The 72,089-nt window shown below is 39.0% G+C and overlaps 1 protein-coding gene across 1 annotated transcript; it reads right to left on the bottom strand.

Annotated features, from left to right (window-relative positions):
• Positions 1-37,921: 37,921 nt before the first annotated feature.
• Positions 37,922-62,232, bottom strand: LOC134202911 (uncharacterized; the record flags this gene model as incomplete). The annotated part of the gene is made up of 4 exons (XM_062677919.1): positions 37,922-38,251; positions 38,345-38,542; positions 61,493-61,654; positions 62,098-62,232. Coding segments are annotated over 4 exons (617 nt in total), but the record flags the coding sequence as incomplete, so codon positions are not given.
• Positions 62,233-72,089: the final 9,857 nt, after the last annotated feature.

The raw sequence follows: 72,089 nt of genomic DNA, 5'->3' as shown, positions 1-72,089 counted from the left end.
TACATCAAAAATGTATGTAACTGCTACAAAAATCAACAGATTTATCTTATTGCCATGCTCTGACATGACTTTGTGAGTAGCATCAATTTCCATATAAATCCAAACTTGTGATGAGAAATGTTAATCTTATTCTGTTTGAGAACGGTATGTTAATCTACTCCTCAGACGAAACTCCCTCGCTCCCAGATGTGTGGCGGCAGAATTACCTTACTATCGTCGATGGTTTCTAATTTATTTACTCTAAAACCCGATAAACAAACCGGCACCTTTTTTCTCGCCTCTTCTTTAAACTCAACCAACCGCAGACGGACACGGAATCGTTTTTTTTTTCTCTCGTATTGTAAACCAAACGCCAAAAGATTTTCCTTCCTCTTTGACTAGGCGACTAGCAGGCAGGGGCCTGATCGGGAGAACCGTCTTCATCCATTCGTGGAAGATGCATTCAAACATTATTTACACTACATTAGTAACGCTTTGAACTTTGATGTTGACTCCACTCACAGATTGTTGTACCTATGCCGTTTGTTTGGTATTAACGGCTTCCGAGCATTACACATTTTCCAGTTTCCACTGTTTGAAGACGATGTTTCCACCGACTGATCGTCGTCATCGCGTCGCCAAGGGTTGGGTTGCCTTTGTAGTATTGCACTCGTTCCTATAGGCATGTGTAGATCAAGATCAACAAGCATCGGAATAGTTAATAATGTTCTCGGTGTGCAATGCACTTTACTTCTCATGTGATTTAAATGGTGAAATTAAATCAATCCTTGCACCTTTCTAAAATACTTTTAAAATCGTTTAGCAAATAACAATATGTATTTCATTAGCACATTCTGCAAAGCTATGCGTGTCTACAAAGTAAAACTTTACTGCGAGGGCTGGATTTGAATCCAGATCCAGTCAAGAAAATCCTTGGGTGGCCCGACTTTGTAATTACAAAACACAAATCTACATTAAACGACGACGTTCTAATTTTTAACATGATTTGAAATAAAAGTTGTTTTATTATTTTCTAGGACATAATAAATGTAACTTCATTGGGACTTCGCTGTAAAACGAACAATTTTTATCGAACCAGCATATTCAAAAAGAATAAAACAACACAACATCAGAAATGTGATTAAATCTATCTACGGAATGAAAATCTTCCCGTGCCATTCAAATAATGAAATCTTGCACACCGCATCCTTCTTTCGACGTTCGTCAATTTTTCCGCTCAAAACTCCGTCACCGACCGGATCATTGCACGGGATTTAGCGCCCCATCTGTCTAGAATGGAAGCGCAGTAAACGTCATTGACGACGACGCCGGGCCATAAAAAAGGAAATTTATGACCACTCCAGGATGTGATACTGCATAGGTATATCCACAACCGGCGCAAAGGGAAGGAAGGATTCGTAGAGTTTTTCGGGTTTTCCCTCTGACAACGAAGGAAAACTTCCCTCCTGGCGTGTTATGGTGGATTCGCCATCGGATACCACACGAGCACACGACACAGTAGACTCGCTAGCCGGGCAGTCGGCGTCGTAGACTCCGCTGCAGAGCCTACTATGATGACTGCCACTGCCCTTCTTCTGTATAGTGCCGCGCCATGAGCGGACGCTGAACGAAAAGTGCTTTGGGTGCCAAACAGAGGTGCTCTGATGTGGACGTGGGGACTTTCACGGCGCGTTAATGCCGAATTAAAGCGATAATAATAGTAAAATTTACGATACGACCGAACTGGGCGAAAACTAAATTAAACCTTTGCGGTACGGGGTTGTTCATCCGAGGGTGAAATACTGAGGGGCTTTTTTATTCTTTTGGTCTCGGGTGCAGCTCTGAATGCTACTACTACTGTTGATACTGGTTTATTTACCTTGTCATGATAGAGCTTCTATCGCCTAACTTATAGAGGATTGTTATACGATGTAACATGAGATTTGGGTAATTTTTTTCGTTTTACTATGTAATACGGAAAGATAATTAGAAAGCCCAAATATTGTGTATTAACCCTTTCGGGATGGATGGGTCATATATGCCCAGCGTTTTAGATTGGCATCAGGAATACGAGATGCTCAAAGTTCTTTAAAACGTGCTCGAGTTCAGTCCACGGTATCTACCGGATCAACCGAAGCTTTTGCTTTATCCTCATCATCGGCATATACCCAAACCGGATCAATAAGCAAAAGCGTATCATGATTGTATAACTTTTCGCGGAATAACATTTGGCGATATGTAACTTTTCGCGGCACGACATTTAGCGGATTGTACCTTTCCGCCGAATGTACCTGTAGGGATAACAATTTATATTTAAAATGTATTGATTCTTATTAAGTTCAATCAGATATTTGTAAATATGCAAATGTCAGTTATCTGAGAAAACCAGTTTATTAATTTGTATCCGAGAAAGCTTAAAATAATTTGAAAATTATAGAAAAGAAAATAAAATCATGCTGCTTTTTGGATTACTCTCGAGTTTACATCCATGACGATTTGCGAGAGCGGGAGAGTTTCAATGGCATGTCTCTCATATGCACGAAACACGAGACTTTCGTCAAGCGACAAATTGCATCGGGCTGAGCGAACTCAGTTTTGTGACGGACGTTGTAGTGAGCAGTGTGAAGTGGCATGTGTTAAAAAAAAAAAGAAAAAAAATGCGAAAATAAAATAGAAAAAAAAAGAATTAGAGTGAATGAAAAGAAATTGTGTTTGTTATATTTCATTGCGAAATGGAAGAACCCTACAATGGCGTGTGTCGGTAAGTGAAATTTTATTTTACTTTCCTCGGTGATACTAAAAAATAATATTGTTATCGGTTGATCTCTAAAATGTGTGGTAAGTAGTGTATTTAATTAGCTTCTTGTATTAACATTTTTCTCCTTTCAGATATGTCACGCTACATATTAGGTTTTTTTTTCGATATATTAAATTCGTTAGACATAAAATTTGTCTTTTCAAATTCCAGATTACAGGAGGAGGAGGATGTAGGGATAACAATTTATATTTACAAATATCTGATTGAACTCAACAAGAATCAATACATTTTAAATATAAATTGTTATCCCTACAGTACCATTTTCAGTTAAGAATTGTGTAGAATTCAGCAGATAGACATTTTCTTAAATTAGCATAGTATAGAATGAACAATCTTTTCTTCTTCTTCTTTATGGCTTTACATCCCCCACAGGTAGAGGTGTGCGCCGGTCCGATATTCGTCGGCGCCGGCGGCGTTTGTCAGAATTTTGGTCGGCGGCGTTTTCGGCGTCACGCCGAAAGCCATTTTAGCCGGCGGCGGCGGCGGCGGCGTGATTCAGCGTGGCGATTTTTTCATCACGTCTGTCAAAGATTTTTTTTTTTTCATTTTTTCGGGATATTTTTAAGACATTAAGAAAAGAATCTTTTGAATTTCGCATGAGAAATCTAATGAACTTCTCCAGAAAAACTTTAAGTTTTTCCAAAATTTAAAATATTTTCGAGCAATTTTTGGAATTACCAAGAGAAGGTCTTAGGAATTCCCAAATAAAATTGTTTGGAATTTCAATAGAAAAATCGTCGCAATTTACATGAGAAACTTCAGAATTTTCACAAAATAATGTTCTTCTACAGGAAAAACTTCAGAAATTTACGAAAAGTTGCTGTTGAGTACTCTTCGAAATTTGCACAGAAAATTCTTGGTAATTGTAGGAGAGTGCGGCTGGTAGAATGGGTGTTTTATCGTTGGCTTTCTCAGTCTAGAATAAAAAAGACGACTAGTTTGGCATGGCCAACAAAAAACAGTGAATTCTTTAGAATTTCCGGGGGAGACTCTAAAGAGTTTTCAAGGAAAATTCTCTGGAATGTTCACGAGAAATTGTGTTGAATTGCGAAAAATTGTTCGAAATTATTGGATTTCTATGGGAAATTCTTTGCACATTAGACGTTCGACAACTGAAAGTAATTTATCTGCAATGCTTTCAACAGCATTTCGATAGTTACATCGGTTTTGAAGTTATCGGATAGCTGAGCTTCAAAACGATGTTAAAGTCGATGATAGCTATATAGCGCTGAACAATTGAGTGATTCAAATTTTAACTTTTTCGCTCCTCCGTTTAAGCACGATAACATGTGCTATTTGATGAATCCTCCTAAATTTTTAGCTCATTTGGATGTAACTAGTTAAGCTCTAAAAATATATGACTAAATTTTGCAACGGAACTGATCTTTGTTGTGAAACGATTCTATGCTTCCAAGATAAGTTATTAGGGTAATACTGAATCGTGGTAAATTCAATTTAACACGTAAAAGAATAACATCAATATCAATACTGAGCATTTTTGTTTCCTTTATCACTTTGCTTACAAAAGTCAGATCGCTTCGCAACAACAGGTTTGGCCTCTAGGTTTGGAAGAATTATATGAAGTCAACGTGTTGGTTAGATTCGAATAATTAACGGTTCGCAACACGGAACACTTTTTCACTTGATGGCGATTTCTGGAGTAATTTCCATACAAACTTCACACTGCGCGTGCTCAGTCTAGTTACATCCAAAGTAGCTAAAAATGTAGGAGGATTAATAAAACAGCAAAAGTCATCGTTTAAGCATGGAGGAGCGAAAAAGTCATCTATTCTGACGTCGTCTGACAATTGTTTGCCGTCTAGAATGCGTCGCAGTTATCGAACGCCATTCGCTAACTGAAAAGAAAACATTTTGCAGTTATCGAACGACTAGTGTATTGTCCATAACAAATTCTTGGAAAATCCCATTGGCCGAAAGCGACAGACGGCCGAACTGGTGATTTGGCCCAAATAGTAGTTTGCCCTAACAGGTCGTTTGGCCGAATAGGTCATCAGCCCAAAAATGCTGTTTGTCCGAAATGGTAATATTTGTCCGAAAATATAGTTTAGACCAACAGGTTATACGGCCAAATGTCAATAGCTGAACGGGTAATTTTATCCAAAATATTCATCCATTTGGTCTAATGACATTTACGATGAAAATGCCTATTGTCAAACGACCGTTGAACGAAATTTCGTAAGCTCTCTATTTTTTAAGCCAAAAGCCATCTAACCAAATCCCATTAAGCCGAATTGAACGTTTATCCGAAACTGTTATCACATAACTGTTATCACAATATAAATTTAGTTTGACCGAAAACGACATACAGCCGAAATGGACATTCAGCCGAACTGGTAATTTGGCCGAATAAAATCGTTTAACCGAATAGATCATTTGACCGACAATGCCGTTTGATAGGAATGGTAATTTGGACCGAAAATGTCCTTTCTGCAAAGCAACCCTTCTGGCCGAACGGCGTTTTCTGTCAAATTACCTATTCGGATAAACGTCTGTTTTGGAAAAATGATCAATTCGACCGAACAACACTTTTCAAAGAAAGTTGCAGAAAGTACATTTTTGGGCCAAATGGCTCTTTCTACAAAATGACATTTTTTACCAAACGGCATTTTTGGTCAAATGATCTATATTCTGTCAAACGACTTTTTCATCCAAACGGCATATTCAGCTGAACGAGTGCGTGATCTCTCTTGTTCCGGACAGCAGAACGATCGCGCGGTCGGCCGAATTATTGTGTTCTGCATTGCGCGGCCGGTAATAACATTAATCAGTTCAGTGCGTGATCTCTCTTGTTTCGAAGCGGGCTTGGTAGTCATATGGCTACTGCTTCTGCCTCATACGCAGGAGGTCGTGGGTTCAATCCCAGGTCCGTTCCATTCTCCTACTTTGTATATTTCTCTTTATTTCTCATGTTCAGCAATCGCTAGAACTGGAAATGGACTTCCATACCGTTTCCATTACTATTCCTATACCTTCAACTTGAGTATTCTATCAGTAATCTGATAGAATTGGAAATGAACTATAGAGCTCGTTTCCTACATCCAATTAGAAATTCCATCAGTTACCTTCTCCTATCTATCACATTAGCAGCTCGTTAACCAAGACGGACCTCTGCCTTTCCAACCTAACCCAGAAATTCCAACAAATTCCGCATGAACTCGTGGCAAGTGCAGAGGTATAATATTCGGCTTGCAGTGGGCGAGTGATTGCATCATCATTTCCTCCCCCTTCCCTATATTGACTTGCATTCTGACGTGACAGGCGCCAGTACGACCTAACAAATGAGAGATCACCAGTACTTGTACATTGAAGATATGTGCTCTAGTCCCAAGCAAACATCTGTTGGTTCCCTGTGCAAGAACAGCTGATCTGGTTATAATGGAGTAGCAACTACGAGCAGTCAATCAAGCTCAAGCTCAAACGGCATATTCAGCTAAATGACCTGTTAGGGTAAACAACTTTTTACAAGTCTGCCCAAATTTTTCTTTTGGCTGTACATTGCTTTCGGCCAAACTACATTTTCGGTCAAACCAGTTTTGACCTGATAACACTTTCCGTGAAACGTTTAGTTTTGCTAAATGGTACCTGGTTAGATGTCTTTTGGCCTAAAGGCCAGTATCGACTTATAAATAGAGAGGCAGCGGAATATTGTTCAATGGTCAATAGACAAAAAGACCATTTCGTAAAACTAATTGCCATTTCTGACCATATTACCCGTTCAATCATTGAAGTTCGGCCGTCTGTCGCTTTCGGTCAATGTACCAAGAATTTCTAATCGAAAATAGAAAGAATTTTCTGAAGAAAAAATTCCGAGCCTTTCTTCGATGTTTTAAAGAAGTTGGTTATGCCAAACTAGCCGTTTAGTGATGAACTTCTTCCTGGAAAAAAAATCACTTTAATAAAGTATTAAAACTAACCGTCTTTATTAATCTAGATTGGGGAAGTCAACGTTAAAGCATCTCTTTTACCAGTCACGTTATTCTGCTTGAATTTCAAAAGATACTCAACAGAAACTCAATAGGAACATTCCGTGGATATTCCGAATATTTTCCTATAGAAATTTGAAACAACTTCCCGTGAAAACTCTGAAGAGATTCTCATGTAAATCCCAAACAACTTTCCTTGGTAAATGCGAAGAGCACCTCTTGGTAATTCCAAAGAGTTCTCGAGACTTGAAAGTAGTTTCCGTGGAAAATCTAAAAATAATTTTCAATTAAATATTCTGGAAAAACTGGAAATCTTTCATCAAAATTTTGAGGCGAAATTCAAAAAATTCTCCCGTTATTGTCTTGAAAATATCCAAAATGATCAATTCAGCCGAACGGCACTTTCGACCGAATGTCCATTTCGGCCAAATTGCCCTTCCCACCAAACGACTATTTCGGCCTAAGAACATATTCACGATTTTTTCAGCCAAAGGAACTGTTCGACCAAATGAAATTCTCGGACAAATAACTTTAGGCTAGAAATCCTAATGAAGTCTGAAAACATAATGAGATCATATAGATTTTTTTTTGGTTTTGACATCAAATTGAGTCATAATTTCTTTTCAAATATGTATAAATCATCATGATTGATTACATATTTTGATCTCATTTTGCTATAGATTACTAAATTGAATGATATGACATCAAACTGTGTACCGGAAACCAATATCAAAATTAGTTTTCGATTTGCTCTCATCGATAGCAGGAATAGTTTTTGATGAAAAGTCACAGTAAGATATTTCTGCTATTACGTTTTGTTATTTTAACCGTTAAAACGACCAAAAAGATATCAAATTAAGTAAACATAATGGATGATTTCACAACATTAAAACAAGTTATCGATTTGCTCTTAAGCTTTGCTCGGGTAGGCTTCTACCAAATAGTCTGTTCGGTTAAACGATTCGACCTAACAACTTTCAGCCTTGTAACTTTCTGCCGAACAACTCTTTTCTGTTAAAAAATTCAATTTCAATTAGATTTTTTTTAAATTTCAACGGGAACTCTTTCGCAAATTTCACGCTCAGTTTTTACGGAGAGCACTTTGAAATTTTAACAAGATATTGTATGGAATTCTTATGAAAATAATTGGTATCCGCGAAAAATTCTCTGGAGTTTCAACGTGATGTTGTAGAGATCTCCCTCCCTTTCTCCCTTTTATTAGAAAATGGATTCGTATTCTCTCATGCGCTATAAAAAAATGTTTTTGAAGAAGAAATCATATTTTTGCGCTATCCTGTAACGCTCATACATGCAGACATCACTTCTATTTGTCAAGCTGAGCTGGTATATAGCATTATGGAACTCCAGGCTTTCTATTAGGCCATATGTTCTCATTCTCAGCAGGACTGATGCATGCTTTAAAATAAAAATAAATGCATGATTTTTGAAAAGGATTCATTTTGAAGAATTATATTTATTTTAGGTTATATTTTCGCTTGGCGGAAGCGTAGCAAATGCATCCTTTTAAAGGTGGGATCATATATCTCCTTGCATTGAACCGAGCAAATACTTGAATTCAACAAAGGGATCATTATTTCCCTTTCTTTAAACTGAGCGAATGCCTAAATTGAAAGAAGAAACCATACCGTAACTTGCCGTCTGTCGGGAAAATGCATCATTTGCAATAAGGGATAATGTCATATCGTTACTTGCCTTAAACCAAGCAAACGCCAGAATTGGAAGAAGGACCCATATCCTCACTTTATTTCTGCCGGGTAAATGCATTCTTTGAATGAGGGAACCAAATCTTTTCTTGCCATCGGCTGGGAAATAGCCTCCCCTTGCATTGAACTAAGCAAATACTTGAATTGAAAGAGGGAACTATATCATCTGTTGAGTTCTGATGGACCTTTTGCCATCATTTGAAAGAAAGGATCTCTATTCCCTCGTTTTAAACTGTTTTCACTTAGTCTTCTTTTGCAATCGTGCTTGGTAGTCATATGGCTACTGCTTCTGCCTCATACGCAGGAGGTCATGGGTTCAATCCCAGGTTCGTTTCATTCTCCTACTTTGTATCTTTCTCTATATTTCTCATGTTCCAGCAATCGCTAGAACTGGAAATAGGCTTCTACACCCTTTCTCTATCCTAAACAACCTTCAAATTGACTATTCTAGCAATAACTGCTAGAATTGGAAGTGAACGAAAAAAAAAGTTCGTTTCCAACATCCAATTAGAAATTACATCAATTGCTGTCTCCTATCTATCATATGGCAACTCGTTAACCAAGACGCGAACCTCTGCCTCTCGAACCTAACCCAAGAATTCCAGCAAATTCCGCATTAACACGTGGCAAGTGCAGAGGTATATTCGGCTTGCAGTGGGCGAGTGATTGCATCATAATTCCCTCCCCCTTCCCTACTTTGACTTGCATTCTGACGTGGCAAGCGCCAGTGTGACCTAACAGATGAGATCACCAGCACTTGTACATTGAAGATGAGTGCTAGTCCCAAGCTGTTGGTTCTCTGTGCAAGAACAGCTGATCTGGTCATAATGGAGTAGCAACTACAGGCAGTCTCAAGCTCAAGCTCAAATGAACCATATCTCCTTTTTCAGAGTAAATGCTTCCTTTGAAAGAAGGAATTATATGTTCCCTTTCCTTAACTGAATAAATGCATACAATGAGAATAAGAACCATGCATATTTTCCTTTGTGTTATGCCGTGCAAATGCGATATTTGCAAAAAAGGAATCGAATCTTCCTTTGTCATATGCCGACAAAATTCATTCGTTAAAGATGGAAGCGTATATTTTTAGACTCATGCACCCAGAGGTAAAAGGATGTCATGCGGAAAAAAAACAGATAATAAAAATTACATAGAGTCTACCAATATTCTTTCGAGCAGTCATTTGATACAATCTTAAATTCAAAACCAAACAATTCAAAGCATCTCTCTTATAATGTTCGAACGATAATAATTATAAATACCGCCATCGGGGGTGACAATGGGTGTGGGGGGTGAGAATGGGTCATCGCTTTCACAGGCAGTCTGGAGGTCGTAGAGCAAAATCGTTCAAAAAGGTCTCTTATATTTTAGTCTTCTTGCCCTCAAATACATTCAAACTATTCTACAAGAAATCTTAGTACTTGAAACAGTGACCCATTCTCACCCCCATTTGACCCATTGTCACCCCCGACGACGGTAATTGAACATATTATGCAAGTTCTGAAATGTCAAGCGGCCGTTATGCATAGCGACATTATGCCAAACGGCGTTATGCCAAACGAGTTTATGCAAAATGACCTTTTGTAATGTCCTCATCATCGGTATTCACCAAATCGGGGTCAATAAGCAATTTTATTGTATACAAGATGTTCAAAGCATTCCAAAACGTTCTCGAGTTCAACCCAAGGTTTGTACCAAATCATCTCAGGCTGTTGTAATATACGGAATATACTCAAATTGATTCGATGAGCTTATACGTATAATGTACAATCAGTTTTCTTGAATACGAGATGTCCAAGATACTCAGAAACGTTCTCGAGTTCAGCTCAAGGTATCTACCAGATAAATCAAGGCTTCCACAATGTCCTCATCGGCATATATCCAATCCGCATCAATAAGCATATACATATTACCTACCTGTATACCTGGTTGGTTACAGCGTAGATACACCTATGCCTTCCAGTTTCCCCGAACGATTAGGGTCCCAGGTCCCCAAGGTAAACAAATTCTTCAACAACTTCAAACACATCCATATGAAGCACTACCTCAGCACCAACACCACTAGGTCTTCCTCTATCTTTACCTGCCACCATGTACTATGTCTTGGTAGAGTTAATGGTTGAGCTTATCCTCACCGTCTCACTCTTCAGTGGGACAAAAGCCTTCACTACTGCGATTGATTCCAACAAGGTCGATGTCGTCCGCAATGCCCAGGAACATATGCGACCGTGTGATGATAGTGCCGTTCCTCTGTACACCAGATCTCCTAAACGCGCCCTCGAGTGCAATGATGAACAATAAATTCGAAAGTCTAAGGTCACAAACGAGGTTGACACTTCGTCTGCAATTCGAGTACTTGATTTCGAGCCATCCAGCGTTGGACATTATCTGCCACAGCTCATTTCTTTTCATTGAATCGTACGCTGCTTTGAAATCAATGAAAGATGGTGAGTCTGCAAGTTGTACTCCCGGAATTTATCAAGGCTCATCCGCATGCTAAACATCTGATCCGTCGATGATCGGCCTTCACGAAAACCTGCCTGATATTCGCCGACGAAGGACTCCTTAAGCGGTCTCAGTCTGTTAAACAAGATACGCGACAGGATTTTGTACGCCGACTTCAGAAGGGTGATCCCTCTTTAATTGGCACACTCTAGTCTGTGCCCTTTCTTATAGATTGGACATATGAGGCCATCCAACGAGCCGGCAGGCAGTTCTTCATCCCCCCATATTTTCTGGATAATGTGGTGGATCGATTGATGCAGCTGCTACTCATTATGGAAGCCAAATTTCCTTATTTACAAGATGTTCAAAATACTCCAAAACGTGCTCGAGTTCAGCTCAAGGTATCGATCAGATAAATCAGGCGTTACGCTATGTCCTTATCCTTGGCATACAGACAATCCAGTTCAATAAGCATATGATTCCAATTTCCATGAACATTAGATGTTCATGGCCCTCCAAAATGATCTTGAGTAAAGATCAAGGTATATACCTGATTCACAATGACTAATGTGTTTGTCTTGAGCAATGTCCATTGAGATGCAGCCACTAGCATTTTTGTTGGGGCGTAGAACCACCGCGTTCACGGGCTTGGATTCGGAGACCCATAGTGTTATATATCGATCGACTAAGCTCGACGATTTGAGATAATGTCTGTCTGTGTATCATTCAGGGTTTGACTTATACCTCTGCTTAGGACATTTTGTTTCTAGACATATTTTCAGATACATTCGAGGATATGTACTCCAGAACAATTTGGACGGCCTAGGACATCCGAAAAAAAATATTTCAATGCTATTTTTAGTTCTTTCTAGAACTAGAAACGTAGAAAAATCGTCCTAGAAGGGTTCATAAATTTATATTTGGTTTGGATCAAATGATCAGATCAAATGAATTTTCGAAATCACGCTCTTTTGGTGAAATCACTTTTGGTGAAATAATTAAAATTCAATCAGCTAATCATTATACAACACTCATCAATAACCAATTTTAATTTAATAGAACTAAAATTTACAATAAAAATGAACACTTTTCTTCATAAATAAAAAATGATAGATGCTATTTCCTGTTTGAATCACGTCCCCTACTAAAGAGCTCGAGAATTAGTTTTAACCTTAAATTGATATACGGAAAAATTGTCGATCTCAATAGCAACATTGATGAAAAAATTGTAATGCATTTGAATTAATTTTACAATTTCAATTTGAGACCAAACGAAGCGCTACATACCTCGTCCCACGCAGTTCCATTTCTCTCTACTATGGATATTCCCGGTGTTGGGTAATATAAAAGCACATGCCAGAGCTGCGAATTGCAGCCGGGATAAAAAAAAGAATGATGGCAAGAGCAAATTCGCTTCGCGTAAACAAAAGTGAGCTAAATGGCATCTTTCATTCTGCTAATAAATAATAAGTTGGATTTTTCTCCCGGTACCGAGTCCGTACCACGGTCGGCCCTAACGCTGGGAAACGTGAATGCTTTCTCGGTGCGATGCATTTTGTGATTCATTTGGACGCGTTATGTTGAAATTTGCGTTTTGCTGCAACCACGACTGGCGACAACCCCAAATGACGGTGCTTGGATCGAAAAAACGTTTGTGAAATGTAGATTTGATGATTTTTTTTTAAATTATTAGTTCAGAGAACAAATATATTTGACGTATTAACTTTTAACAGCGTTGGTTCAACTATGGAACTACGATCTAGTACTTTAGGTTTTTTCTTGCACTAGTAGTCGTCACATGTTATTTAAATAATTCATTGATTTTCCACCTCAACTCCATCCATAGTTGCACCGAGTAGATTATAGACGCTCTACATACGTTTCATAAAGGCGGTATACAGTATCAAAAACTCCCCAACTAACTGACATCTTCCCGGAGTTCTCTTATTCGACTGAAACCACGACAAAGAGGATTACGAAATTTCTGAATCATTCGAGCAATATGGAAAAAGCATTCAAATTAAAAAAATGAAAATAATACCTAACCTTCGCTGTGCACAGCTCTAGAAGTGCATGCATCGCTACTGCATTTCTATAAAAATCAGATAAGAGTCTGCAGAGTGCATTTTCCCAGCTAGGTATGTGAACGAACGATGCAGAAATTTATATGAAAACATCCCAAGGAGCGTGAGGACGGACCGGTACAAGTCAGGAGGCAAAAATCATTGAATGGCTGGAAATTGGGATCCTTTTTTGTTTGCGGAAAACTTGCTCCCCATCGTCATTCAGTGTATTTGACGTGTTTTTCGTTCTTCGCCGTTGTGGCGATTGAATACAGGCATTCTGCATGCATGCAGGTCGGTTGGTCCACGATTGTGAAAAAGCAGCAAATTTCGAACAGTGCTGACGGAAGAATGGAATTCCAGTTAGTTCTGATCCGCATTAAGAGAATGGAACAATAGGAAAAGTGCATACGCAGGAGTATTATGCATTCACGGGTAGATGTGGTCTAACAATACCCATTTCATGCATGATGTATATGTTCTTCTCACGGCATGGATTATCTTATCCTTTACCTTTAATCAATACAAAACAAATCTGAATAAAAAACATATTTATTTACTAAGCAAGGAGCCTTATTACGTGTATTATTGTAAATAAGTTGTTCACTTGCTACCAATTAATTAGAAATTTTCGTTATTTAGAATCGATTTTTTTAAGCTAACGTTTATTTGGAAGGCTCAGTGAAGCGTTACGGAGCCGAAATCAAGTTTTACAATTATTTTTTTTTATTCTTATACAATAATGTAAGCTTTGGCGAACCACAAGGCTCGCGATTCGGTCGACGTTGTAACAATTAAATAGCTTCCAATTAAGTAGCTTCCATTCATTTCAAGATACGAAGACGTTGGAAGTTCTAATCGACTACACATTTTATAATAGCTCCATCTTCTATTCTACACACTCAGCATAAGTTACCGACTTCGGTAATTTATTTAACAAAGGTATACTGCCGCTAACCGCAAGTCAGACTTATCTGTATATGGACGCCATATCCAGATAAGTCTGACTTACTGTTAGCGCAGTATAGTAGTTACCCACAATGTTATGGTGTGGTAAAAACTGTGCAATATATGCAAAAAAGTGATTCAAATTTTGACTTTTTTGCTTTCTTATCCTTAAACGATTGTATTTGCCATTTTAATTATAGCAGGATTATTATTATTTAGCAAATTTGGATGTAATTTGATTGTGCACACGTCATTTGAAGTTTGTATGGAAATTACTGTTTTTTGTCTTTATTAAAGAGATTTTCAGCCATAGGCAAAGCAAATTACTGTGTAAATCGATCTTTCTGTGCAGGGATTGAATCCTAAAGAGAAAAAGCAAGTCTCACTTATCATCTCTGTATACATATACGATATGTAGCATACCGCGAGAAACTTTTTTTTCGCAAGCTGTCATGATAGAGAACTGATTTGGGATGTTATACCCCGTGATAAATTTCTTTTAGAAAGCTCCAAATGTGGGGAGCACTGGCTCTGATGATGCATTTCAACTTGTTCTACACAGCTGTGCAGTAACCAACACGAAAGGAGCGGAAACAAAGCAAAAATCACCATTTTTCTGCGGGGGCTGCCTATCCGATTCTGTTTTTTCGCACTTGTATACAAGTTTGATAAATTTGTTATCATGGCTTGTTATGATTTGGAACAGTTTTTGCCTCTCTTTTATCGTTGTTCGTTATCTGTTGAGAGCAATTTCTGCAAACCCTGCTTCTGTGAAAGACCGTTCCATGAAGTGGCATCTGAAGTCTTTAAATGTAATCAACACGTTGTCTACTTAGAATACTTCCTAAGCTAAAAGCAGATGTTGTTGCGAAGCGATTTGTCGTTTGGAAGCAAAGAATGAAGAAAACAAAAATGCTTATTATTGATATTGATGTTATTCTCTTACGTATTAAATTGAGTTTCCCACTATTCAGTATTTCCTTTAAAACTTTTCTTACAATCATCGAGTCGTTTCGCAATGAATACGACTCGTTTTCTTGTAAAAATTTCCTATGTTGGCAATGTACTCATATATTTTTAGAGAATTTGGAGAGTTAGGGAACGGTTTTCCATAAAAGTTACTGTTTTCATAGTAATTTTCATACAAACTTCAAATTGCGCGTGCTCTGGTCACTCTAATTAAGCTAAAAATTAGGAGATTTATTAAAATGAAGAATGCAAGTTTTAAAGCATCGGGAAGAAAAAAAAGTCAAAATTTGAATCACTCTAATGTACAATCACAATTTTCGAGTCGATTTTTACACTACCCCGTTTGTACACTTCCCCCAGTTAACCTTAACAAGAATTTATTTGGCGGAATCAATTAATACAAAAGTGAAATCTCATTCCTTGTCGAGCTACCGCGCGAGACGGTCGGTTTTGTCTTGCGCTCCGGGTTTGAATCGTTTTTTTCCTAGTGAGGTTTTCCGAAGTGAAGTGCTATAAACCCAGGCTCCCTGGAAGTGGTTCTATTTGACGAAGTCAATTAGTTTCCATCAAACGAATTTCTGCTACATCGTTACCGAAACAGCCACGTGTTCCATCGGCATCATATCACGCGCACCGCGCCCCGCGCCACCGGGCCAAACGCGTGCGCTCCGCATCAACTATCGGGATTAGATCGAACCGAACGTGAACGCAATCATACAGTGAAGTGTGCGGCATTGGTGTTGGATTCCTGCGCGTACACAGATTGAGTCGACCGGTTGCAGACACAGCAAAGACTACAGAAGATAAGAATAAATATAAAATACACCTTTCCTTGTTTCCCCTCCTTGTACCGCTTCCTACATCACTAAAGTTAATAGTTGAATAGGTAGTAGATTTTTTGCTAGTTTTAGTTACTCTCCTCTCCCATTTTAAACGTTTCTTCCTGGTGTGCCGTTGTGGTGTGCTACCACCGGCAATGAGTGACGATAATTTCGGCGGGGGCCCGTCGCGCTCCCTATCTGAGTCTTTATTGTTGGGTAATTCAAATGAACAATCAATGGACGTGAGCAACTTTTCCCTCACCCTCCGGTGACCTCTCATAATACATCACAAACGAAATCTTCATCTACGACCCCCGCCTGAAGGCTTACCCGCCGAACTCTGGCGGGCCTTTTGTTGTCTTTTTTCGACCTAAAGGGAAAAATTGAATACAAGTCAGATCAGCAAGGATCTGGCGAAGCGATTTTCGTCGCTGATCCGTATTGACACGGTTGGTACAAGTAAGCTTCAGGTTACTGTTTCAGACCGTAAACAAGCAAATGAGATTGTCACCTGTGAGCTCTTCACACTTGAGTATCGCGTTTATTTACCCTCAAATGAGGTCGAAATCTCGGGAGTAGTCACCGAAGAGTCTGACCTGTGATGAAATCAAGCAGGCTCCGGATGCTTCAAGAATCCCTCTCTTCATCCTGTACAGATACTGGACTGCAGGGAAATGCATTCAGTGCTGGGGGATGGAGAGAAAAAGGTTTTTTCACTTTCCAACTCGTTTTGCGTGACTTTCTCTGGATCAGCGCTTCCGGATTTCGTTGTCATTGGGAAACTTCGACTACCTATTCGGCTGTATGTACCGAAGATGATGAATTGCATCAATTGCAAGCAGTTGGGTCATATGGCTCAATACTGCTGCAACAAACCACGTTGCTCATCGTGTAGCGAAAGACATTTTGACGGCGCATGCAAAACACCGCCGAAATGTGTATACTGCAACGGAGACTCCCCGCATGCGCTCGACGCATGTCCAACGTATATACAGCGACGAGAAACCCATAAGCGATCTTTGCAACAGCGTTCTCGGCGTAGTTATGCCGAAATGTTGAAGAAGGCCGCTTCTTCTATCGAGTCATCTAACATCTTCTCTAATCTACCAATCGACGATCAGGGCTCTGATTCTGACGTTGACGAAGGGATTCCATTTACTTTCAAAGGTTCGACGAGGAAGCGGGTGAAGCAAAGCCAGAAACCGTCAAAAAAGCCTAGAAAGCTGCCTCGCAATAATCCCCAACACAACATGCCCAATTCTGAAACAGGAGCAAATGCCTCAAAACGTTCATCTCCGGGGTTCAACCTCCGCGAGACTAGAGACTTTCCGCCTCTTCGGAATGTAAATAAAATCCCGGTTACTGCAGTTTTCCCGATATGGCAGCCAGATAATGAACACCCAGAACGTCCTGAGCAAGCACAGAGCGCTCCAATGTTCACATTTTCTGGCATCGTTGATTTTATTCTCAACTTTTTTAGCGCTTCAGATTCAGTGAAAAACTTAGTCAATTCAATCCTCCCTCTTTTGATTCCGCTTTTGAAGCAGCTGGCTTCTAAAATGCCCATCCTCGAAACAATCGTATCCTTCGATGGCTGATTCAGTCAACAAAGCTAATACGATTTCGGTTCTACAATGGAACTGTCGAAGTCTTCTTCCAAAGCTAGATATTTTCAAATTTTTAGTCAATAAATTACAATGTGATGTATTTGCGTTAAGCGAAACATGGCTAACTTCTGACGTGAACCTTCTTTTCCCTGATTTTAATATCATCCGCCGGGATCGTGCAAACCATTATGGAGGAGTACTTTTAGGAATAAGGAAGCACCACTCGTTTTACCGAATCGATCTTGCGCCAATGTCAGGCGTCGAAGCTGTCGCATGTCAAATGACTATTCGAGGAAAAGAATTCAGTAAAAACTGCGATACCTCATAGAGATCTTTCGAATATTTGCTCGGTTATGCCCGAGCCACGGTTGCTGTTGGGTGATTTCAACTCCCATGGAACAGGCTGGGGAGAACTGTACGACGATAACCGCTCATCCATGATATATGACATCTGTGATGACTTCAATATGACTATTTTAAATACCGGAGAAGTTACAAGAGTGGCACCTCCAGCCAAAGATAGTCGCTTAGATCTTTCAATTTGTTCGAGTTCATTATCGTTGGACTGTACATGGAAGGTGATCCAAGATCCCCATGGCAGTGATCATTTGCCAATCGAAATTTCAATGTCCAATGGAACATACCAGAATCCCCTAGTCAACATTGCATATGACCTTACGAAACACATCGACTGGAGCAAATATGCGGAGGCGATTTGTGATGGTGAACAATATGTTGAGGTGCTTCCACCGCGTGAAGAATACCAATTTCTATCAGAACTAATTCTTAACAGCGCGCTTCAGGCACAACGTTTCCCAGTGCCTGGCAGTTCGGTTCGTAAAAAACCTCCCAGTCCGTGGTGGGATAATGAGTGTACAATTCTGTATCGCAAGAAATCCATCGCGTTCAAGGACTTTCGAAAGCAAGGTTTGGTCGATCTTTTTAAACGGTATATTGATTTTGAATCCCAGTTTAAAAGCTGGTTAAGTCGAAAAAACGCGATTATTGGCGCAGCTTTGTCGAAGGATTGTCGCGAGAAACTTCAATGAGAACCCTATGGAATGTTGGCAGGAGGATGCGTAACCCATCGTCGGTTAACGAAGATCGTGAAAATTCTCCGCGGTGGATCTTTGATTTCGCTAAGAAAGTTTGTCCGGATTCGGTACCAGTTAAGCAAACCTGTCGTGATACTTTAGCTCACAGAGACGATATGGACCGACCCTTTTTGATGGCCGAATTCTCAATTGCTCTATTATCATGCAACAATTCCGCCCCAGGGATGGATAGAATTAAGTTCAATTTGCTTAAAAACCTCCCAGACGGCGCGAAGAGGCGCGTTTTGAACATGTACAATCGATTCCTGGAGGATAATATTGTTCCGGATGATTGGAGGCAAGTGAGAGTGATAGCCATCCAAAAGCCGGGTAAACCTGCGTCCGATTATAACTCGTACCGTCCTATCGCAATGCTGTCGTGTCTACGTAAGCTTTTCGAGAAGATGATTCTTTTACGGTTGGATAGCTGGGTTGAATCAAATAATCTATTGTCAGATACACAGTTTGGTTTTCGTAGGGGGAAAGGAACGAACGACTGCCTTGCGCTGCTTTCTTCGGAGATTCAACTTACCTTCGCCCATAAAAAGCAGATGGGTTCTGTATTTTTGGATATTAAGGTGCTTTTGACTCAGTTTGTGTTGACGTCTTATCTGACAAGCTACACGCGTGTGGACTTTCGCCGACTTTAAACAACTTCTTGTACAATTTGTTGTCGGAGAAGCATATGAATTTCTCTCTTGGTGACTTGACAACCTTAAGAATAAGCTACATGGGTCTCCCGTTTGAGCCCCCTACTTTATATTTTTTACGTCAGTGAGATTGATGCATGTCTCATGGAAAATTGAACTTTAAAACAGCTTGCGGATGATTACATTGTTTCCGTTGAGGGATCAACAGCATCTGAACTGCAAGAGCCGTTACAAAATACTATGGATAATTTGTCGAACTGGGCTTTGACACTTGGTATCGATTTCTCTCCAGAGAAAACTGAGATGGTCGTCTTTTCAAAAAAGCATAAGCCAGCAAAGTTTCCGCTTCAGCTGATGGGTAAAACGATCTCTCATAGCATGTCTTCCAAATATCTTGGGGTGTGGTTCGATTCAAAATGTACATTTGGAAAACACATTGTATATCTGACACAAAAATGTCAGCAGCGAATCAACTTTATGCGAACAATAACAGGTACATGGTGGGGAGCCCATCCGGAAGATTTGCTTCGGTTGTACCGGTCAACCATCCTGTCTGTTTTAGAATACGGTAGTTTTTGTTTTCAATCCGCGGCAAAGACTCACATGTTGAAAATTCAACGTATTCAGTACCGGTGTCTTCGCATCGTATTAGGTTGTATGAACTCGACTCACACGATGAGTCTAGAGGTACTTGCAGGAGTACTTCCTTTGACAGATCGCTCGCTTAACTTTTCAGGACCTAAGTAACATTTTTTTCATGATTTAATTTGAATAGCGCAATCAACAGAACAACATGAAAGGTTTTGATTGCAGTGCTCAAATTAATTCATGAAAAAAATGTTACTTAGGTCCTTTTGAAAAGTTAAGCGAGATCGTTTCGCGGAACTTTCGCTCCGGTTCCTCATTCGCTGTGAAAATCGCAACTCATTGATCATTGAAAATTTCGAGAAGCTGTTAGAACAAAATCCTCAAACCCGTTTCATGAGTATTTACTACTGGTACATGACGCTGGATGTGCGCCCATCTACGGTAGTTACAAATCGCGATGACTTCTCGAACTTCGTCGGTTCTGATGTAGTTTTGATAAATCCATGAAGCAAGAGCTCCATGGTATACCTGAGTACCATCGGGCGTTGTTGATACCTTCTTTGTTTTCAAGCAAGTATGGGTACTCTAACGAAGATAGAAGATTTTTCACAGACGGATCTAAAATGAATGGTTCCACTGGTTTCGGAGTTCATAACACATTTCATAGCGCCTCATTCAAGCTCCAGGAACCTTGTTCTGTATACATCGCAGAGCTTGCTGCCATACACTATACAATAGAGTATATTGCCTCTCTATCACCCGACCACTACTTTATCTTCACTGACAGTCTAAGCTCTCTGTAAGCCATTCAGTATGTGAAGCCATCTAAGCACTCAGCGTATCTCCTGAATAGGTTTAATCGTTTAATGAAGGCTTGAGAGCTTTGTCGAAACGCTTCTACACCATCACAATGGCCTGGGTACCTTCGCATTGCTCAATTTTGGGTAATGAGAAAGCGGACTTCTTGGCTAAGACTGGCGCTCTACGAGGCGATATTTACGAGCGACAAATCGCCTTTTATGAATTTTTCGCATTGGCACGCCAAGAGACCTTGACAAGTTGGCAAAAAAAATGGAAGAATGGGCAGATGGGTAGATGGCTACATTCAATTTTCCCACAGGTATCGAGAAAACCGTGGTTCAAAGGGTTGGACATGGGTCGCGATTTCATTCGCGTCATGTGTCGCCTGATGTCCAATCATTATGTACTAAACGCGCACACTTTCCGTATTGGGCTTTCAGAAAGCAATCTATGTGTTTGTGGCAACGGCTATCAGGATATTGACCATGTCGTGTGGGAATGTGACGAACATCGTGAAGTAAGATCTGAGCTGACTGACACTCTCCGAGTCCGGGGAAGACGGCAGAAGCCCATTAGAGAGGTGCTGGCATGCCTTGATATCGATTACATGCAACTTATTTATTTGTACTTGAAGCGCATTGATGTTAGAGTTTGATTATAGCTCACACCACGTCCATTGTATCTCCTATTCAACTATCAAAATCTCGTCGTAGTATCATTTCCAAAAAAATCCTTATCCTTATCCTTTCTCTACAACAACACCACCATAAATTCTCACGACTCCCTTTCCATCCTATTGAAAAAAGAATGTAGTCCCTAACCTTAAAAATTGTAAAAATGTAAAACAAGAATTTCGGCTCCGTTATGCCCAATGGCGAATGAGCCTTACAAATAAACGCAATACGAAAAAAAAAAAAAAAAGTGAAATCTACCGTCATTTGATCATTGGATGTTCTTTAATCAATCTTTCGCTTCTTTTCATCAAATGATGCAGTATCTATAACAAAACACAATGACCAACGATCATTGATGAGGGTATGGGAAGAGGGATATTGTTTAGTTATCAATCCACTAAGAATAACTTCCGAATCCCTTGACCGATTCTTACCAAATTCAGAAAATATTCTCTGTCCTAAAACGATATTGAACAGAGTAAGAGGTTTATTGGAGAAAGAGAGGGGGGCACGTTTATGAAACGAATTGTTTTATATAACTTTTTACGATTACATTATTATCCTCTAATGCGAATATTTTTTGCAGCGTATCCACCCAACAAGTGCTTGTGATTCTGCTACCGACGACAACTTTGTGCCTTTGTCAAGCGATTAGGTTTTGGGTTCATTTTCAGTGAAAAACGTTAACAAACGAGCATAAATTCCTTACAAAAATCCCAGATGGCTGAGCTGTGGATATTGACAAGTCAGAACATCCCCCAATAGATTGATCCTGAACTAGCTTTATCTTTTTCTCCTAGGGCTGAAAATCTTGTAAATAAGGTTAACTAACTATCAATATTTACCAAAATATTAATAAATAAAATAATAGATAAAACCCAAGCGAGATGTGATAAATGAGTTGCTATCATTTATGTATGACTAAATCAAGTTGCTGTTGCTATAACCAAATCAGTCTAAAATGTACTCGGGAAGGGAAGGAAGAATGAATTTTTGACAGTAAAATAGGTATGCGGTATAGCTTCAAACGTCAGGGTGGACCGAAGACCGAGAGTGAGAGTTTATACTCATGTACATCGTGATTGTGAGGGTAATTTGACAGAATTTATCTACACAAACATTGTTTTTATTCATTCAAGGAAACAGCTAATTTGGCGGAATTGATGTTATTCAAAAGTGCAAAAGTGCATTATTTGAACTATCAAGTGATGAAAAAATAATAATCTACCTGTTTTATCATTTTTAAATGGTATCAGACATTGCGGAATAAACTGCTAGGTTGATTATTCTATTTTTTATTAGCTGCCCCAACACTCTTAACATGGAGCACAAGCGATAAAACAAATGAATCATTTGTTTGAGAAACTGCATAAGTCCATTTTACACTATTTCGAGAAAACAACAAAAAACTGTTTTTGAACAAACTTGCACCGAATCTTTCGATTTCTTCGATACAGATCAATAGTTTTTGGCAAAACTCGACACCCTGGGGCACTTTCAGTGCGAAAAATGTAAGCAGTACTCCACAATTGCTCTTCAAAGTACGTGGACATATGTAGTTTCTCAAACAAACGAAAAAATTTTCATACATTCCTGAACAAAATTTTTTTTTTTCGTATTTTTTGCTAGAATACGTATTTTTGGACGAGGATTCAGAATATATAAAAATCTCATTTTGGCCAAAAATGTTACATATGCAGTTTCTCAAACAAACGGTTCAAATAACTCCTCCTCTTACCTTTCCATTAACATATGACTTAAATTATTCGATCTTCCCCAATATTCGTCGTACCCAAAGCCTCAATGATTAAATCATTATTTATTAATCATCTATATAATAAAAAAACCCCTGCCGTCTAAGACGAATTAAGTCGGGTCGGGTCGCTTGACGCCTTGGGATTAGGGGTTAGGGACGATGGTCCCGTACTAAGACGAATTAAGTACTCTCCGTGGTACACCCAACCAGCGATTGTTAGATTTTCTAACAATTCTGTATAAGAATCTACCAAAACCTGTATAAGAGCAATTTCGCATATGCACAGTTCTTATACATGGGGGCAGCAGAGACTTTGTCCAAGGGCTTGACGACCCCTCCCCATGGCCACTGCGAGTTAGACCGGGACCATCGTCCCTAACCCCTAATCCCAAGGCGTCAAGCGACCCGTGCCGAGGGGATGCATGGCCAGGGGGGTGAAATAATAAGCTAGGCCTTTAACGGGGCCTGTGGGGTACCTGGGCACCCTCCACAGTAATTGTCCCTTACCGCGTCATGCTGGGCTCTGGCGTGGTGGACCTCTTTTCCCGAGCAACTCGTGGGACCAAAATGGAAAACCAAGTCAATTCTTCAATTAGTGGTAGTAGTGTAGGCGACAACCCCTTCGCAAGAGGTGGGTTGTTCAGGTCTCCGCCTAGGCAATAGTCGGCAGCTCAGTGCGCAGCGCCAGCGTGGGTCACTCAACCTTCCTCTCGGCTAGAAAAACGCCGGTAGGGGTTATTGACGGCCCATGGCTTGCGGAGGCGATGAACCGCAAACGCGATGGGCTTTCGGCCTTCGAGGTGGCGACGGAACAGCTGGACGCCATCATCGACTTTGCGTCATCGAAGCATAATATCAGCAAGGACCTCAAGAGGAGCTTGCAGAAACTTCGAAAGTCGATGCTGGACGCCAAGCTGGAGAGGGCGGTCGGGACGGCCAAGTGTAAACCCGTGAAATCGGTGGAGTCGAGGTCTACCCAGACTGAGGCCCAAGGATTCGCGGACTCGGGCAAGGTCGAATCGATCGAAGGCGTGCCAGCGAAGACGGTGGTGCCAAAGTCTACCCAGACTGAGGCTCAAGTATTTGCGGGTATGTCGGGGTGACTGCTCCAACGGAGCAGACACAAAAACGGGGGAGACAATCTCCAGGGATGAGCTCCTGGGGCCGCTCCAAAACGCGGAGGGTTACTACCCCGAACAAGGGTTGTGGGGCTGGGAAGCTGAACCCCGGTCAGGTACCTCCAAAACCGGGAGGAAGGACCTGGAAAGGTCCGTCCACTCAGGAAAGACGGTGGTAAGGGGCTACAGCAGGCTGAAAGTTCTCAGCCGCACCAAACCAGGGAAATAGAGGGGATGACGCCTCCTGGACCCTGGTCAAGAACAAGAGGAAACCGAAGACGTCAAGGGCCGAAAAGAAGGCCCAGGCGAATGAGGGTAGCAAGAAGTCTAGGGTGAGCGCCAATCGCTCCAGGGCGATGCCCTAGTCATCACGGCGGACGAGGCTAAGTACTCGGATGTTTTGAAGGCGATGAGGAGTGACGTCAAGCTCGGTGAACTCGGCGCCGACGTACGTCGAATAAGACGTACCCGGATGGGCGAGATGATACTCGAGCTGAAGCGGGGCGTCTCGCAAAAGGGCGCCGCCTACAAGAAGTTGGCGGAGGAGGTCCTAGGCGAGACGGTCAAGGTGAGGGCACTCACGACGGAGGTGAATCTAAGGATTAAAGACCTGGACGAGATCACCGAAGTCGAAGAGCTCGTCACGGCACTGCGGCGACAGTGTGAAGTGGAGACGCCCACCGCAGCCGTTCGGCTACGGAAAGGTCCGGCAGGGACGCAGGTAGCATTGGTTCGGCTATCTGCAGCGGACACCTCCAAGGTAGTCAAGTTAGGGAGCGTCAAAGTGGGATGGTCTGTATGCCCTGTGCGCATATACGAGCAACCCGAAGTTTGCTTCAAGTGCCTGGAACCGGGGCACAAGCAATGGGACTGCAAAGGCCCTGACAGAAGCAATCTCTGCCGACGCTGCGGATTAGAGGGACATAAGGCACAATGCTGCACGAACCCTCCCAATTGTTTGATTCGTTCTAGCAAAGTTGTGAACAGCAAGCACCCCATGGGGGGTTCGATGTTCCCGGCGTTTAAGCGTGCTGCAAAATCAAAATGCAGGTAACGCAGCTGGCTTGCTCGGCCTCGCCCGAGTGTTTGGTGTGCGCAGGTTTAGAGGAAACGGCGGAACACGTGTTGTTCGTGTGCTCACGTTTTCGCGCAATGCGTGACCACATGCTTGCCACATGTGGTCTGGGCACTACCCCGGACAACCTAGTTCGGAGGATGTGTAAAGATGAAGTTGGCTGGAACGCCGTTTTATCGGCTATCGCCCAAATCGTCTCGGAGCTACATAGAAGGTGGCGCGTGGACTCAAGGATGGCTAGTTCAGGCGCAAATAAGAGGTGGTCCAAGGGATCGGAGTCGGCTTCATGGGTCATACCGGTGGTCATGCCCTGTGGTCGAACTCGATCCTTTTATCGAACAAGTGGCCGCGCGAAGAACAACATGGTATCGTCGCTTTCGCGGCGTCGGTCAACCGGGCGGGTTCCGATCCCGAGGACGGAAAGGGGTCCTCGTCAAGGCTGGGGCAGGCGTAGGCACCGCGTCGGCAAGTCCCTCTGTGTGTTGGCGAATAGGCCCTGTTGCAGGGAAGTCAATTTGGGGTGCACGCGGCATCATCATTCTTGATACCAGTAGTGCAGAGGGAAGCAGGCGCGAGATCGACCCTTCCCACCTTCCGAGGACATATCGCGTGATAAGGCCACCTGGAAAGCCGGCAATGCGCAGGCACGATACCATTGTCTCCATTCTCTTCTAAAAAGCGAGTCACGATGTTCGATGCTGCAAGGACACGCAGCTAACCTCGAGGGTGCGTTATGCGTTATTATAAAGGGGGGCCTTTGTAGCATTACTTTCTGGTTGTACCGAAGGGACGATGGGCTTGGCGGCAATGGAAACGGTTTAGCGGGTCAGGGATGCAGTCCTGCCTTCCTCGTTTGCTGTTGGAGGTGGCCCTAACCCCGCACTTCCTGGACAACCCAGGATGTCTGTTGAGCAGATTACCCCTCCATTGCTTAGGAAGAAAAAAAACACGGACAGACAGACATGTGCTCAGCTCGTCGAGCTGAGTCGATTGGTATACCACACTATGGGTCTCCGAGACTTATATAAAAAGTTCGTATTCGGAGTGAAATGATAGCCTTTCGGTACAACTTTGTTGTACGAGAAAGGCAAAAATGTGAAAAAAATGATAGGTGGAAGTCGATTTCCCGATTAATGTCAGCCTACATCCGTATAGTAAGCTGATATATATATCACCCACCCGGCGGTTGTTAGATTTTCCAACAATTCTGTATAAAAATCTACCAAAACCTGTATAAGAACTGGGCATATGCGAAATTGCTAGATTCTTATACAAGTATTGTATAAAAATCTTACAATTTTGTAAGTTTTTTTATATTTTTTGTATAAAAATCTAACAATTTCGCAAATGCCCAGTTCTTATACAGGTTTTGGTAGATTCTTATACAGAATTGTTAGAAAATCTAACAATCGCTGGTTGGGTGTACCACGGGAGGTATGGATAGGAATAACTAGGAAAATGGCTGAGAAACACTCAGTTGCATGTACTTCATTCCTTTTAATACACAAAGAACCAATGGTTCGCCATACCCACCATTTACCGTGGTCTTAATTATTAAAAAAATAAAAAGTAACTAATTTTGAATTCGATATCTGGATGAGATGCATTTCATATATACTGTGCATGAAAGTTCTTAAAACGAACCCTACAATAATAGTGCTACACAGCTTAAGAAGCGAGATCTCTAAAATCTTCTTCCTGGCACAGTAAGCATAAGACAAACTTATTCGACCTCCCCTACCATCTCTCGCTATTCAAGGATTTCTTTACGGGATATCAGTCATCGGTTATGCACTTTCTGAACATTGCACAGATGCTTTCTTCTCAAGTTATGGTGCTTGTTGTAGCTTCCGTCAGCGAGTTGGATCGTTAAATTTATGTGCAAACGTCATGAATATCACAAAAAATCCACGATAACTTGGCATGGTAAGTGTTAGGGAATAGCTTCAAACAATTTTGCTTTATTTATTTCTTGAAAAAAGACAAAACTAGCGTCGATTACTATCCCCTATACTTACAAGCGAGGTTCACCATCATTTTTTTGCTTGCATGGTAAGAACGAAAGACCCGTCATCAGATTGAAGCTGATATTCGATACCGATGAGAAGTTGAGCGAAAGTGGTATGCAAAACCGAAGAAAAGTCATGCGGACGGGGGGAAGAGGCATCGTCGGCAATACAAGGATTACAAACTGTTTTCGGGGGTTGTTGATTTGATTAACCCTGTTCCCAGTGCAGACATACGGACGGGAGAGTCAGGTTTCTCCTCCGCTATTGGATTTCAAGTGTTTGTTCGGCGGTGGCCGGCGGAGTGCGGAGGCGGAATCAAGAGGGTTAATGTTGGCTTTGTGTTTGGCAAAGAATTCCCATTTAATAGTGGGGCGCATGATGTAGTCTGGCGCATGCCGTAATTCAAACATATGTATGCGTTCATTACCGGAATATGTAAATGCGTGTAATGTATCTCCTGGGTCGATAGATTAAAGGCAGAATAGAATAATGTTATTCCATGTACTATTGACAAACAAAAGTGGGTGCGAAACATGCACAGTATGGAATATATCACTTTTGCGTTTTATACCTTCCATTTCTATTATTGTGTAAATAAATAAAAAACGGAGTGGACATTGAAAAAGGTAATCTTTAAATTTCAGTACTAAGAATATTTTGTAGGATTGAGCAAGAGAAAAACTGGAAAAGTCGGGAATATATTTCATAGATTTAGGCGATAATTTGATCAGATTCAGATTTCCTATATAACGAAATTTACTTTTCTTTTTCCGTGGAACAACCCGATTTTACAACGATAAAGGGAATGGATTGGCTACGTTTGCATAAATTCAAACATTATTGCGTTCCCACTTGCAGCAGGCCTACCCCGTGAGAGGGTGAAAGCCAGCAATGCAACTCATTTACTGCTCCAGGGCAGACAGTTGCGACGACGATTGCGGATTCTTCCATATGAAGACTCTTCATCACGGTTTCTCACATTTTGCGCCCACAATTGATATGGGAATCATGTCTGCCTTCGAAGAACTTGCTTACAAGGTAGCCCTGTCCGTCTCTATGGTCGAACGTGCAATGGAGTCCTGTATTGCAAAAAAAAAAAATGTAAAGTTTCTTTCAAGTGCCGACGACGAAGAATCAAGCTGAGCTCCTAAGGCGCTCTAGTTACTTAGTTATGCGCGCAACGTTCCGTTCGTCTTGAAATACGATTAACATGATTGAGTGTATATATCGTCGCAACAATGATTTGACTAGACATGCGCCACTTTTACAAGGCATGTATAGGGTGCTTCATCACAAGTTTTGACGTTGTCTCTATAAGGTTAACTGTTTCATCGAGTAGATTAAAGTCTGTTCACGTTTAATCTTGGACACTTATCTTCTAGCGTAGTTTATGAAACATATAAAAAAAAAACTTCTGAAACATGCCACTTACATGAAAGTTGAATCATGATACTTTAGACATGTTTCAAATTTCGTTCAAACTGATGGGAATAAATATCAAATCATTTCGACATTAGTCAAATGTCCGAAATATAGCATGGCTATTCTAACCCTTTGAAATGACACACTAAACAAGCCACAACAAGACTCCTGTCTGATAATAATAATAATGGTTTTAGACAGAACTTTCATTTTCTGTTAGAATTGATTGATGATTTAACGATCAATAACGGCAAAATCTGTAAGTGATGGAACGTATATTCCATAAGGGCTAATTCTAAATTCCTTTTATTCATTTCTTATTAACAACTAGTGGAAAATAACCAAAATTAACATATTTTTTACAACATTTCTAAATGTTTAACATATTTAGCAGCACTTTACTCTAGAAATAAAGGCTGCTTGCCTTCCACCACAAGGTTTGCTGGTGTTTCAAAATCAAAAGTGAACCAGGGTTCTTATATCATATGTTTTGTATTCATATTTTGTATTTTTGTATTTTTTTATTTTTGTATTTTATATTTTATATTAGGTATATATATTTTATGTTTGTATTCATCTTGTAGTGAACCACATTCCATGGCTAAGATTTTTATCTATTTTGTGCCTATAATCATAGTAACCTAGGTACAAACAATATTTTAGTAATGTTTTTTTATACAATGTGGCACAAAGCTTTCGTCAAAGAAAATTACAAAATTAATATTTAAACAACATAAATCATTTTGAAAAAAAAAATCAATGCATATTACACAAAAGCAATGCACCCGCGATAAGAATGAGTCGCCGCAATTCATCACAAACTATTTCCATCAACCGAAGCTGCATAAACACAACCAGTGATGACAAGCAAAATGCGTGAATATTGTAGCAGCGCGGTACGGTCAAATAATTCGGAAAACCCGCGGTGAATGGCAGACAATAATGTCGTCGTCGTGGGCTATCATAAAATCCACCACTCGCATAAGCCTCTGCAAGTCCAAACCTGCATCATCCCATTGCCTCTGGGGCTGGTCCGCATCATCCATCCTTTACCTATTCGCACAGTGATACGGAAAGGCTAAAAGTGGAAATTTTAACGTTGAATTTCAATCGAATACCCGCTAATTGCTAGGAGGCGACATGCTCACCAAGAGTTGCTACATCCTAAAATATTTCCACGATATTTAAATGCAAAAACTGTGCATATTCAGGATTCCAGCAATCAATAGATTTTTTTTTCACAAAACGATTGGACAAGCCGTTTTCAAGTTAGATTATTGTTCAAGTCTTCTTGCTTAGGCCCTTGTCAAAAGGTAGACTAGAGACAAAATGGCAAACCAATGATGCAAATTATGTTTTTTGATCTGAGATGAGATGTGCCAACTGGCTTCTTATTTTTATTCTTCATTTTCGCTTTGTTCCCTGTTGTGTTTTTCAGCCACTACCATCACCGTCTCGGCAAGTGTTGTCAGAAATATCGATTATTTGTTGAAATCATTTAATTTTATTTTTATTGAACCAGATGTAAACAGGGTGACTTCAATATACATTTAAGGACTTTGTTGAATTGTCATTTAACTTGTGTACTGCAATAAGCGTTGTGAAATGACGGAAATTAATCTAAGAAAATATATTATTTCAAATTGAAACGCTCATCGCCACTTTGAAACTAATAATCAAACAAGAAAATTTAGTTTTCTCTTAGTTTAAGATGGAATAGTACCGTAACGAACTATTTATGATTTGGCATCTAACAAGTCACTTAAAAACTAGGCTTGATTTGAACTAGATTTCGATGCGCCACTAATTCCAAGGATTTTCAATCGTTCCATTGGCAATTTTAATTTACAAGTTCTCACAATTATGCTAAATAATGGTACTGCTCAAAAGAAGTTGAGGACTGAGGAGTGAAACAATATATATTCAAACTTTTGTAAATAAGTTTCTCCCAAGTTTTCATCGTGCAGAAACTATAATCATTCTTGACAACACTGCCGATATCAGAAACAGCTTCCCTTCCGAGCTTCGATAAACAAACGGGTACGTACGCAGTTGTCAAAACCAACCAATCAGCAACTGGTTCAAAAATGGTCCCATTTCGAGATACGAGAAGGCACATTGATCACAAATATATATATGCAAATATATGCGAAATTTCAAGGAAATAAAAAAAAATGAAATCTCGAAAAAAAAATGATTTCACAGAGCTTTGCTCAAATGGCGGAAATCTTGCAGAGGATATCGCAGCCGTTACCAGCAAACCCTTGAAGCTTCGGCAACGAATATAAGTGAATTTTCATTCGACTCGGAAATCAGTGTAACCTTCGAGAAGTAGTACTGGTACGCCGGTACGAGGATCTTTTGATTCCGATGCCAGAAACTTGGTCGACGCCGCCAAGGTACGACTACTGCTGATGAAATTGGTTACACCGGCACATACCCGGTGCGTCACCTTCATACTGCCGGTACTCTCCAAAAACGTAACTTTTGGCAACACTATCGACACCCCCAAGAAAACCTATTATTATTATTATTTCTATGACTAAGGCCGCAGTGGCATGTGCAGTGCCCATGGCTGCACGTCGCCAACCATGCAGTCTACGGTAGGCACGCAAATCGTCCTCCTCTCGCCTTCTTATGCCCGTCGGATCGTTGTCGAGAATCATTTTCACCTAGCGCGACAGGACCCGCCTGGGAAGTAGTGGTACGATAGACGGGGATACCTTCGAGGTGGTCGAGGAATTCGTCTACCTCGGATCCTTGCTAACGGCTGATAACAATGTTAGTCGTGAAATACGAAGGCGCATCATCTGTGGAAGTCGGGCTTACTACGGGCTCCAGAAGAAACTGCGGTCAAAAAAAAATCGCCGCCGCACCAAATGTGTCATGTACAAGACGCTAATAAGACCGGTTGTCCTCTACGGACATGAAACATAGACAATGTTCGAGGAGGACTTGCAAGCACTCGGAGTATTCGAGAAACGGGTGCTTAGTACCATCTTTGGTGGTGTGCAAGAAGACGGTGTGTGGCGGCGAAGAATGAACCACGAGCTCGCCCAGCTCTACGGCGAAGGTAGCTAAAGCCGGAAGGGTACGATGGGCAGGGCATGATGCAAGAATGCCGGACAGCAACCCTGCAAAGATAGTGTTCGCTTCCAATTCGAAAGGTACGAGAAAGCGTGGAGCGCAGCGAGCGAGGTGGGCAGATCAGGTGCAAAACGACTTGGGGCGCATTCGAGGATGGAGAGATGCGGCATCGAACCGTGTATTGTGACGTCAAATTGTTGATCCAGTGCTTTCTGTTTAGATGTAAACTAAATAAATGAAATGAATGAATGTTTCCTATACCTTCCCTTCTTAACACTTACTTTTGTATACCAAAATCAACATATTTTTTATTTTGAAAAGAACAGTTCAAGACAAAATTTTCAAAACGACTTATCTGCTTTTGTAAACAAAGATTCAAACGACGATTTGACGAATCTGATAGCTCTTCCACGCATACCAGCACCATCAACATAGGCATAGGCAATAGGCAATAAGCAATGCATTTACAACATTAATTCGAATTCAACATATTGAATCGAGAAAGGCATCATCACCACCGGTGGATAAATTTGGGTTTTTTTATTGAAGTTTAATAACGAAGGGACTGAGAAACCTTTTTTTTGTAAGCTTCTGTGAAATATATTTATTATAAATTATAATGATGCTAGGAGTTCAACATGGTAGAAAGTGACACCCGATAAATTTTTAATTACTTTTGCAAAACTATTGCATTAATGACTATTACATGTTATTTACCTTATGCATATTTCGGTATTTTTCTATAAATTGCATTACTTTAAACCTGTTAATGCGAATGTGTTTTCAAAAAGTTTTGTTTTGGGGTGATAATCCAGATAACGATTCCAGGCACGAAACATACGGAGCTGTTATGTTGTAAGTAAATATGGAATATTGTTATCGTCTTAGGGATACTAGTTTGTTTTTCATCACTTTTATTTGGTTTTTTTTCTCGTTCTAGAGGGCGAGTGATGGCGTTTGAACCTAGGCTAATATTTACACTGATGGACAAAGGTATCCCAAGCAACACGGTTAATCATAAAAAAGTCTACAAAATCTATTTATGACAAATTTGGATGCCTGGTATTTGATAATGTCACTTCTTTATAACTCATATAAAACAAAAAAAAAAACGCAAGAGGTGGAGTCAATATAAAACTTTTTCAAGTTGCATTTGATACAAGGGGTGTCTCACATAGAATGATTTGAATTTATTCGCTAAAAATCAACCAAGCAACCGAAGCGACTTTATTTCGATATAAATCAAAATTATTCATATTGCGAGAACAGAGAAAACTTCTAATTTTGCGGAGTAAAGAAGAAAAAGAAGAGCCACTATCGCAAACGTCAAATTACGGTTACACTGATCGAAGTTCTCGGGCATATTTTGTTTGTTCATTTTATAATTTTGGCATTTTTAACATTTATACATTTATTATTTTAAAGTGACATTTCGAGAATTAAAAAGAAATGTCCAATCAAGTAAACGGCTGATGCTATTCAGCAAAACCGCGCGAAACCATTAAGACATATATCAATAATTATTCGATATCTGTCAAAAGTAATATTGTCTATCCGGAACAAAGTTAGAACGCTTTTTATACCGAAGTTGGATTTTCTCCAGATCTCGAGAAGGAGCGACGACCTCGATAACAGAAATTGGTATGAACTAGCCTTGCATAAGATTTTACCAAATAAGATTTTACCAAAAAATAATACCAAAAACATATATGCAGAATACTTGAGGCATAACATGCTTAGGTATTTCAATTCCAAACGAATAATAATTGGTTATGCATTTGGTATTGAAATTCAATTTAATAACTGAGTATGTTATGGCTCAAGTATTGTGAATATTAGTTTTTGGTTTGATTCCTTTGGTATTCTACCTCTTATGCAGGGCTAGTTCATAACAGAGTATAGTATCAATAACAGAATTAGGTATTATTGAGCCAATTCCTCCTGCTCGGGATACAGGCAACTTTCCAAACATCGGAAGTAGTGCGCTGGATTCGTCTAACCAAGATGAATTTTGCGCGCGGTAATGGCGGCGTGAGTTCCATTCAATTTGACATTCAAGAGGTAGAAAACATTGGAACTCATCTAGTCGGCATTGATCCGAAGGATGTTTTCAAGATAAATAAATTAACGTCAAACATCTGCGAAAGCGAAATGCAGAAAACCAATCGTGCTATCCTTTTGGAATGTATAGTTTTTTCGATTTCCTATAAAATTCAGGTTGCTAAAAGATGGAGATTTTAAATGAGCCATCACAGTGAATTATGAAATTGTAATTTGGAATCATAAGTACTCAATTATGGCATGCGTTATATTCGGGCACCATTACCTGGCTCCCCATCTATCAAAGACATTGCTCGAATAAATATAAGTTATTATTGAAAATGTTTTTTTTTTTTCAATTCTTTGTTTTGAAAGACGTGAATCTTTCCTATTTTGGAAGAGCTAGGACATGATTAAATTACTGATACCGTATTGAGTTTGAGCGTAGTCTATATAGTAGTAATCTAATTAAATAAAATCTTTCCATCAATTTGGTTAAGGACTGAACGAGCTTCACATTTTTTTCATTGCTGAATTTTAGTCAAGTGCTAGATAACGCTAGTTTTTTTTCGATCATATTCCACATAACGAATTCGCTAATTCCATATTTCGAGCGGTGCCCAACCATATATATTCCTGTAGATACTTTTTCCAGTACATACGTTAGGGGAAAACCTGAAATTCGTAAATAATAAATACATACACCTATTAGAGAAATTTTCTAAAGAAAATTGGACCAGAATTGATTTTCAGGTATCGACACGCAAAATGGTTGACGTCTGTTTATTTATGCTGAAAAATTATTTAATCAAGGCAAACTTGATGAGTTCCAATGTTTTCTACCTCTTGAATGTCAAATTGGATGGAACTCACGCCGCCATTACCGAGCGCAAAATACTGGATACACAGCTAGGTGTTTCAATCTGCCCAGTTTATGGACGAGAAGAAGGCGGGGGTGAAAAATTCATTTCCGGTGCAAAACATAAACAAACCGGCTGGCTCTTCCATACTAAAATCCAAGGTGGCTGAATCGTGAATTTGGCAGATTGGAACACCTAGTGGTGTATTCATCTTGCGTCTAACGATGCACTGAACAACGCATCAATTAGTTTGACAGATAAAACTTCGGAAGAAAATTCAGTTCGGAAGTCCCGACTTCCGAATTCTAAGTTGGTGCTACGCCGACAATATTGTTCTGCAAGCTGGGTTATTCGATAATTAGTGACCTATTCTTTCAAAGTTTAATTTGAGAATAATTTGGAAATGAGAAAGACCCACGCAAAAGAATAACAATGCAGAATCAATGAACTGTCAAATTGCACTGTCACGTCACAGTTGTCATTTTTTTACCGACACACCCAATGCTATATTTATTGCCGGGCAAACAAATATTTAACTGTCAAATGAAAAGTGAGCGCATATTTGTATACGGCCTGACTTTACGAACAATCTATTCATTAATTGGGAAAAATAATAATTAAAATAAAAGTGGTTGGACACTTCGATCAGGACAACTTTCCTCCGTTCTTCCGGGAAGGCGTCGATTATGAAATTGTCGATGTCGATGATACTTTGATATCAGAACAACTTTTTGATACGGAACATCAGACTCAGGTAGGTTGATTTTTTAAAATGGTTTTTGTTGATTGGTTTTCCCGCATCGTACTCATTTCAGCCAAAACGAAAGAAACCCCAAATTGTGGAGCTAGCTGAGCTTCCTCGTACTCCCGATCAACAAAAGGGCAGAAGCACGGTGAAAACGTAGGAGAACTTCTCATTACAGCAGATTCTACAGATGAGGTCGTGAAGCAGACTTGGGCTTTTACTTCCAATTTCCTGCAACGTGAGGTATTCTTGAGATATCCGCAATCTACAGTTTCATCGTCGACTGACCTAGACCTGTGTGTAAAAGAATCAGAAGTTTCGAAGACTTTGATAAATTTGTGTTGTTCAGTGATAAGGTTTCAAAGCAATATTACACTCCATCCTCTTTGACATCGAATATGCTGCACAGTTGGTACAATAAGGATGTGAATGTTTGCATTTATCGATATTCAGTGGCGGTTACCTCATCCCAACAATAGGACAAAATTAGGGCTAAGCAGCTAAAACCGTCAAACCCAGGCCGATCAAGAACGCCATCCAATGTTAATCTGTTTGAAATAGTAGCCGAGTTGAAATAAGCTAATAAAGAATACTATGTTTCCGATGAAATAAACTGATCAATTTGGGCAACCTACATTCTTAAGTAAGCGGGAACCAGTCTTATTGCCAATGGACCACCTGATACCATGATTCGACTGTTTCGTCCTGTTCCACTTTTAAGGAGGAGGAAACTAAACAGGAGTTGGAAGTGGCCAGAAATATGGTTGACTTTTTCGACGATGAGCTGAAAGATCTCCGAACATGTACCGACAGCTTTCAGTGATGAAGAAAAAAGTTTCCGAATATCGAAATCTTTCAATTTCTGTGTCTGACGCTGTGTCACCTGAGGAATCCTTATTTTAAAAGTCAGTTGCAGAAGAAATTACATACTGTGTTGATGTAGATCACAATTATTTTTTTTTAAATCCTGTATCGTTTTATTCTCTTTCAAAACTTGACAAGCATTTCTTGACAATATCAATAAAATAAAAATTACAGCATTTTCCCGAATTCAAATGGTTTTACATCATGGTTAAGTTCAACATTCGGGTCAAATATTTCGCCAGAGGAAACCCCACATTCACGAAACACCATAGAGAAATCTCTGGATTGAAATCCTCCTATGTTTCAAACACGACAATAGACAAGCCTTTGGAGCGATTTTCGATGTTATTATGTTGCAGATATCGTTTAACGTAGCCGAACATGTACTCGATTGTGTTGTAGAAAGGTGAGTAAGCAGGTAAAAACATGACATGGATTCCCATGCTTCGAAGAAACTCTACTATTGCTCTGTGATAATGAATTCTTGCTCCATCGTGAATCCAGACAGATTTGTGACCCGGGTACTGTTGAATCCAATCACTGTTTGCAAGAATTCGGCAACAGTCAAAGAAAGTTTGCCAGGTGAACTTTCCAGTAGTGATGAATGAATCAATGAGACCGTTCTGCCCCAAGAAACAAAGCAATGATGTTCTTGGGCGTCTTTTGAATTCACCTCTATATAGAATCCGTTTTCCTATTGGAGCATACCCTTTGTTTCTCAACATGTCTCGCGAATCAAATGATACTTCATCAAGAAAAACCAATTGATGAATATCCCAGGTGAAAGAAGAAAGTTCGAAGTAGAAATTAATTATGTTTTCTTGGCGAATTTGTATTGCGCGCCTTTCGATAACCTTCCAGGTGAAACCTTCCGCATGTAGTATGTTAAGAATTGACGACTTGCTTATTGATTGGTTAAAGTTTTGTTGAAATAAATCTCGTGCTTCATCCAAGTACAGTACCGGTCTACATTCATATAGATTGATTATCCATTTTCTTTGATGCTCCGGAAACTTCAAATAAACTTTTTCCCTCTGCTTCCGCGAGTAGAAACCTTGGCTTTCATATCGTTCAACCCAATTTACGATTGTTGAATAATGCTTTGCATATATCCTGGATAGCTGAAATTTCGTCAAACCCAGGAAATAGTATCCATACATACAGTGCATAATAGTATTTACTGTCGCTTGTTTATGAAACACCTCATCTCTGATTTCAGCCATTTCTATCTAAAAAAATAATATTAGATTTAACTAATTGGGTTTAAAATCATGAAAATGTAACTCACATCACTTACTGAAAATGTTATTCGTTTTGCTCGTTAATTGCAAGGTCTGGACTGGATCACATATTTATTTTCAACAGAAAATTCGTTTGAAAAGTTAGTATGCACTTTCAGGTTGCGTCTAATAATTTCCGGATTCGACACGACTTGAACCTAAGTGACAGTTCAATAATTAGCAAAGAACCTTGCACGCAGAGCAAGATTACTTTTGATGGATTCGACTCGAGTTGAGCTTAAGTGACAGTTCAATAATTATCAAAGAACCTTGCACGCAGAGCAAGATTACTTTTGACGGACATCAAATCGTTTAATATATGTCTTATTGAAAAGCCCAACGGTTCGGGTAATTTTCAATTTTCGAAACGTTATTTCTTTTTAACTTTTCTTCCAAATAATTTACTTTAATTTCGAGATATGAGAACTAAATGGTAGAACTGTCAAATCGAAAAAATAACACTATGAATATCGGAAGTAGTTCATTTTCATTTATTGTATTTAGCTTGAAATTCAAAAATAAATTAAGCGTGAGCTCCGTGAAATTTGCAAATCTAAAATAAAAAGATTTTTGTTAATTTTCCGTTATGCGAACGCATTTTCTTCTAATTGATTCTTAAACTAATAGGTTTAGTACCCGGTTTAGTATAAAAATAACAATTTATTTCACATCAAATCTATTCATCTTTGTAACCCCAATTCCTCGGGTTTTTCGAAATAATATCTGAACTAATGTTATCATTTTGTAATTAACTTATTGTTCTGCAACTCCAACCAATGTTCCGCATATTGATTCCGAAAGCGCTGTAAATCTTCTCGTGTGGAGCATGAACCACAAAAGTTTCCGTCTTCAATTTCAATTTACGACATCCTGTTCAAAAACCAAAGAAATAAGCTTATTAGAAAAAAGGACAAAGGATTATAGGACAACTTATTTTTGCTGTCAAAAGTGTTCTGTACATACCTTGTTTGTTAAATATTGTCCTCTTCTGATTCGAATAACAGTATTCCAGTGCGGCCCGGCTTGCTGTTTGGATATCAGTAGGAATGTCTGCGGCTTCCAAGCCCTCTCTCATTATTTGCTCCCAGAAACAGATCATGATTGAAAGAAAGGCTTTGCTAGTCTTCCCGTTCCTGTTATCCAGAAAATTGCCGAACGTTTCTGTAGATGATGCAATGCAGCTAATGCCTCTGATAATCCATCGATTCGAAATCGAAAACATTAACGAGCAGAAGTTCTACCTAAGTATAGCGAAATAGACAGGAAGTACTACTGCAACAGGTTCTTCAACGTTGTACTTATTTTCATAACTAACCTTGTAGAAAAGATGTCGATTAGATAAACGTTATTGAAGCCAGTTCCGCCTGAGCTTCCGTTTAATTGAAACCATCACACATCTGGAAGATAGCCTACTAATTCCGATAACTTGATCCGGAAAATCAAATACTTTTAACATTGAGCACGACAGAATATTAATACAACTCGTGAAAATATGCAAATCAAAAGCAAAACAAAACAATGCAGTCAGCTCAGATCAGAGATCACATTGGGCGCGGTTATTTGAGATTATGGTCAAAAACAGAATAGACATATAATATTGATCGTTAAGTTCATATACCAATATGTGGAAAGTCTATTTGAAATATAGTAAATAGTAATGAATTATGTATTAATGGGTACGCTTCACAATAAAATATTATGGGCATCTTTTTGTTCTGAAAAACAAATTGAGGATCCGAAAACATTATAGCCATCTTGTATTCCATAGTTTCGTTTCAAATTTTTCAGCATGTTGAAAGTGCAAAAATGAAATTTTGTCGAGTGTACTGCCGTTTGACGTTTGCGGAACGACTCCGACTGTCAGAACTATCGTACCCCAGTTCGAATTTTTCTATTTTATCGCAATAGGCACAGAGCTGATTTTAGCAACGCAACGAATCTGTCAAATCGTACAGTGACAGCATTGTCATAATGTGAAGTATTTGTAAAGTTAGTACCTATGAAAGGCATAGAGCTATTCAGGCAACACCGGGTTTTTCATGATGAAATGGATTCTGTCTGATCGCTGCAGCATTGGTAGCAACATAGCAAAATGTGATTAAGTAGAGTCCTTAAAATATCATGCAGAAATTTCATCCATTTCATATTACGTTGCAGTTTGTTGAGCACATCTGCTGCGCCCATTCAATTATATTCCAAATACACATCTGAGAATAAGCTACTTATCCCACATTACTCCCAGATGGCTGACTTGTCCCACATTACTCCCAGATGGAACTGAAGAGATGGCGCACGACTCGGGATCCTTGGGAAATCCGAAAATGAAAAATATATCTTCCAGTAGCAGCAATTTAGAATATGGAATAGTGGTTCTGTACGAGTACAACGTCTAAGCATATCAATTAAGTTTCGGATAAGATTTATAATACGAAAGTTGAACTGTAAGTTTGAGAACAAAACAATACTACATTTGCGCCACCGTTAACAATAGCTTATACGCTACGCTTCTAACAATATTGTATACAGGTTTTCTTTATTAATCAACTAAGCTGTAGATAGGGTCTTCTTGATGCATAATTTTGCAACCAAAACCTAAAATAAGAAAAGAGTTAATTGATACGAATAATAGTGAGGATGGAATTATTCATGCCCACTGATTTGTTGATAGAAAAATAAACAACTCTTTTGATGTCCTTGGTAACGTAAAAAATCCATGTTTGCTAAGATAAAAATTGCAGTTCATCGTTGAAGAAGGTGTGTTGCAAAAATGATCAAATAATACCTTCTCATAAAATTGAATAGCAATCGACTTTATTTCGATTGAAATTCGCTGCCATCGTTAGCTGTGAGACACCCCTTGATTTGATATATTTCAGGGACATTTTTATAACTTATTTAAAACGATTATAAAAAATCAAATACATTACTGTAGATGCTATGATTGTTACAACTTTGAAACCTTATAGATCATATGTTAGATAAGAATGCATGAAAGGTGCATTTGTAATGTCTGCCGTACTTTATGATTAGAAGAAAAGCTAATGAATGTTTACAATCATCATATCGGTAATATGTATGCATATCTGTAAATTTTGTCGTGCGCTCTTTAATTATGGTGAACATGAAGATTTTAGTTCTCTATTTTCCAAGCGCCTCCTGGAAACTGCAATATAATTTTTAGAAAATTGAAAAAATGTAGTTTAATATATGGCCATATTGGTTTACCAGTCTTAGGTATAGGGTTACCAAATGCAAAAGAGCATTCCAACGAGTTGGGACTACATTTATACGGAAGAAGCTTTCGGAAAATCAATCCAGTACTAGTCGACCCGGCAGACGTTGTCCTGCATAGTAGGCGAAAATGCGCGCTGTGAACTGCCCATGCAAAATTTCCATATGAATCTTAATTTTAGTATTTCACTATTTAATCGACTTTAGTAATGATTTTCGCATGAGGAATTATCATATAAACCCGTCGGAAACGATAACGAACATATCTGCTGAAGGAATGAAGAAAATCCATCCAGCCGTTTTCGAGTTATGCGGATACGAACACAGACCATTTCATTTTTATTATATAGAGAAGAAGGAGATAAGATTTTTTTCGCAGGATATTATAATTTATGTCGCACGTTATAAATCTACAATTTAATAATATAACTAAAACACATATAGGTACATGGGTTAGTCGAAAAGGTTAAGTATGTGAAACATTGTCGAATTTTAAATAAGCATAACTATGCAAAGTTATCCTATTATGGTAAAACCGGGACTAATTGGACGCAAATACTTCTTCATCTGTCCTCAATCTAAATCTTTGATCGGTCTTCGGGCACCGGAAATGCTCCTGGTTTTCCGAGGGCATGTTAAAAACGCATTTTTTCTGCTTGTTATTTTAAGAGGCGTTTACTTTCACCATGTTTTATGTTTTCCTTAGCTACTACCTATGACTTGCCTATAATTTGCCGAACAATGCTGGCTGCAGATCAAGAATCCATCAAGAATACGCCACCCCTTGAAATTTGGGTTGGGATCTTACTGTACATTCTGAACGGATGTCTTTTTCGCAAGCACCCCGAATCTGTTGCAAATTGGGTTATATTTAGAAAAATATTTATATTCATGTTCATTTCAAACTTAAATAGATTAAAACTCTCATACTAGAAAAAGATTTCATGACCTTGATTTTAAAAAATCAGCAATTTTTTATTGCCCGATAAAGCCGATGAACACTGGGGATATGAGGAATTGGATGACTACAGTTTCAAACTTCTGTATTTTCTCATTTATTTACATTTCTTGATATGGCAGCCCTATCCATGTCTGCTGTTTTTAAATTCTTGCGCTATATAAGTCTATTAAGTATCAGATTTAGAAAACTGAATTATAGCTCGCTGTGATTGAATGGTATTAAATAAGTTTTTCGGTAACAATGACAAATCGAAGTTAGAAAATTTTGCGCTGTAATATATTTTCTGTTTATTGACGGTGGAAACTGTTGATCCAGTACAACTTTAATAATAGTTTTGGAATAAACTATTCAAAGAAGGTAAGCGAATATATGTAATGCACTTGTTGACGTTTTCTCAAGACTACCATGACAAGGTCTCGCTATTTAGACCCTTCATAGAGAGCAATCCCATTGAAGGCCCCTTATCAATAGGAAATCAATCCTTTCTTGAGAAAACAGAACAGTAATACTGTTTTTGGTCATGCATCGGAGCCCTAGCCACATCCTTGTCTTGCTTCTAGAATATCACCAGTGAAACTCTTAAAATCCGTGATTTAGCTCTATCTAGCACCAGCACTATAATCAAGACGTATAACATCTGGAAAACTGGGTTTGCTATTTTCGTATAGTGATGTGTTGTAGAATTTCGGAACTGCTCATGTAATTAATTGGATGAACCAGTAACCAGCTTCGGATCGTGGCGTTTAAATTAAAATCAATAGTGTGCATAAAAAAGTACATAATACACAGAAAACAATGAATTTAAACCTTCAACCATTCTGACGTTTTGTATACAAACAAGTCTATATATAGACTTGGAAACTACTCAACCGTTCGACGTGAAAAATTGTATTCAGAGGTTTTTGTGACCGGGGAAGGTTCTTAAGATGGTTCGCGACCCCTCCCCGTTATGGAAAGGGGGGCTCCCATACAAATGAAACACCAATTTATTCATTACTTGAGAAATAATCAAGTAAATGGAACCAAATCTGCAATGTGGAGGTTAAAGGAAGGGAAGATATGTTTCTGGGGTACTTTGAAACCCATCCTTCTTCGGGAAAGAGGGCTCTCATACAAATGAAACAGAAATTTCTGCATAACTCGAGAACTAATCAGAAATTAAATTAATTTTAGGCGAAACGACGTTCGTCGGGTCTGCTAGTGCAAAATACAGGTATACCTCGATTATATGGACTTTTTCGATGCAAAAAAGTCCATATAATCGAATTTTCTGTATAATCGAAGCAATTTTTTTTCTCGAAATTTGAGTTATACGATGAAATAAGTCTTAAAAGTTGAAAGAAAATACCCATATATTGCCTTGGGCTAATTGGCTAATTTGGTTTGGGCTAATTTTATGATGACTCAGTAGATGATGTTTTTTTTATAAGAACGTAACCTTTTTCCAGCCACTAGTTTCTAAGATTACGTTAGTAATGAAGACTTCGCCAAGCTTAATGTGAGCACACTAATATTCTTGTTCACGAGTTCTAACTACAGTGCCTTCCTGTTTCAGCAACAAGGCAAACACTGAGTGGTCGAGAAAGCTATATGTTCGCTTCAAAAACAAGTTTTATATAGAAGGACTGACACTTGTCCTCTTTTTATTTGATCGCAGCAAATTGAAACCGATGGAAAATTTTGTCCTATTGCCTCCTATTGAAAATTGGCCGGATTGGACTATGGGCTCAGAAGATATGGCCAAAATCCATTTGTTTATGCAAAAATCGCGTGGAACAGTCTCTCTTTTCTGACACTTATCTTTAACAGATCTCCTTGCAACAAGTTGCGTTTGATTGATATTCTTAAAAATAATTTAAATGAATGTAAATAAGGGGTTCTATTTTTACAAGAACCAATTGACATGCACGTGAGCACACACGCTGTTGAATTTTGTATAAGACTAACGAAAAACACATCGCTCACATTACACAGCATGAACGAGTTTGCATGAGCGGTTCAGGATCACGCTTTACTGAAAGGTTAAGCAGCAATTCACATAACATAAGTGGATCTTAGAACAAAATCCTCATCAAAAAGTTGACCCCCTTTCGGTGGGCCAAAACTGTTATAACGAGCGTCGGGAACATCGTTCTGTCATTCTCAAATGTAAACAAATACCATATGATCAGAAAATTAGAACACTTTGTTTCAAAGAGTACAAAGGTCAGGATAGACAACCTATGTGTGGAGAAATTCAGTTTTAGCATGCATATATTTTAAACATTATCGAGAAATGGGAGATAATATCCAAAAACAAATCTCTTTTGCGCTTCTCACAACAATGGACAAGATATAAAATTAATATCGACATTTTCTTTATCTAAAACAGCTATTTTCAGGCGATTTTATAACAATATCTTTTTTATACCGATTACTAGTATCGAAAATGAAATGATCTTAAAACCGGTTCAATAAGTTTGTTTATGAATTGAAGAAAATTGAAGTTTTTTCAAAAAATATTAATTGAGATGTCGTTTAAAACTGTTCTACATTAGAAACTAATCTGTGAATATGCAGTTTTCGTTTTTTTCAAAAGGATGGCGAGGGATACATCAATGTTGGTTTACAAGTTGCAAAAATGAGTTGTGAAATGAAATGAGAAGTAAAAACCAAACAGTTTTCAAAATTAAAGTTTTATTATTGACTAGATGTCAATCGTGTTAATACTTTTATTCCGTAGAGACTGCAATGTTGAATACATGTCGAGTCAAGTCGAGTCAAGTACGAGGCACTGAAGACGACCACACAGTTGTGGTCGAAATACGTATCTGCAAAGATATCGAAAATTAATTGGTGGAATTAAATGAAGAGTACTTAATCCGTCTTAGACGGTTGAATACATTCCACTAAAAGAGCTAAATATATTTTTCTGACAATGGTCTATGTTAACTATTTGAAGCAACGAAGTTCGATTCTTTTATTTGACATTTTTCGCATGGTTACGCAGAAAGAAAGATTTTAGCTCAAGAACAGAGTGTTTCTTTACTATGTGCGTCTCCGTCTTCTTCCTCTGTGTCTAGTGGGCTTGCATTGTTGCTTACTTTTCTGATTCACAGTGACCGGTTAACGGTGATAACAAGATCTACGAATACAAAACGAGCTGTCTTTCCTCAAGATCGGTAAATTTTTTTATCAACTAGTCGACCCTGCAGACGTTCTACTGCATAGTAGGCGAAAGTGCGCGTTGTGAACTGCCCATGCGAAATTTCCATACGAATCTCATTATTTTCGCATGAGGATATATCGGAAACGACAACGAATCTGCTGAAGGAATGAAGAAAATCCATCCAGCCGTTTTCGAGTTATGCGGATACGATTTAATTTTTATTATTTAAAGATATTATTTACATCAACATCAGCACTTTAAACCATCAATATGGAAGAATTGGGTTACAAAACTGTAAAACAATAAGACTTTTTTGAGGAATGTCTTTACCTGTCATAAGACGAGTTTAGTACTATTCAATTTTATTCCACCACGACGTTGTATCTAAAAAAAAATGTTAGCTAATTTTGGTGTGAATAATAATCAGATAAATAGTAAAAATCACGCAACCCCTTGCTAATTCAATACTGTTATACCATATCTTTTGACGTTTTGAAGTTCCGTATAACACATTCAATCTGTTATAAGGGTACAACTTTTGCTACCCGAGTTACACATATGTTATGTGAGCAATTGATTTAAGAACTGCTAACTCACACTAACTGGTGGCAACATTTATTTAGATATTTAGACTGCTCGAAGATTTTTCAGTTCTTTGCATTCAAATCATTATCAAGTTCGTCCAGAAGAAATAATGCCAGATTTGAAAACCATTTGAATCTTTATGTATCACATATTGAAATAAACTCTTCCAGTATCGTGGATATACTTAAAAAATCAGTCTCAGTGGGTCCGATTTGCTGGATGTTAATGCATCATCAGCCCTTCTAAACTTAATTCCATTCACCGAAAGCAGAAAAAGGTTGGAAGCAAAGATCTACTAGCTAAATATGGCAATCTCATCTCATCACTTGCTTCGCATACTGTCAGACTGACAACTAACTTCACGTTTCCGTATGACAGAGAAAAAAATATAAAAAACCAAAATATAAAAAAACAAAAAATATGCGTTATTTTTCAGCACCTATTTGTAGGGACGTGGCCGTAACTGTTGCTGATTAAAGATTTGTATATTTATTATAATATACAAGGAAATTTGCAACGTGGAAATGGTAAATCAATAGAGCCAACTGAACATATGACTCAGAGTGCACTTTCATATATAACATCGAAAACATACCTTACGTTCCTTTCTTTGCCCCAATGTACCTTAATAAATATAGAATCAATGTAAAATATGACTTGCAATATTCAACATCTTTTTAAAACCCAAAAAAAAAAAATTTGGGCGAAAAAAAAATGTCCATATAATCGAGGGTCCATATAATCGAGGTATGGCTGTAATAAGCATTTTTAACCTTGTAATAAGCAAGTTATTGCCTAGGATAAGGTTTACAATTATCCGTTGGTGCATTTTTGCGGAATTCCCACTTAACGCAACGTTTTGGGAAAAATTTCTCGGGGCGTCGCTCCAAGATAGAAGGTGTTTTGATTTTCTGGTTTCGTTTGCCTGCTGCCTTTGTTCAACTTAAGTAAAATTGCAACCAACCAAACAGCAACCCATCTTTATTTTTCGTATGTTCGAAATCAACAGCCACTTGTCCCAAGTGGGCTGAAAACAGCATCCACCAATAGAGCTCATATTGGGAAAATTAGCCAAAGTTTTATCCATTTTGCTCGACACTTTTAGTGTCTTAAATGAAAAGTTATGGGCAATTATCGTTGTTTTTAACTACTTGGCGTAAAAATCAAAAGCAGGCAAGTCGCCAGATAGCATAATATTGGTTAGAGATCCAATATATGCTGATGTACAACAATAAATATGCTCCACCGCAGCATAATAGGCTAAGGTTTGAGCCATATAACCTATTCATCAGTAGGTATTTATTTGATTTACAATAAGATAGTTATTTTCTAAGAAAATTCAACTCCATTTTATTCCGGACATAGCTACAAGAGATCTCAGACCTCGGTGAAGGCACGGTAACACCGATCCCAATTTCGAAGAATTTTTTGTCAAATTTCGGAAGAATTCCCAGTTGAAATTAAAAAGAAACGCTATCAATTTCCCGCGGCAGTTAAATTTCAAAAGATTTTCCATGGAAATTCCAAAAGATTAGGAAATTTCAAACGTGTAAACAATTAAGCTTTTCAGAAACAACTGCACTCGACTCACTGTGACGAGGTGGACTCAACCGGCAGACACAGAATGTCATATTCGAGGCGGATGAATTTTCGACGACAGAATGGGTTTTAAGCCTCCTGAAAAGGGTTATTATGTAATTTGTATACACACAGTCGCGGGGAAATGGTTTGTTGCATAATACTGACTACCGGGCCGGCTCGGTACGTTTCAGTAGAATGAATGAAGGACCTCGCGGATAGATGCCATTTACTCTATTCCGCTTGCCAGTGTGATGACGGCGGATGAGTGCTTCGGAGCCGTGCGCAGCATTATCAGTTTGTGCACAAAAATAAAAGAGCATTCCGCCACCAGCAGTTTACAGCAAGTAGGAAATAGAGTCGCGGTGCCTGTTTCACTATGGTGCCCTTTTCTCTCTGTCTCTCTCTCCAGAGGGCTTGAATTTTCACGGACCAGCGGCAACAACGTTTTCAACCGCCCTTATCGTCGTCCTCGTCGCATGTTTTGTTTTTACCGAGGTCTTTCCATAATTGGTTCCTGTTTGCAACAACTGCGCATAATTGGTTGATGTGTAGGCAGGATTCTATCTGCGGGCTGCTGCACTTCCAGAATCGCAGCACAATGCGTCGGAATTTTAATTAAATTTGAGTGGAATAGGTTAGGCTCGCTCCGGCGCTGGCGGTGCTGGCAGTTAGTAAGAATTCCTTAGAACTTGAATGAGATGCTTTAATAGATGTAGATGCAAGCAGTTGCAAAATATGTTTGTTCAGCATGAGTTAAAACCCTTACGAGTGATGAAAAAATGGAATTGTAAGCGGAACAAAATTCTACGGAATGTTTTTCGGCGAAAGGCATATAATCAACATTTGCAAGCGGGCTTGATAGTCATATGGCTACTGCTTCTGCCTCATACGCAGGAGGTCGTGGGTTCAATCCCAGGTCCGTTCCATTCTCCTTCTTTGTATCTTTCTCTTTATTTCTCATGTTCTAGCAATCGCTAGAACTGGAAATGGACTTCCATACCGTTTCCATTACTATTCCTATACCTTCAACTTGAGTATTCTATAGAGTGGGGCGTCATGGTCATTTTTTTCAAATCAATGATTTTTCGAAGCCATTCTGGGTCCTGAACAACTGTGCAGAGTTTGGGACCGATTGGTTGCTTCCTCGCTTTCTGCATTGCGTTTAAAGTTTGTATGGAAATAAGTATGGGAGAACGTATATTTTTGCATTTCTACTACTAGAGGTTTTAGTTCATCGTAAACCAAGTGGCACATGACGTTAAAGTATAACCAAAAGGATATCGAAAAACTTTGCTGAAGAAGGCATGTTGCTGGAACGTCCACGAAAAAAATTATAACGCTTCGAAGATTGAGTGTTCAAACCATATGCTAAAAATCATTTATTCTGCCAGCACTGCCAAACTACGTGGAGCAATAATTTAACTGAGTGTTTATTTCAAAATTATTGATTTTATAGGACTTTGCAGCTAATGGGAGATATTCGGAATGATTTCACAAAGTAAAAACACCTACTAGAAGGAAAATGGGTTTTGCCCTCTGGCAATTACAGGTTGTCCGGTAGTGCTGGCAGAAACATTGATTTCTTGCATATGGTTTAAACAATCAATTTTCGAAACGTAATAACATTTTTTGTAGACCTTCCAGCTGCGTACCTTCTTCGGCAAAGTCTTTCGGCATCTTCCAGGCTATATGCTAACGTATTGAGTCACGTGATTGATGATAAATTGAAGCCGCTAAGAGCAAAAATGTAAAAAAGAACGTTTTCCCATACTAATCTCCATGTAAACTTAAAACGCGATGCGGCATGCGAGGTCGCAACCAATCGAGCCCATATTTTGCACAGTTGATTGGGGTCCCAAAACGATTCAGAAAAACCTTGATCTCACTTGATCGGACGAAGTTTTCGTTTTCCCATACAACTGCGCCCCACTCTAGTATTCTATCTCAGTAATCTGCTAGAATTGGAAATGAACTATAGAGCTCGTTTCCTACATCCAATTAGAAATTCCATCAGTTACCTTCTCCTATCTATCACATTGGCAGCTCGTTAACCAAGACGGACCTCTGCCTCTCCAACCTAACCCAGAAATTCCAACAAATTCCGCATGAACTCGTGGCAAGTGCAGAGGTATATTCGGCTTGCAGTGGGCGAGTGATTGCATCATCATTTCCTCCCCTTCCCTATATTGACTTGCATTCTGACGTGGCAGGCGCCAGTATGACCTAACAAATGAGATCACCAGTACTTGTACATTGAAGATGTGTGCTAATCCCAAGCAAACATCTGTTGGTTCCCTGTGCAAGAACAGCTGATCTGGTCATAATGGAGTAGCAACTACGAGCAGTCAATCAAGCTCAAGCTCAAGCTCAAGAAAGGCATATAATCAACATTTGCACTTATTTTGTACAATCTACGGATCATTATTACACCCAACCGTTGATTGTTAGATTTTCTCTTACAATTCTGTATAAGAACTTACCAAAACCTGTATAAGATCTGGGCATATGGTAGATTCTTATGGTGGTAGATTCTATATGGTTTTGGTAGATTCTTATACAGAATTGTTAGAAAATATTGCAGTCGCTGGTTGGGTGTATACAGGAGAAAAACATGCCCTTAAAGAAGAGATCTTCTACTCATTTACCTCAGCCTGATCAACAACGTGATTTCAAGGAATGTGTGTTTTAATTTTTGTTTTCATTGCTGCTATGAGACTAATAATTATTTTTTGGGTAAAAATTATATGCAGAGTAACATCCTCAAACAGCGTCATTCTTTTTTTGTTTTGTTCAATTTTTTGTTTTAAATCTTAAAAAAAATCAATATTCATGACGGTACGTATTCTGGAGAGCCGGATTGAGTTTGACGGACATATGACGAGCTAAACAAATTGAGAGTTATGAGATTTGGTTGTGCTTGCGCTTAGAACAATCTTTGGTGGAAGGATACAATGGGTGGCGACATATTGCAAAAATGCAAAGCTAATTATCTTTTCTTATGCGACTATTACAAGACGACATGGACCACAGAATTCTAGATGGGCGGACCAGATTGAACTAATAGAGGATGTTGTGGGACATGCAGAGAAGCAGCTACCAGTAATTTGGCAAACTATCGCACACGCAAATCGTAACCTTCTGACATGGGCTGATCGTAAAACAGAGTTCAACTTCGATAATCCTTGTAAGTATAAAGGAAAAACAGAGTAGAAATGGAGATGGATTCTAAGTACAACGGTTGATTCATGAAGGAGTTTAGTAGCGATATTTTGGCTTGATGGATTCCCATTTATTTGTAAAAGAATGAATTCAGTATAAACGCGGCATCAGCTACCACAGCAGTAGTACCACCGCAATTGCAGCACATGGCATCAAGTTCAAAGAGTGCACGCGGACCAACCAACAGCCCGAGCTCATAAACATAATCATTTATGATTTATTCCTTCGGAACTGGTTGCACCGCACTTCTCGTAACTCGCCCCGCACACGGATGTGCAGAATAGGAAACTTTACCCGGTTGGAAAAAGTATAATAAACAACTAACCTCCGTTCCTCGCCCAGTCCTGTTACCGCATACCATATGAAATCATAACTTCATCTTCCACACCGTCGCACAGTGACGGGTTTACAATGTTGTATATGTAGCTTTATAAAACTATGTAGCTTTATAAAACTAAAGAACTATTATACAATATTTTATGAATTACAATTATCGTAGTTTTGCATAAGAGTGATTCTAATGAAAAATATATTGAAATAAAGTCAAAATAAAAAATCTAATTTGTTTATTCAAGATCGTTCTGAAATAAGTATATTCTTTTATTATGAATTGTATAAAATTAAGATAATAAAATTATTTTTCAACTTATCCGCATATATAAAGCGAGACTATCAAGATCAATAACAGTTGAACTCGCTTTACAGCTTTGATTAAATTGAGTTGTTCCAGGGTTCCGGTAACTGTGTGCCGTCGTCGTCATCATCGTCAGTCGCCGTATCGTTCAATTAACTCCGACCAGCTCCGGAGTCCCATCAGAACCGTTTACATCAGAACGAATGGGTTCATTTTCAGCTTGTTCATCCACCCCTGCTATAAGACCGGCCGGAGACCTGATCCACACGGTTTTCTGTTTATCTTGGCCCGACCGACGACCAGTCGACCAAGCATCAGCCACACGAGAACGTGGACGAAAAAATCTCCTATATACGGTATTAAAATGCTAGCCCTGCTAATAACTGTCAGAACACATTTATGTCATTTTCGTCTCCTGCCAGTTATGCTCGCTTCCATCAGGCGGTCGTCGTGGTAGTCGTTGTTGGGAGCATATCATCTTTCATCATCGTCATCTCCGTCATCATCACCATCGTATGTTCGTCTTGCGTGTCGGCCTCGGTGTCGGATCTGGAGGACATCAAAGGAATTATCGTCTTTTCGTTCTGACCGAGCATGAGATATAGAACCTCTTTGGCTTCTTGTGACTGCTAGTTATAAAGGCTTCTGCTACTTATCGTGAGCCAAATTGAGTGAGCGTGCAAGTTTTGATGTCTCATTGCGAGTACGGAATAGTATTGAATATTGGTTTTCCGTACGGCATACAGACATGCTGGGACAAACTGACCACTAAATAAACATATCACTCGATGCCTCAAGTTTTTTGCCTTTCGTGTACACGAAGGTGTAACGAAAAGGCTATTCACTTCAAAGACGATTTTTTGAAGGCCCGGAGTCATATACAAATTGAGTTTAAATGGTGTCTGTGTGTGTGTGTGTATGTATGTGCGCAAAACATAACTCACTCATCTTTTAGGAACTTATTTTAAACCAAATTGCCTGTCACAAGTTCCATTCAACGGAGAAACCTGTTCCATTGTTTCCTATTGAAAATCTTATTATCGAATTATATGCTCAAAAGTTATGGCCAAAATATGATTTTGATAGAAAAAACACGCTAAGAAAATCTCACTCAAGTTTTTTCCAAGTACATATATCGAATGCACAAGAAAGGCACAAACACCACTAGGTGGATCAAACAGGGTTTACTATTTCACCTCTTATGCACTCCAAGTTCATAACAATGTGGGGTATCAACAACAGAATTAGGTATTATTGAGAAATAATCTCTTGCTCTGGAATTGATTCTTGATAAAAATGGCTTCCTTTTGATATATTGATCCCACTCCTGTGTAATGGAATGCGTCCTTTACGAGCTTTTTGAAATTGTGCCTCGGGTATGTATGTATGTAAAGGAAACCACTCATTGTTGCATGGCATAACCGTTAAGCAATAGACTGTCCTCCTCTTAAGATTTGATTAAATGGAAAGTATTTCGTTCTGGTTAGCATTTGGGATCAACGCTAATCATCCGTAAATCTCTTACACTTCACACAATACGAATGAAGAGCAATTCCTCGATCAACAGTAAGTTATTTACGGGAGTTGGCAATTCCACTCTCCCAACCTACATTGAACGCCCTGTATAAGGACTGTTCATTAAAGAAACACCTTTTTATCAATGGTTTAAGGTTAAAACACAGACAAACAGACATAACACTCGTCAAATATCCATCGTTCACTGATTTGCTAGTCAATTCAGTGCTCAAGAGCAAAAACAATTTTACACAAAAAAGACAATAAAAAGCAAATGAAGTTATTTCTGCATGACATATATTCATTGCTTTAAAGCATACTTTGTCGTTTATAAGTTTAAAAAGTATATGCTTCTTTTTTCAAATAATGCATTTGTCAGGCATAACACAAGGGAGAATATGTATGGCTCTCATTCTCAATATATGCAATATTCAGTTCTAGGAAAGGGAAGATATAGTTTCTTCTTTTAAATGATGCATTTTCTTGGCGAAGGCAAGGATTTTTTTTTTCATTTGTTCAATTAAGGCATTTGCTCGGTTTAATGCAAAGGAGGATATCTCGCTTAACTTTTCAAAAGGACCTAAGTAACATTTTTTTCATGATTTAATTTGAATAGCGCAATCAACAGAAAAACATGAAAGCTTTTGATTGCAGTATTCAAATTAATTCATGAAAAAAATGTTACTTAGGTCCTTTTGAAAAGTTAAGCGAGATATGATCCCTTCTTTCAAAGGATGCATCTTCCCGTCAGTTACATGAGAGAAGATATGGTTCCATTTTCCAAAGGATACATTTGCCCGACAGATGGCGAAATACGATATGGTTCCTTCTTCCAAATCAGGCATTTGCTCGGTTTAATGCGATGAAAGATATGATTCCTTCTTTCATAGGATGGCAGAAGGTCCAGTAGAAGGCAAAATAAGATATGGTTCTTTCCTTTCAAGCATTTACCTGGTTAGAGGCAAGGGAAGATGAGATTCCTTCATTCAAATGATGCATTCGCTCAGCAAAAGGTAAGAGGCGACATTGTTCCTTTATTTAATTGTTAATATTTAATAATAAAGTTTGTTTAGTTTAAGGCAAAGGAATATTTGATCCCTTCATTCAGAAAATGCATTCCCTCGGCAGAAGTCATGAGAGGAATTGGTGGCTTCACTCATGTACCCCAAATGCCATTACCCCGAATGGGACACTACCCTGAGATAGTTTTCTACTTACTATTACTATTTATAACACCCACAGATACCGATGAATCGTAAAATGACAATCTTTGAAAAGAATTTGTTTAGAACAAAATTATATAATACTTAGAGTCACTTAGAAAAACGCGTATTGTTTAATAAACATTTTTGACTTAAATTACCATTCTACGCCATTATTATGTACAGGTGTACAGTGGAAATGATACCTCTTAAAATGAAACCATTTGTCCAGTATAAGGTAAACAGAGGAGGAAATGCCTTTTTTCAAATGAACCCATTTGCCCGGTTTGAGGCGAACGGAGATGATCTTCTTCTTCTTCAATGACATTACATTCCCCTACTGGGACATTGCCGCAGCTTGGTGTTCTTTCAGCACTTCCACAGTTGTTCACTGCGAGGTTTCTAAGCCAAGTTACCATTTCTGCATTCGTAAATCGTGAGGCTAACACGATGATACTTTTATGCGCAGGGAAGTCGAGACAATTTATAAACCGAAAATTGCCTAGACCGGCACCGGAAATCGAACCCAGCCACCCTCAGCATGCTTTTCCTTTACAGTCACGCATCTTACGGCTAAGGAGGGCCCCGGAGATGATAACGCCTTCTTTTAATGAACGCACTTGTCCAATATAAGCCAAACAGAGGATAATGGTTTAAGGCGAACACAGGTGATAATGCCTTCTTTAAATGAACGCATTTGCCCGATATAAGGCGAACAGAGTTGATAATGCTCGGTATAAGGCGAACATAGTAGATAACACTTTCTTTAAATGAATACGTTGGCCCGGTTTAAGGCAAACATATTTGATAATGTCTTTTTTTACGCCTGATAAAAAGCGAACAGAGTTGATAACGCGTTCTTCAAATAAACCGCGTTTATCCGGTTTAACGCAAACAGAGTTGATAATGTCTTCTTTAGATAACAAATAGGCTGGATGTAAGGCGAAGTTTCTAATACCTTCTTTTAATGAACGCATTTGCTCGGTTTAAAGCGAACAGAGTTGAAAATGCTTGCGTTTTAAAAAAATGTGTTTGGCCGGTATGAGGCGATCAGAAGAGATAACACCTCTTTTAAATGATCGCGTTTGCAAGGTATAACGAAACTATGCCTGTTCCTTGCCATGGGAGCAACAAGAATATTCGACGAACAGAACAGATTTTCTTATTCTAGGGTCTTGTGGTCATTATAAATAAATTTCTATTCGTTAAATTTTTTTCACTGAAATAAACAATAAATTTGAAATCAGGACTACTTGGGGTACTGGCTCATTCGGGATAATGGCGTTCGGGGTAGTGGCCTTTGGGGTAATGGCATTATGGCTAATGGATATATGGGTAATGTCATAGAGTCGGAAAGGTTCCTTCTTTGATTTCAGGATTTGCTTGGTTTAAGACACGGGAAGATATTTCCTTTCTTTCAAAAGGTGCATTTGCCCGGCAGACGGCAAGAAACGATATGATTTCTTCCTTCAATTCAGGTATTCGCTCGGCTTAAGGAAAAGGAAATAATGATCCCTTTTTAAAGGATGCATTTGCCCAGCAGAAGCCAGAGAGGATATGACTCCTTCTTTCAATTCAAGCATTTGGTTCGTTTGATTCAATGCAATGGGAGATGTGATCCTTTCTTAGAAACCGTTTGCTCAAGTTCTCTGGCTTGCCCTGACAGAAAAAAATCCAATGTCAATTAAATTTAATGCTGATCTATCTTGCTAGTAGGTGCGTCAACATTTCAAATGGTCCCGTTTTGACAGGAAGCTTCTTTATTCTCAATTTGTCATGCCGTACAACTCCGTTCCCAATTATTGCCCATATGAAGGAAATCACGTAACTGAATGGCTTAACAAATCTTACTTATCTATTACACAGCTCAAATAAAAATTATGCCAAATGACCTTCTGCCAAACGGCCATTATGCCAAACGAAATTATGCCAAATGACTTTATGCCAAATGGGGTACAATCGAGATATATGTCAAATTGGATATCAATACACTTCCAGGGCCATAATTTTTCACTTTCACACTGAGCAGAGGACAGCTGTGCCCGATTATGTGTGATACATCCAAACCGAAAAATTTGGAAAGAGAGCATCCATATATTATCTAACGCTTAGAGGATTGAGGAGGTGTTGGCTGAAGTGTGACAATCCATACAAAGCATTTAGATACTACCACCCACTTTCGAACATATCTGTTCTAGAATCAATTTACTCAACCCATCTGATATTTGACCTCCGTGATTAAACCTTTGTTTTGATACTTCTATTACCTTGAAGAACCACATTTTGCTTCTTCTGTATCACTCATTAACGTCATCTTGTAATCACAAATCGCTCCAGTAATTGCGATCGATTCAAATTTGAGAATCGACTTACCGATACAAAATTCGTTTCCGCACTACAACTCACTCACTCTCTCTCTCCCCGCTAATGCATTAGCCTCTCATCTGCCTAACCCAGCAAGAAATGTATCCCCGTTTTCACCCATTCAAAAATACAGGCTTTTGAAAATGGCGGATTTTTTTCAAGAAAAGCAGTGATAAATCTGCAATCCATGCTCTAGAACTTTGTGGAAGACATAATTCCGATAAAAAATAAAACTTACAAAGACCAATCAAAATATTTGTTTTTTGGGGTCATCCTAACGTTATTATTTGAAACTAACATATCTAATGATACAAATGGCATAGCACAATGGTTTCTTCAGCAAAGTTCCTTCATTTACAAATTTTCACCTAGCAGATGATATTTAATCAACAAAGCGTCTTCAGCGAAGTCAAAGCTTATTGTGTACGCTGTATGTTGATGTTTGTTGCAATAGGGTGGTCCCACTACATTTTGAGATAAAAATTTTAACTTCCGTATCATCAATTTTAGCATTTTATGGTAATCTAGTTGTTCCTAGTTGTTGAAAATAGGTAAATAAGGAACAACTAGAACACCATAAAATGCTAAAATTGATGATACGGAAGTTAAAATTTTTATCTCAAAATGTAGCGGGACCACCCTATTGCAACAAACATCAAAATAAGGCTTACACAATAAGCTTTGACTTCGCTGAAGACACTTTGTTGATTAAATATCATCTGCTAGGTGAAAATTTTGCTCCTAATTCCCTGGCGTGACCCATTGAATAATGGTTGTCTTTTTGTTTGACGTTTGCATGCCAAAGCAAAACCGCGGTTCAGTAATATTAAAACAATTGTTTCGGCTCGGCATAAGTTGCGTAATCCGCCTTAAATATTAGCAGAGCTAACATCCTAACAAACATGCACCTATCTTTATATTAACTATTTTGTACTGAAGCTTCTCTTGCCAAATCCGCGAAAAGACTTTCAAATTTTCACCGAGATTTTTTTTATGATTGTGCATTTACGTTTTTAAATTGCTTTATTTTTCTACTTAAACAATATTATTCAATATTTAAATGAACTAAATCTCTTCCAAAATGCATAAATATTAGAGTGGGGCATCATGGTCATTTTTTCAAATCAATGGTTTTTCGAAGCCTTTCTGGGTCCTGAACAACTGTGCAGAATTTGGGACCGATTGGTTGCTTCCTCGCTTTCCGCATCGCGTTTGAAGTTTGTATGGAAATTAGTATGGGAGAACGTATATTTTTGCATTTCTACTACTAGAGGTTTCAGTTCATCGTAAACCAAGTGCCACATTGCGTTAAAGTATAACCCAAAGGATGCCGAAAAACTTTGCTGAAGAAGGCACGTTGCTGGAACGTTTACGAAAAAAGTTATAACGCTTTGAACATTAAGTGTTCAAACCATATGCAAAAAATCGTTTATTCTGCCAGCACTGCCGTACTACGTAGACCAATAATTTAACTGAGTGTTATTTCAAAATAATTGATCTTTTAGGGCTTTAGAGCTAATGGGAGCTATCCGGAATTATTTCACAAAGAGAAAAATCTGACAAGAAGGAAGATGTGTTTTGCCCTTCGATAACCATAGGTTGTCCGGTAGTGCTGGCAGAAACATTTATTTCTTGCATATCGTTTGAACAATCAATTTTCGAAACTTATTAACATTTTTTGTAGACCTTCCAGCCACGTATCTTCTTCGGCAAAGTCTTTCGGCATCTTCCAGACTATATGCTAAATTATTGAGTTACGTGATTGATGATAAATTGAAGCCGCTAAGAGCAAAAATGTAAAAAAGTACGTGTTTCCATACTAATCTCCATGTAAATTTAAAACGCGATGCGGCATGCGAGGTTGCAACCAAACGAGCCCATATTTTGCACATTAGATTGGGATCCCAAAACGATTCAGAAAAACCTTGATCTCACTTGATCGGACGAAGTTTGCGTTTTTCCATACAACTGCGCCCCACTCTAATAAATATGCTACTCATACTAATTTCCTATCAATGAGATGCTAATCTCCAATGATTTCAAAATGGGTCAAACCATGATACGCTTTTGCAATACAAACCCCATTAGATTTTGGCAACACGTTCGGAACATTTATGTTGTCAAACGCGAATGTTGCCAAAATTGAATGGTTTTTGTTCAGTTCAATCAAAGCTAATTGCCTATTTCCGGGGATTAAACTACCCGACTTGGACGTTAATTTATAATGTTATGAAACGCTAGATCATTTCCTAGAAGCATATCTTCAAACATCTTCACGAATTTTCAGAAGTGGCTATGTATTCCTGTATTTTTTAAAAAATATGTAATGGTTTCAATTTGACCTTTCCCGTCAACATTTTTTATTCGCTCAACCGATTTTTTATTATATTTAAGGTCAACTTCTCCAAAGAACCCATATTTTTTGACGCCGCTAAGTATTTTTAAAATTTAAAACAAAAAAACATTTTTCGGGTTTTGTTTCCAATTTTTGAAATTGTTATAGGCTTAAAAAATATGGGTTTTTTGGAAAGTTGACCTTAAATAAGCCAAACAAACGATTGAGACAATGAAACGAGATGCAACTTTTGTCGGGAAAGGTCAATTATCACTAGCTTCTAGGAATTCGAACCTTTAGCAAACTCTCAGAAACATCGCTATATTCTACCAGTAAAGCTTATGATCGTCCAAGAATTTTTCAGAGTGTTCAGTACTATCAGTACAGAAATCTTAAAAAAAAATTATACTCCAAATTTACTCAAAGACTTGCTGTCACATCCGAATGTGCTACAATCATTATTAACTAGTTCATATTTGCATAATCGCTTGTTTAGTTTAACTTCCGGAGATGAGCAGTCTAGTGACTACCGCGTCTGCCTTATAGACAGTAGGTCTGCTGGAGAATACATCACAACTTTTCTAAGTGAATACTTGATTTATACTTCTGAGGTATTCTCGGTCTCTAGTAGCATAAAAACTACACACTAACATTTCTCTCCTTTCCCAACTGACTGGCGCCATTATTGATCTATATTTCTATATAATTCACCTGTCCTGTCGGTCTGTTAACTATTATGAAATTTCAGAAATTCTCTGAGCCTCCCGGAGCTAGCAGAAATAATAACGTACTTCTAGAAAAAAATCAACAATTTTATGGAAGAGCAGAAACTATTAGAAACTTTTTTGGAATAGAAAGAATTCCTCACAGACTCTGAGGTGCTTTTCGGAAAAAAATTCTCCTTTGCAATCCCCGAAACCTCCACGATTGTCAATTTAGCATCTGATAAACTATCAAATATCTATTAAGTAAATTTGGTATTTTCTTATCATAGGGCATAATCATGGGTAGGACAATGCTTCGACTGTCCCTACCCAGGTATTCATGCGTAGGACATGTCCTATTGTCCCACCCACTCCCAGCGCCACTGCTCAAAACGAACAACGATAAAAGAAAGGCAAAAACTGTTCCGAATCATAACAAGCCATGATAACAAATTTATCAAACTTGTATACAAGTGCGAAAAAACAGAATCGGATTGGCAGCCCCCACAGAGAAGTGATGATTCTCGCTCATTTTGTGTTGGGGACCGCACAGCTGTGTATACCCCGTTAGGCATAAGTACGTTAGGCATAAGTACGTTAGGCATAAAGACATTAGACATAACAACGTTAGGCATCAAATGACCCAAAGAACAGGCTATTATATAATGAAGGCAGAATTATGCCTACCGTACTTATGCCTAACGTCACGGACCCGTGTAGGACAAGTTGAAATACATCATCAGAACCAGAGCTCCCCACGTTTGGAGCTTTTAAAAAAAAATTGTCATGGGTCTCCCGAATCAGTTCTTTATCATGACAGCTTTGTGAAAAAAGTCTCTCACGGTATGATACTTATCGTATTTGTATACAGAGATGATAAGTGAGAGACTTTTTCATTCTCTTTTGGATTCAATCCGTGAAGTAGGAATAGTTTTCTGATCCCAAGAAGGCTATTCCATTGTTGGTGACCTGTGCATATTTGTTGTTTCTCGGCCAAACACGGTGAAAAACTACGAAATGTACAATTAATTCGGTTTTCGCTGATCGGTTTTCACCTTATAACTCGTATGACCTGCTTGCCCATAACAATGAAACTGACTCCATGCTATGCGTTTTCGCTGTAGTACACAGATAATCATATTTTGTGATTCTAAATGTATTTTTGTTTCAGCAAATAAATGCAACTTTTAATTTAACTTTTTCTTTGTATTCTCAGTTGCTTTTTTACAAGTCGTTGAAATTCCAATACTATTTGCTACATAGAAAATATATGTGTAAGCAGTGTTGTTCAAGGCTCTGAATTCACGTTCTCCGGATCCAGGATGTTGGACTTCTTGAATTGCAACCACGTTCACTCCAACCTTCTGCACTCCGGGTTCATTTAGGGTCTTGACGTTCCAAGGAATTTTTTTCTGTCATTTGTCGATCAATGGAAGTAGGATATTGAGGACTAGAGCTGTATTGATAGCTCCTTCCTAGATCTGTTTTTCAGACCATTGCCTAAACTTTACTCCACACAAGTAATATTAGTCACAATTTTCTTTAAATTTTACCGCGTACGTATCATTTTTCGAGCATAGACACCAATGTAGAATGACTATATTCCTATGCACGTTTCTATTCTAAGTTCAAAGCGTGCATTGCGGTGTGAATAAAATACGGTTTATGTGAACAACGGCGGCACACCCAGTTGCCTCCCCATCACGGTGAACTTAGTCAGCATAACAGCAACGGCAGATGCAACCACCGAGTCTTAGGGAAAATTATTACTTTACCAGATATACACATTGGTGAGAACGTGTGCACTACACATATGCAGGTCCACGTCTGAAACCGGCATACAAAGTTTCCTCACAACAGAAGCAGACATTCGCTTGTTGTTTGTAGCTCCGTAGATTTTCCAGGAGCAAAGAGTAATAAAATTAAGTTTAATTTTTGTACGCGGCAGCATATTGCTACATGAAAAGGGAGCTGTTTAATGTCCGCTTTTAATACCTATGTTCAAACATCAAGCCGGTGGATAAAGCTAAGACTTATTCGAGTATAATAAAGTTTTAGTGCGATACTTGATTTAATTGTACATTTTTCCTGTTTTGATCTCAACGATGCGAATAAGTAGTGGTAACTGACGTAGCTGCATTGAATTGCCATTTGGTTTGACTAGTTGGTTGCGCTTCTTTCGAAAATTCTTGAATCATTCCAAAGCCAAACGCAAATTGCTTTAGAAATTTCAATTGCTTATTATTAAACTCTATATTAAGGAATCCACATAGATATTGAAGTTATCGACTATAACTTAAAAACCTCTCCGTTTACTAAATGATAAGATGATAAGACAATAAATATGTTTTCCTAAGAGGGTTTACGTCAAAAATTATTTACTAGTCTTAGAAGCAACCACGGAGATAATGACTTTGATTTTTATTTCATCCCAATCCCAAAGGCTGGTTGCATCTTCATGTTATCCGACATACTATATATGCATGCATTAATCCTTCCAAAAACAAAACTAGTTCCACATGGATTAAGTTCAGTTGCCGATTAACTTAAAATCCCTCCCAATGCTCGAAGCACCTCAAAGTATGCCAACGCAAGCGTGAAAAAAAGCAATCACAATAAAATGTAGACTTACGGATGATGTCCAGCTTGGCCGGCGGGGTGGCGACCCGGGCCCCGGAGGAGCGAGCCGTCGCCAGGCACACGTAATCTCCACTGTCCAACCGCTGTGAGACGCCGTTTATATGCAGATTGGACCCATTTAAATACACACGCCGGTCCAGTCGGATGGGATTGCCTGGACACAGTTCAGGACGAGAGACAGAAAGCATGGAACGAGAAAGAACGAGGGGTGAGCAGATGGTCATATAATAAAAATTAATGTTCCGCGTACACTAGGAGGAACCCCAACCGATCGAATGGCAACCGAAAACGGATGTCACCAGCAGCAAACAACAGAGCCGGCAGCATTTCGGTGTTTCGTCTGAAGGCAAAAAAGAACATCCTAACCGGAGCAGAAATTGAATTCCAAATCAAGAAGTTTCAGAACAGAAAAATTAATGCAAATTCTTACGTGCCAGTAGGGTGAACGATTCCGTCTTAGGCTCTGTGTTATTCTTGTTTTGCTTTTTTGTTCGGATTTGCTGCCATTGCATGCTGCTCTGGTGGAAAATGTTCATCCAATTGGTTGCCTCCGTTACCCGGCTTCAGTCTTTTCTTCCGTGCTCATAGCAAACTTACCGTTCAACGTCCAGGAAAAGTCGATCTCATCGTCGAAGAAAGCTCGACACTGGAACACAACCGATTCGCCCTCGTACACCTGGGTATACTTTGGCAGAACCGTAAATTGAAACTCGGAACGGACGAACGACGCTGCTGGGGAAAAAAATAAAGAAGAACAAAAAAATTCAAATTAGTCGCCGTCGACGAACAGTTTGACATCGGGAAATTCTGGGATATCATTGTCCTTTTGGCGCGGTTCTATGGCATACACCCAAAACCTATAGGAGAAATGGACAAATATGCACCATCCCATGATAATTTTTGTTCGTTTTCCTTTCAAAACCAAAAGCTTTCTATCACAGCGATTCCATGCAAAAATTGGTTACGAGTAACAATGATGGTTTTTCAGGAACATTGGATTTTATAATTTCCATATTGCCAGTGAAACACTCAAATTCTCCAAACTCTAGGACAGTTCAAATCAAGCGCGATTTGAAATACGCTACGATCTCCCGAAAAACCATACACAATTCCACTCATCCGTTTGAATCATTCCAAAATTAACATTTGGATTTGAAACCGTTTTTGGAGCATATTAATGTTTCAGTAAATTAATGAAATAATGCGAAAAACATTATAAATTAGGACGTTACAAATATTTAATTGACTTTTTGTCCTACTGGTCTCTGAAAGGTAAAGGGGGGGGGATTTTTTTTTCCTGTTCGGGTGTGCCACTGCGACCTATTATTAGATCTATTGTAGCGTTACCCGTATCCTTAGTGTTTAAGTGCATGTCGAATTACTCCAGTGCTATTGAGAAGCAATGCAGTATCGGTTTCGATACAGTTGTTGTTTTGTTTTCTCAAGACCATCATGACAAGGTCCCGCTATTTAGACCCTTCATAGAGAGCAATCCCATTGAAGGCGCGCCCCTTATCAATAGGAAATCAATCCTTTCTTGAGAAAACAGAACAGTGATACTGTTTTTGGCCATGCATCGGAGCCCTAGCCACATCCTTGTCTTGCTTCTAGAAAATCACCAGTAAACAATGAAAACCAAAATCAAATGTCTTTGAATCTATACAGTTGATTAAAAGTGAACTCGTAAATTTAAAAGCGTATGGAAAACCAGCCCATTATTGAATGAGCGCATTTTAGCCACCTTCCCTCTTCATTTAAAGCATGACGGTGCCGTTGTCGTGATGTCATTTTCGGTTGAAACGTCGTCGTCGTCTTCTTCCACTATAGGTAGGGTTTCTTACCCCATTCCCGGCCTAACATGCATACGACTGCATTATTCAATTGATATTTATGACAGGAAGCAACTTTTCCTGAATTTTGTGGGCTGTATAATACTGCATTGGGGTTCACTTCTGCTTAAAAAATAGCTATTCGTGCTAAATATCGTTCAAGAAAGCTTTTATTTGAGTTTAATTAACGAGGTGCAGCACTCATTTCAGTCATAGCGATTTCCATTCGGCATATCATAAAAACCAGTTCCCGGCCTAAGCAAAATTTCACTCAATCTCTCAACATTTCTCTCTCATTCTCTCTCAGGACGGTAGAAAATGCGACGTAAACAAAAATATGCACGTTCCACGACAACAAGATGCCAGATGGTATCATTCATAATCATTTTATTTGGTTGAGAAGATATATTTACTCATCCAATTTTTTTCCAAATACTTAAAAACAATATTTTTTCACCTTTTGAAATCGAGAAAATTATAAATAACATGATAGCGTCAACATATTAAACAGTTTTTCCTATCAACGATGAAGGATCATTTTCATTCTCCTGGCCTTTTGGCAGCACGGTGCGGCTAGAAATTTTGGGCCGAAGTGATTTTTGTTCGGTTTGAGAATACATTTTTAAATGTATTCTTATTATGTTTATATAAGTTCTAGTGATACGTTCTAGTGATTAGATTGAAGTGCGTGTGTGGAGCATAATGGTGTGGTGATTAAAAGCTTGAAGCAATGATTGTAACGAGCACTAGGACGATTTTCAGGTAGGTGTTTATTTGATGATACCGTTTTGTAAAAGTGGAAAGAATCACTCCGGCTCAGTGGTGTGGCATCGGAGAGTGAGATTTTGAAATCTACATTTTTATTTTCTACAATTGGATCAATTAGGAGTAAAACAAGTGATTGAAAGATATTGAATATTGTGAAAAATAAATGGGAGACTTTTAAAATTATCAATCATAAACCTACGGCTTCCAAACAGTATAAATCATTAGTTTTCTGTGTAGTGAGCCGGGAACCGGGTCCATAGGCCCAAGTAGTGATTTACCCTACTGCATGAAAATTTTCGCCATCAGTTTTCGCGTTTCTTATCAGCTTCCTTCAGGAGGAAGCGGTGCAGAAGATTTGGAATTACCGGAAAAGCGCATTTTTCTATAGAGCAAAAAAAAAATGTTCCGCAGCACAGAATCATGGAGAAGGAGCATACTCGGAGATGTTAGGAAGCACACCTTGATGATGTTTTTTATACTGCCTATTTTATGGGGTCGAGGAGGTGCGATAAGAATTTAACTCTTCTACCATAGGAAGAAAAACGAAAAGATTGCTGAGAGTGCTTTCTGAAATTGATTTTGTGAGACGAATTTTGATAAGACCGGTTTGGTTGACATAATTTGCGATTGATTTTTCTAGTTAGTGTTGAGTGCTTTTCAATATTGAACCATCAGCCTTATACTTTTTTTGCCCATAAGATTGCTTTCATCGGGAGGGTGAGTTTTTGAAAATTAACGAAGTGATTATTCCGGACGAATAAGTCTACTTTGACAGACTTTGACCAAATAAACCTCGGACTGTATGATTTAGCTCACAAAAACCTCTTGAAAACTTTCAGGAATGAATTTTGATCAGTACATTAAGACAATGGGATAGGAGAACCGAATGAACACTGTCATCATAGAAAAAGTAGAAGCACATAAATTGACCAAGATTCAAAATAATTTTAATAATTACGAGCTGACTTTTTTTATATGGTTTATTACACGAGATTAGAAATTCAATAAACATCAAAAATAGTACCATTCCTGGGATCAATTTGAGGAAAAAAAATTATTATTAACAATCAAATAAATATATGTATAATGTAGGTATTAAAAAGTCTAACCTGCACACCAAAAAAATTTGACTTTTACTGGTAATGTAATCAATGAAACTAATGTAAATACAGATAATGTAATCGTTTTCTCAATGTAATTATGCGTTGAAAATCATGCACATAAACAGAGCATGAATTAAACCTCATAAATACATCACCTTTCCATTATTACTACATTCTATTGAAAACAATACTTTATTCACCCTGAAAATTCATTTATAAACCATTAAGTTTACATGATATTATGTGAACCGAAACTAAAGATGGCCACGCTTGCGACGATCACGGTAGAATGTAAACAAAACATTCAATTCCATCAAGGCAGCTGCAAATGCAGCGGAAAACCTTCTTTTTCGACCACCGTCATACTAAAGTGAAGTTTTTTCATTACTACTACAAAGCAGCATCCATAATGCTGCATTTCATCGGTGTACTTCATCAGGCGTTTTCTTAAATCGATGGAAAAGCTTAAAATTCTTGCACTTCATCCAGTCAGATATTTCCCCTTGACGATGCGCATGCGCTTACTCAGAGCATGTAAATTTACATTACCTAGCTAGAACCCGATCACGACGGGTTCGATGATGTATGATTGAATCGCCATAACTCAGAACCTGTTACTCTTTGGGCAACGTTGGTTTCAAGAAGTGAAGACGGTTGAGTGGTATCAGAACGGGCTATCACTCTGCGGACCTTAGTTCGATTCTCATGTTAACCGTTTTTTATTTATATAGCATTAAATAGAACATGTAAATTTAAAACAACACATAAATTTGAGATGATAAGTGATGTAAAAATAAAATGAAACGTGAATTTCTATCGTTTATCATGCTCCAATTATGTGCATGATATTTGATGTAAATGTACATGATTCGTTCGAACAGTGTGGTGCTACAAATTATTTTCAAATACATATCATTTTTAATTATTTTAAGTTTAAGCACCTGTCTAGCGTACTGGGGTCGTGGGATCAAAGCCCACCGAAGGGGCGGTTACCCTCCAATACCTTTTCCGAACTAAATCTATCACATGTTGTGCATATGCATAATCGAGTTTCAGACATAGTAATTAATTTCCACTCCGGGTGGCTTAATACCCGGCATATAGGCAATTAACTTTGAATGTACTATTTAAAGTTATTTAGAGAATTGCAACCCACATTTCGCTACGGATTTTTTTTTGTGATTCTACTTTTTCTTTTTTGCCTTTTCTCCTAGCGAATGAAGATGAAGATGAAGAAGTTTAACTACTTTAGTTTAATCTTAGCGTTTCTAATTACAGTCGACACTTAATATCTCGATATTTAAGGGACCATAGAGATAGGGAGGGATCGAGGAATGGATGAAAAAATTGAATGGGCACTAGATCGAGAAAATGCTTGTTGCATTAAACCACCCAACTTGGACCTTAATTTACAATGGTTCTAAAAAACTCAGATGTGAATATGTCCATCATGTGGAAGTTTTGTTTTGAAAAATGTATTGGAGGTAACCACTTCCAAGTAACAATTCTGTGACCGTTGGGTTTCATATGAATTTTAATAAGGTTTTATTGTGGCAATAATTAAAGCCTATTGTTTTATGGTGGTCATAAACAATGCTAACGAACAAAGGTTTTATATCACTCTTGAGATATCCATAAAACTCTTATAAAACATGTTTTAAAACTAAACTTTTTTTTAGCTTTGAAGTTTTAATAATAGTTTTATTATTGCTTTCAAATCCGTCATAAAACCAATTTGGGTCACTGCTTCAAAACTACTCAACGTGACTCGATCTATTCGCCATGTTGAATTTGGAAAGCAGTGTTGCTGTATAACTCATATTTTTACCGACATAATGTGAGTGGTATGTGTTTCCGTTAAACTTAAGATGCTCCCTATTCCCAAATTAAAAAAAGAATAACTTAAAAGCGACCGGTAAAAAATCTCCTGGTCATAGGCGTCTCCGGTGTTATAAAGGTTTGTGAAAAAACAATTCGATTTCTGTCAATAGTAATTATGTTCTATGAGCAGGGTTATTTGAAAAAATTATTGAACTCTAACTCTTATGTTAGTTTTGATTTGGGAAATGAGACACATAAATATGAAATGCTGTTAAATATATGCACTTAATTGGATTGCGGCTTTTCATGAAAAGCCGATGCGATGAAGAATCATTTTAATTCACGATGATTTCGAGTTTCCGGTTTCTAAAAAAGTTAAGGAGGAAATATTTTTTGCATTTTTCCTCATGCACATGTCCTCCTGGTAAATGAATTTGCCCTTGTAACATACACACATACTTGATACATATTACACAAAAATACGACAAAATAATATTCCACATATTCGTAGGCTCACTAATTTCAGGAAATTACTAGCATTCGTAGATTTCTTATACGGATCCGCAAATCCACCGAGAGCTTTAATTTCTACAGATTTGGCATCGTTGCCCGTACACTGCCAAAAATATCTATATAAGATATATGTGTCGCCGTTATAAATTTTTGCAATAGCTCCACCCTAATATAATCGATATAGAACCACACATAAAGTTTATTTGGATATATATTTTATTAGTAGTTCGCGTGGAGAATGGTTATGTGTGCGCTGATATACATCATAAGTTAAATCTATGGATTTTTGCCAATAAATATGTGTGGATTTTTAGTAGTGTAGGATGAAAAAGTGCTTTCCGTCTCAGCCACTAGGCTGCATGTTATCTAACCGAAGGCCATCTGTTGTAGGGAAGTGTAATCATGACAAAGTTTTATAACAAGATTAAAACGGTCATGAAGTAACCAAGGAGAATTATTGAGGTTATCACAAAAGTAGGGCTGTTACAAACTAGTCGAAATCCAATCCGCGAAATCCGCGACTAGTAAATTGAAATCCGCGACTGTAAAAACAAATCCGCGACAAACAATAATATGGTTTCTTACGTCAAAACATATTTTATAATTTTTAAAAAAAATCAATGTTTTTGCTTTTAATCTATATTGGCATATTCGTCTATAAAAAACAAAATGAAAGAACATTCGCCAATTTATGTAATATCTAAAACTGCATAGTTAACACTTCAACCAGATCATCAGCCACAGAAAATATATATGCAGCGTTTAACTACGCCCGAGTGAAATTAAATTTTTAATGTTGCCGGGAAATATTTATCATTGCATTTCTTCTTAAGTTTTTTTGTCTTTATTAGCGAGACTTTCAGCCCAAGGCTGGCTCGCCTCGTCCTCTTTGTAAATTGATTGTGCAAATGTCAGTCTGTTGTTGGTAAATAGATCAAGGGCTATATTAGAAATGTACTTTTTAGTACGCTATATTGTATTCTTCTAACCTCTACTATCCCCAAGTAACCATTAGCACTATATTACGCCAAACCGCCTTATAGGGCCACTATACGGCTATTTAAAAACTTATAAGCATTAAAGTAACACTATATGGCCGATTTGGCGAAATATAGTGCTTATCAATTTTACTTGGGTCATTTTACAAGGGCTTGGACGCATCAATAATCTGTCAGGCTATTTATTAATCATCATTATCTGTTGAGGACATAGGGGCGTTTGGAGTCGCAAGGCTCAAGTTCAGTCAGGCAGTTCGTTGCAACTAAGTAATCACGAACGAACTCTCAATGGATATAAGAATAGCGAGGAATTTTGAAGCGCAGGTAATGGAACAAAAACTAGCCTACCAAAAGTTATTGGAATGCATAATAATACAAAGGACGCATACTGAATGGTTTGAATGAGATGCCTAGAAAAGTGGGAGTAATTGAGCACGATACAAAACTGGACGCAACTGATGGTCGTGCAATTAAAAAAAATCTCTATCGTTCAAACGACGATATTCGGATTTCTGAATATCGCCCCAACCATTGAAAGGCGATCTGATCCTTTCTCACAAAAAGAAAGGTAGAATAATCCACAAGGATTTCCTTTTTGGCAGCTAATATTGGCGAAGACGGTTAAAATGTGGCATTCCCAACGTAGACCTCAATCCCTCAGCAGCAAGTTAACATACCACCGGAGAACAGCGCGCAAAGAAAAAAATTACTGCGAGACACTCGAGGAGGCAGATGAACCATATTTGGGCAACCCTTAGAAAAGGAGCCATACAAAGCGGCAGGAACCCCAGGATTCCAGTCCTCAGGAAGAAGCCGGAACCGTCGGGACCCTATCATCGCAATTGTTGTCTGTTTTATTTGTGTTTTTGTGTTTTTTTCTCTACCAAAATACAATCATTTTAATTTGATAATTTTAATTCAAAATAACTGGCGAATCCCTTGGTTGACTCGCAAGGCGGCCCTTCTGGTCCAGCCTTCCTCTTAAATTAAATTTTAAATTCTCTTAAATCATTGGTGTTGAACCTAATATAAAAAAAATAAAAACAGCTTCGATCAGCTATCAGTTCCGTCACGGCAGTTGCATATTACGGCGTTTGATCCGACTTTATCGTCAACCCTCTATGCCGCGCAAGTAATCATAATTGTAATTCCACAATTAGCGGCACAAAAGTTCTAAGCAATAAAATAAATAGTTCTCGGCATTTCGGTAATCCAGAAATGCAATATGATCGATCTGATAATTCGACAGACTTTCTATGTGTCTACTTAAAGCATCATCCATACGACTATTGAAAGGTTATTCGAATACCATGTGTTTGGATCTTTTTCAAACGCCCACATAATTGACATGTTGAATTAATCCTAAAATTAAATTGAGAGAAATCGCGATTTTCGCGAGAGTGTAGTTATAAATCCGCGATTTTCGCGACAATGTTTGACGGAACCGCGATTTTCGCGACTGGAAGGGTAAATTCGCGAAATTCGCGAAATCCGCGACTGTTGTAACAGCTCTGCAAAAGCTATTGAGCTATTTATCGCCAGATTTTTTGTTTTCATAAAAAGGAATGTCGCCATGTTGAAATAATGATCAACATCATAGCCGTAATTGAAAAAAAAAATACATCAATTACGATCAAATAAACTATTCATTGGTGGAATTAAATTATTTCTGGGGTTTTTGATAGAAGCACGGTTACTTTATACGGGGGCAGCAGGGACTATGTCCAAGGGCTCCCCAGGCCATCTGCGAGTTGTGGCGCCTGCCTAGGATGTGGTGGGGTTTGACAGTGGGCCCTGTTAAACATCTATAAAAAGCTGCATGTATCAGCAAGTTGGCTCCGCTAAAGCGACCGTGTGCCGCTCAAAGCGCACAAGCTCAAGTCCTGGTGTTAGGTGGGACGCTAAACAGCCCTGACACGACGGCCCTCCGGCGAGACAGGAGGTTTGCGCAGGCCCAATAAGCCGTCTGGAAAACCAATAATTACGAACAATATAAGAGATAATGCGACTCGATATAATCGGCAAAGACCTAGGCGACGAATAAAGGATCACGATTGGAAGCTTGGAACATGGAACTGCAAGTCGCTAGGTTTCGCAGGTTGCGACAGGATGATCTACGATGAATTACATCCCCGCAACTTCGACGTCGTGGCGCTGCAGGAGATTTGCTGGACAGGACAGAAAGTGTGGAAAAGCGGGCATCGGGCGGCTACCTTCTACCAAAGCTGTGGCACCACCAACGAGCTGGGAACCGGCTTCATAGTGCTGGGAAAGATGCGCCAACGCGTGATTGGGTGGCAGCCAATCAACGCAAGGATGTGCAAGCTGAGGATAAAAGGCCGTTTCTTCAACTATAGCATCATCAACGTGCACTGCCCACACGAAGGGAGATCCGACGACGAGAAAGAAACGTTCTATGCGCGGCTGGAGCAGACATACTATGGATGCCCACTGCGGGACGTTAAAATCGTAATTGGTGACATGAAAGCGCAGGTAGGAAGGGAGGAAATGTAAAGACCAGTCATCGGACCGGATAGTCTGCACACCGTATCGAATGACAACGGCCAACGATGCATAAACTTCGCAGCCTCCCGCGGAATGGTAGTCCGAAGCACCTTCTTTCCCCGCAAAAATATCCACAAGGCCACATGGAGATCATCTAACCCAGAAACGGAAAACCAAATCGACCACGTTCTAATCGACGGTAAATTCTTCTCCGACATCACGAACGTCTGCACTTACCGCAGAGCGAATATTGAATCCGACCACTACCTCGTTGCAGTATGCCTGCGCTCAAAACTCTCGACGGTGAACAACACACGTCGAAGTTGGACGCCGCGGCGTAACATTGGGCGGCTACAAGACGGTAGACTAGCCCAAGAATACGCACAGCAGCTGGAGCTCCCTCTCCCCACGGAAGAGCAGCTACGCGCAGGTTCTCCCGCAGATGGGTGGAGAGACATTCCATCCGCCATTGGTAGCACCGCCACCGCTGCACTTGGCACGGTGCCCCCGGATCAGAGAAACGACTGGTATGGCGGCGAATGTGAGCAGTTAGTAGAAGAGAAGGATGCAGCATGGGCGAGATTGCTGCAACACCGCACGAGGGCGAACGAGGCACGATATAAACAGGCGCGGAACAGACATAAAACTCGATTTACCGGAGGAAAAAGCGTCAGCAGGAAGATCGAGACCGTGAAGAGACGGAGCAACTGTACCGCGCTAATAACACACGAAAGTTCTATGAGAAGTTGAACCGTTCACGTAAGGGCCACGTGCCACAGCCTGATATGTGTAAGGACATAAACGGGAACCTTCTTACGAACGAGCGTGAGGTGATCCAAAGGTGGTTGGCCACTACGAGCACTACGAGGAGCACCTGAATGTCGATGTGCCAGACGAAGATGGCGGTATGGTGATGGACCTGGGGGAACGCGCGCAGGACATAATTCTACCGGCTCCGGATCTCCAGGAAATCCAGGAGGAGATCGGCCGGCTGAAGAACAACAAAGCCCCTGGGGTTGACCAACTACCAGAAGAACTATTTAAACACGGTG

This window comes from Armigeres subalbatus, unplaced genomic scaffold, assembly GCF_024139115.2.
Source record: "Armigeres subalbatus isolate Guangzhou_Male unplaced genomic scaffold, GZ_Asu_2 Contig152, whole genome shotgun sequence".
Lineage (NCBI taxonomy): Eukaryota > Metazoa > Arthropoda > Insecta > Diptera > Culicidae > Armigeres > Armigeres subalbatus.
The sequence above is the reverse complement of the archived record's forward strand: the minus strand, read 5'-3'. Positions and strand labels throughout refer to the sequence as shown.